The sequence below is a fragment of the Ascidia mentula genome, chromosome 2 (assembly GCF_947561715.1).
Source record: "Ascidia mentula chromosome 2, kaAscMent1.1, whole genome shotgun sequence".
Taxonomy (NCBI): domain Eukaryota; kingdom Metazoa; phylum Chordata; class Ascidiacea; order Phlebobranchia; family Ascidiidae; genus Ascidia; species Ascidia mentula.
The window spans coordinates 13,339,524-13,400,471 of NC_138567.1; the positions used below are offsets into that span (position 1 = coordinate 13,339,524).

Genomic DNA, 60,948 nt, shown 5'->3' on the forward strand with positions numbered 1-60,948 from the left:
TATCAGTTACAGGAAATCTGAGCATTCAAACGTTGGGGCCATTTTTACGTTTAAACCGCTGTGATTATGACATTATATCATTGCAGAGTTGTACGTTTTGTTTAATCTCGGCCCTAAACTTGCAACCTGTTTTTACTGCATATACATATTAGCAATAATGCAATTTAAGGCGGAACTTTGCGAAATTTAAAATATTAGCGAAAGTTTAGTTCCTGGAGGAAAAATGCTCCTTTTGGCCTACAACCTCCCCTTGGGATCACAGCCTCAGTTGCAAAGATGAAAACATCAACCAATTTTTGAGCTTTATAAGGACCTTGACAAGCGGCATAGCACATTCGCTAATCCCATGGCTATACCACTTCAAAATCAGCACTGCACCAAAATTTAGGTCACTCTCATATTTACAAATAGATTAAAAAACGCACAGCCGGGGATAGAACCCGGGATCTCCTGTTTACTAGACAGGCGCTTTGCCACAAACCCACGGCGCCACGTTCAATACCATATGTTTCAGTCTATCTTCTTACAACTTGATATTGAAAGAGTATTAAAACTTACTGCTCCAGGTGAGGCTCGAACTCACAACCTCCGCATGTCTCCGTAACTGTCATATAAGTACGGCGCGCTAACCGATTGCGCCACTGGAGCTGGTTTGCTGCTGTTTTGAATGCATGTTGTACACGGCGGCGGCACCATTGACAGGCAAATATTTCCAACAGATAAATCCGAAAAAAAATTTCAAGCCACTTGCCTCCAATATTATCGTTGAAGAATGCTATAGGCAGGGGTGCTGAAGAGAAAGATTAGATATCGGGTGTGTTTATAATTTTGGCAGTATGGCACTGCCAAACACAAAACATGTAAACTAATGTGATCAAAGTTTGCATTGTCGTAAAATTCAAGAAATTTTAACACTAATCCTGAAATCGAAAACATAATATTATTGTATGCAACCATATTATGAACAACAAAAAATGGCTGTAGCGTTTGTAATTCTTTTGGGGAGACTCAAGTTCTGCCATTACTAAAGGATGCACCGTATTGGTTGTTGTCTATACCAGCCACCAGCATAGGGATTATGTCATCATCACGGCGCTTCTGTAGCGGTGTATCGTGAGGGTTACGTAACTTATAGCAGATTCGCACAGCGCAGCAGATGAAATATGCACTAGGTGCGGTGCCAGTTAATGCGTTGTTGTTTGTTGTTAGGCGAGGCTGTTTATAGCGTATTCTTGCATTTTTCCAGACCTATATTGTAAACTACGGAATGCCCAGAGGTTTCCGCGCCCGCTGGAAACGCTCTGGTAGAGAACCACATGTCTATAGACTTTTAAGTGTTTCGGCTATTAGGGAAAAAAGTAACAAACATGTGCCAAAGCTACAATACAGGGTTTGGCTATGTCGGTTGCACACAAAATGCAATACGTATACATAAAACGAAAGATACCTTAAATTAGCGAATATTTTGAAACCAATTCTCATGTTTATTGCTATTGTATTTTAGGAAAATTAAAACCATTGGTCATGAAATTAAAATATCGTTTCATCCAGTTTTGGTGACGGGTCAGCGGATGCACTGAAGTTGCTGCGAAAGAACGTGATCAACAAAATTCGAAAGAAGCCTAGTTTCGATACCAAGTTGTTGCCACCCACGACTAATGATAACGCCTATCATTCATACAGAGTGCATTTGCAGGTATAATGAAAGAATCAACAATTTTGATCCACTTTTCTTGGTGCTAAACCTTCACAATAACAAGTTCGTCTAAGGCTAATGTTTGATGCTTTGTATTTGAAACATGCGCCTGAAAACCCCCATAGACGTTTCGTGTTTTCAAAGAACATACGTAATACCAAATCTTCCTCAGGTGTGTCAGTGGAAATATTTGAAGCTTGACGTGCTGATCGCCGAAGAGTGGGGTTGGGCAAGAGAAAGTAATGATGGACGGATTGGATCTCTTATTCCTCAAAGAGCCATGGATGGTCTCCCAGCTTGGCTCAAAGAAGAAGCGTTCTGCAACTGTGAAGCAGACAATGCGAAACGGAGCAATGTAACTGCAGAAAATATGACATACTTTGTGGGAGTGACTGCGACGGTTGCCATGGTGAAACTTGCACTCGAAAAACAGGGTGAATTAAATCGCGAAAATGTATTGTCAGCATGCAAGGACAACTTTAAATGTGTATTTTTTCGCTTGCGGTGATATTTTACAATTTGACGACAATGCTGTACATTTTCCGAAAACCCACTACGCTTTGCAAAATTTATACAATATGTGCTTTCGTTACAAAGCAAAAAAACAAAAAAACGTGTGTTGAATACATAGTATCCTTCTGTAAGCCATTAAATGTGTCGTGTGACTTTATCACTCTATGATGTTTAGTCTGCAAATTTGTCCAGTCAAAGGAAAGTGCTTAGTAATACTTGTACATATATTTTCACCTGACTTCAATAAACAATACAAACACAGTTGCATCGTAACTCAAACCAGGGGGTTCCAAATGATGCACTGCGACGCACTACTGTTGGGTCGTTAAAGTTGTTGCGGCGTCCCAAGCTTAGCTGTAGGTCTTGGATATTTGTTTATGATAAATTTTGTCACGTTTTAGCTGTTGCACTGATAAAAAGCGAATTATGGCATTGAGCAAGCGGATTCATCCTTAAATAAAGTGATCCAAGGCGGTTAAAAACCTTTATTGAGTGCGTCATGAAATGAATGCCGGCAAACCGCCACGAGACTCAAAAGAGAGACAAGGAAAAAATGTGTATAAACCCGCTTCGGCACAGTCTATCGACATAGCACAGATATCACAAAGCCACCCACCAGAAGCGAATATGGGGTAGTATGTCAAATCACAACAGACGACATGACAAAATATCAAAAAAATTATTGCCTGTTCTGGGGTTGATCGCGGTGGTACGGTTGGCAACTTGCACAGGTTGCGCCAGGTCAGACTTTATAAACACAACGGGACGCGTATTCTTGTGGAACGAAAGCTCTGTTGAGACAATGACGTGACATTTAAACCCGAATTGGCGCACCGTATACCATTAACGTTTTCTTGAGGTGCAGTTCCAATACCGAGCAGTATCCATGGTAACTGAACAAACCCAATTGAGGCGAGCCAACAGGAAGCTTTACAAATGCAGATGAATGCTTTCCATCAGTCCGTTCGCTTGTGGGTGAAAAGACGTAGTTCAGATTATAATTTCAAAAAAACTTAACAACCACACACAATAATCTTAGAATGTACAAGACGTTCAATATTTAGGAAAAAATATGTACATTATAGTCCCCTGCAAAAGTAACGATTATTACACTGTTATAAAGCAACGTATGTCATGTTTATTAACTTGTCGCAGTGCCTTGAATAAACCGTTTGTGCGTCGGCAGGCATCGGTTTCACTTAAACGCACATTGGTAAACATCAGCAATTGCCTTTTTCGCTCGGTACAGTGCCGTAGATCTCGCGCGTGATCTATCGTTTGAAACGCTGTGCAAATCATTGAATTGCATTTTTAAATCTTGCTTCTATATCCTACATTATTACTGTTACAAGGCACTGCTATCAGCTGTTCATCAAATTTAATACGCGGGTCTGCAACCGACACTAAACGCATTTGTGCCATAGGATACTGCTAGTGTTAGTAGCTCTAACGCTTCTGTGCCAATTTTTTTTATCAAAATACGCAAATTATTACAAAAATATGCGCAGCTAAATTCCAAGGTTCGTAAAACAAATCCTCTAACTTGTTTAGAGTGAATGTGTTTTTAGCCATCCTCGCTCTCAAGAACTTGAGTATCGAAGGGTAGATGCTAGACTGCGTTGGGTAAACGTGCCGCTGCATTTGGACCCCGCGTTTCTTTTGACAAGCTTCAAGTTCTGGAAAGCGAGACCGACCACAAAAAATGTATTTTTCACTTCATTGCATTGCATCTTCCTATCATGTTACGCTGCGAGCGGTGTTAACGTTTTTCTTTTTCTGGCATGATCTCTGTGATTTTTGTGTCTTGGTTACTCAATAACCCTGATGAAGTCCCGGACGAAAAGGCTGGAATACGACCATCATACGTTTTTTTGCCAGAGTGACAGTTTTCCCTAAATTCACAACTGCGCCACTTTATTCAGGTTGTTGGTGGTTTAGTTATCCAAGTTAGTGTCAACAAGCAGTTCGCAGCAACAGGTCGCAGTTAATACAAAAATATAATTGGGACAAGTCGAAATGCCTAAATTTTACTGATCGGAGAAGTTCGACAACAGCGGAAAAAATGCAGTCACGCCATCCCCTAAATAAAATGACCTTGGCTTCTTCCGTTTGTTTGGGTCAACAATAATTGCCAGTACACGCGAGCGACCGTAACGTCAATACCATCGGTTCGCTATCTGAAGCGAGCTTATCTCCGAGGGAAGAAAATCTATCAAAGGAATGCTGCTATTTGTAAACAATGCGTTACTCAAGTTAAGGCTATGCAGTGACATTTACTCGTGCTATTTTTACCTTTCCAGCACAACCTACAGCTTTTTAAAGCGGTTATAGCTATATTTACCGAGAATAACCTGTGTAGCAAAGAATCACAGAAGTAATAAAGGGGAAAGCGTTTCGCAAACGAAGAACAATCCGACATCAGCAATGCAAGTACAATATAAGTCACAGAAAACAGCGCACCAACACAAAGAAGATTGTAATCGACATTATGGTACCATTTTGCAAAAGGAAATGAGAGTCTTCCGTGAACTTAGTTCGGGAAAACTTTTGTATCATGAAGGGAGAAAGCTCGATTTCTACGATTATAATGTTTTTACGAAGTGGACTTTTGCAACAACCGCTTGGACGGGAAATAAAGGATACATCAGCGATGGAAATAAGTTTATAGTTGCAGATCCTAAACAGCAATCACTCCGTTTAAAGGATAAAGCGTCGATAAAAAAATGGTTCGATTGCGTCTTCAAAATCGGATTTGATGTCGTCGGAAACGCTTCATACGTGAAGCACGTTAGCAGCGGTTTGTATTTTGGTCTCGATCGAAAGTTGCGCGTAATATTGGTGAACGGCATACAACGCAGCATAAAATTTACGTTCGAGTAGGTATTGTCTGTAATTGAATCAACTTTGACGCCCACTTCATTGATGACAGTTAACGTTTTCGGAACCCCTGCTTTTATATATTAATGGTTAACTTTTCGAAACCCCAGCCTTTGTACATAAATAGTTACCTTTTCGAAACCCCTGCTTTTATATATTAATGGTTAACTTTTCGAAACCCCAGCCTTTGTACATAAATAGTTACCTTTTTCAAACCCCTGCCTTTGTATATTAATGGTTACCTTTTCGAAACCCCTGCTTTAGTATATTGATAGTTACAAATAGTATTGACACACTCAGCTGCAGTTGAAAGTTGTTGTTCAATGTACTTTCGTTACTTTTTGGCGTTGTATTGTGATTGGCGGTTCCTGATGGCCTCGGACTATTGTTAATAAAATGTGATACTTACCGTGCGTTAGAGTTTTTTGGCATCAATGTAGAAAAATGTTCCCAAGTTTGTTAAATCGTGCTTCTAGCGTTCCATAGCCAGCAAAGATAATTTATTCCATTAGGACTGTATATTTAAAAGCAACATTGGATTTGAATCATTTAAGAAATTTCAGCAGCAGAAAATTGTGTGTTTCTATTCAATAACAGCACTGGGCACAGGCATAAACAAAAACTCACGTAAATTTAAAAGAACGACGGTCGCGCGCGGCAGCCCGTCACACTGGTTGTAGAGATTTTTTGTCTGTATTTGGCAACCAGTTAAGTCTATTTATCAAGTTTTATTACAAATTAGCCGCTAAACACGTGCGTGACACACGATTCAATCTTTACAGTTCATCGCTGCTATAATATCTTGATGTGGACCAACATAATATTCAGAAGTGTCAAACCGTTCGAAATGTTTTGATGAGGTTGTTATTGTATGTGACTGAATGGATTCTGCGCATACAATGAAAAGCGTTGACGAGTTTGGAAAATCCCTTCCACGAAAGTCGGGTTCTTACATCTTTTGAATACCAACCGCCACCTTTCGTTACGCGGCATCTGTTGCCAAAATAACAACCGACTATTGCGACTAAAGTATACAAAATAATGCTGGTATTTTTTTCAATTACTGGCTACACCTTAACAAATTACCAAACTTTTTTAAAAAAAATCGAAACTTGTCACCAGCACTTTATCCAAAAAGATAAGCTTGTGAAATGTTTGGGCAACAAAACAATTTTATTTTTGCCTCATATGAAGACATTTGTAGAATATTAAAATCCTTGTTGAACGAAATTATATAGTTCCAATTTAATCGTTGAGAGAAAAATGCGCTTCCACCAGCCCATTATTGACTACCAACCGCCAACCTTTGTTACCACATCACTCACTCTCGCTGAATCTATTGTTTAAATTCCCTGTTGAAACTTCACACCAACAAAAAAGCGCCTAATTTAAACCCTGACCAACACTTAGCAACTGTTCATTTCAAACAGGCAGCTTCATATTGATGTTTAGAAAACGAATTATTTTCTTGACAATTGTTTGTAAGACAAACAATTTAACTGCACAGATTTAAAGGTATATGGTAACGCAGGGATATGATACACACCAGAAGCGCAAGACACTTCTGTCTTTCTAGATTGTATAACACTTATTGGCCAACTCCCAACGTTGTGTCAGACAACCTTTCCAAGGTTGGCAAGGAACGCAGAAGATTGCAGTTGAACAATAAACAATTTTACCCGTATTTTGGTAAAATCTTTCAACGTAACATGGAGAAAAATGTTGGCGACAATCCACAGGAGAACCGAAGTGAGTTCAAATCTGCAAGGGCCTATAATACCCGTCAATCTGACAGGGCAACTACTCAAAAAAGGGAAGAGGCGGCTGGAGAAAGTTCAACAACAATAGAACATAAACGAGCGAAACAACAAACGTCAGGGGTCAGCTCGTCGAGACATGATCTGAAAAAACATCTGTGTGACAGCGTTACAGGTGAATATTGTTGGCCAAAAAGAAAGTGGATATATTTGGAGGCTCAAAATGAAAAAATGTGGTGGAACTTTTCTGCAACAGACAGGACCGGGAATAGAGGTTTTTTCTACACGCGTGACACAAGGGCAAAGGAAAAATACGTCGTCGCAGACGCAAAGACAAATGCTCTTCGCATGACAAAACAAAAACCTGATAAAAAGCCAGAAAGGTTTACCTTCGAGTTAAGGTACAACAACATCAAAGACACATTTCAGGTGATCTACAGGGAAAATAGCAAGCTGTACTATTTTGGTGTCGGTAAAGATCGCAAAAAAGTTGTGTTGGTTGAGGAAGAAATCAAATCGTTGCGTTTCGTTCATTGACTTTAGGTCTCGTTTTGTGCAAAATTGTTTGCAGTGGTCATGAGTGTTGTCAGCGTCATTCACGTGTATATCTTTGTACGACCATAAGGTGTGTGCTCAGCAAAAACGGTCAATACAAATCCTCTCATGGAATTCGCACATCAGCTCATACTAACGTGTACGATAACAATTTACTTTAAAAATAATTATTTTCTGCGCAAAGTAACCGTTTGCATACATTCCATATTCCGCGTTTTCCTCGTATTATTTCGTTGTATATATCGCCACTGAAACGTCAGTTACGACATTTTGGGGACAACTCCTGGTGTCGATCATGCGTGACCAGTTTCAACGAATCACGTTCGTAGGCCTCTCTCAAAAGTGACTGTATCTCTATCTCCAACTATTTCCAGTCTGATACGCCATTGAATGCTACTGTTTACTGAAACGAAGTATAACAAATCACAAGATTGTTGCCAACCTTCGGGTTTGTGTGATTACAATACTCAGAGTTATACCTGTTGTCCATGACGTTCCGGAAAGCTAAGTAAAGGTTTGGAAAACTCGTTCAGAATAGGCAGTCGCCTGATATACAGCCAGTCAATTTCTACTGGAGACTTGTAATGAGACAGCAACCAGGCAGAGGTTTCCTCCAAACTGTGCTGTAGCTGCCTAAGCTGAATGTTACTTTTTTTTTATTAAATTGCTGAATGCAACACAAGTAGTCTCCTATGTTATTAACATTTCACCAAAGGTTTTGCACTAATTAATTTTTTTTTTACTATTGCTTTGTAATAACGTAAAACGATTTTTGAAGTAGGCCTAATTGCCAGAAAAGAAGCCCTACAAACTTTACGAACGACAGATTAACCAACAGTGTACGGCATAAAATGGTAAAAAACTTTGAATCATAAATATGAAGGCAAGTGAAATCAGGCTCACATTGTATAAAACGCATAAAAAAGTAGAAAAGGGCAATAAACGTTGCATACGCGAAGCACGTTAGCAGCGGTATGTATTTTGGTCTCAACTGAATATTTTTATGCATCATGCAACACGTGCTTGCGCACGGATTACAAATAATTCCTTGTGCAAATGGACTGTTAAGCGTCATTCGCGCTTGAGACGAACTTACAACTTGAGGCAAGCAAACGAAGGCGTTCGATGATATTATTCTATGCTACTTGCGCAGCGCCACACCGGTTACAAAGCCCTATTGTTACACAGCCCAGCGAGGGTTTGCACGACTAACTATATAGGTCGCAAATAGTTTAGTAACGTTATACAAAATACAAAAGTGTGAAATCACTCACAAACTGCATCTGCAGAAAAAGTTTCAATAAAATATCTATAAACTAGATAACTGCTAAACATAAAGGGAAAAATTTTAATCAATCGAGGTGAGTGCGAGTGAAGGTTTAGGAAGCTTTTTTGTAGAAAGCAATTCGGTTGAGCAAGAATCTAACATGTAATTGAAGGTTTGCTGGACGTATACAAGGCTTAAGCAGAAAAAAAACATGAACGAACGATACCTAAAGTTTTATTTCCAAATCACTGTGCAAGACCGTAATTATCAATACTTGATTGAGGTTTTAGAACATCCTTGGCACTCAAGATTGCGTACTGGCAGGTCGAATTGTCCGCCGAAGCGCAACTGAGAATAGGTTTTGATCACGACTCGTTTCCGCGGGAGGAAAAGTTGGTATTATGCCAACTCGATAAAAAAAAGAAAAAAACAGTGGCAACTTTATAGATCCCAGCACATTAAAATACATCTATTCCTTCCCTGTAAGGCAGGTTCTTACCCTGAGGAAGACAGCCACACCGAATTCCCCACATTATATATTTGATATCCAGCAATGACCATCTGCGCTCTGTTGGTGATCGATGTTGACAGTGGTCAATATGTTGGAATCGGCTCAAGATAAAAAGTAGTGCTGATTACCAAAGACAGAAACCCATTGCAGTTTCAACAAATGTAGCCCTGGTGAACTTGAACAAGCACAAAAATATTCAATAGCAATGTTGTTGGATCAAAACTCAATACTACTTTGAAGCATAAACTGGTATTTACATGGAATGTCGGAAGTTTTATCGCTCAATTGTGTCGTAACATTCGTAATTGTCTGATAAGTTGCTGAAATAGGGAGTAACAGCCACATTTTATTAGGGACATGCTTATAACCAATACATGTTCATCCCTGTTTCGCACAATAAGCGTGTCGGTTTTAAAGTTGACTTCAAAACAGTTCAGGACACTTCTGGATTGTTTTCAATAACAACACGTGACACCACGTACATTCTAAAGAACGTCAGTCGCGCGAGAGAGATTGGGATTATGTTTTGGCTAGGGTCGGATGTTGCGAAATATCCAACTATATAAGCAGAGCGACCAGCACAAACACAATTTCGACTGTAAACGTATTCATGTTCCCTGTGCGACTTGAGCTCGATTCTTTATAAAACGTTTTTATCAAACCCAACCAAACCTTATCAGATGTGTTTTGGCTTTTGTGGTTTGGTAAAAGTACAAAGGTCCTCTTTAACAACTGCAAGTAACAACGCAACTTGCGCTTTTGTTGGAAATCATTGCCTTATGTACTTGAGTTGCGCTTAGTGGTATTTAACAATGCTACAGGGTTTCAGTTCATTTGAATACAGCTATTGTTGGCGTATTAGCATACGCTAGCGGCGCTGAAATACTAAATTTTATAAACACGTTGCTAAGCACCCAACAGTAAATCGTGTGCGCCCCCCATTGTGGTGCAACTTAAACGACGTGCTCACATTTGTTGACTCTGCTTTGGAAGCCATGCTGGTAACGGATTATTGACTCAACTTGACGCAACTTTAATCTGTTACCTGTACAGTTTGCAGTAATTGTTTCAACGTGTTGTTCTTTCTAATTAGAGTGTCGGTTGGCGCGGGTCATAGTTCGTCATTTTTTTGTGGTGTTTTTGTACTACCTGAACTCAGGAATTGTATCCAAAAAACTCTTTTCTGTGTTGGGGTAGAGTATGATCACGCGTTAAATTGTTGTTACGCGGGCCTGCTAGTCCTACCGTGTAGTTGCTCAAAACTGCAATTATACTGCCTTCAAAATCACATGGTTGTCTGGTGTTACCTAATTAACAATCTTTTATTTCGTAGGTTAAATGACAACTTTCGAAGGAGAATGCTAACGAAATTTAACGAGTGTCCGGCAATACATAGGAATGCTTATAGTGTACATATAAACTTGGAATGGCCACATAACATCATGTCTTGTCGGTGAATATTTAAATTGTATTTTTGCAATTTGCACATATGCTCGCTATTCGCATAAAAATAATTTTGATGTTACATGTATCCAGGAAAATTTTCAATTAAACGCGTGTCATATACATCACATAAAAAAATTTGCGCCACTAATCGTTTGGTTAAAACACAGATATCTAGCGACCTCAAGCGGACACAAATCGTTTTGTATAATGAACTTCAGCGTAAACGAAAAAGTAATCACACGGCACTATACCACCCTTTAATCGTATTTTTTCTTGAAACAATTGAAAACAAGTATGTCGCGACCATATTGGTCACGGATGACACTGATGATATATTGGCACCGTAACCGCCACATGAAACATTACGAAATCAAGTTGTCTCAACTTCTTAAAACCTCATTTGGGGAATTTCTGTGTTTTGAGTTTATTGTTACATGCTGCAGTACAAATACTCAACACAAAAGTGTGATAGTTTCATTATTTTGTAAGTTCGTGCTTTGTGGCTCTCATCTTCATTTGGTGATATTCCGCCATCTATAAAAGTGTCAACCTCTACAGCAAAATTGAAACAATGTAAATGTTTGTTGCTATCAGTGTCGAGTGTGATCGAATGTGAATAGATTATTCATTTATTTGAGAATAACAATTGCTCAGAGTTTGTCTGCGTTTTATATTGTGTTTATCCACAAACCACTTTTTTTAGGTATTTACTTGCTGTTGGGTCGTCAATTGATGGCTGACCAGATCGCCAAAAAGGATTGTTGATAATATTTTTTCAAAATTTGGAGTACGTCATACCGGTAAGATTGCGTCTTCATATGTAAATACTTGAAACGACCAAAACAACATTCGGTGTTTGGGTTCAATTTTAAATGTACGTGCTAGTTTTTCCTGTTAACTATTGAGCAAATATTAACTCTCACTCCATTATATTCGATCGTGTGAAACTCAGTGTATGTATATGAGTTTCGGTTCCTTGCACGAACTTCTGACTCTCCCAACAAAACCCCTGTGCTCGAGCAGCTACAACATCAAGTACCACCAGTTTTGTACATAATTTGTTTGTTTTCCTTTTATTTCATCACTTTTATATCAACCCCTTCTGGATTACAGGCATCCTCATAAAAGCACAGACGATAAGCATGCAAGGAAAGTGTTCTACTCAAAAATAAGCGGTGATGTAAAAACACATTCTACATTACCAGTTTCAATGCATAATTGTGTGGAGATACAACGCTCATAAGCTCGATTCTGATTGCCACAACTTACGTTAAATTCGTTCGCACAAACTGTTAGTTTGATCCTGTAGCTACATATGGTAAAAACAAAAGGAACTAGCGGCTATAAATGCAAAACAAGAAACAATGTCAACAAAGTCATAGTTGGTGTTGCACGAATAAACGATGTACCACTGATAACCTGATCTACCAATGGGCGAGGATTGGAATACGTTTTACTTCCGTATTTCGTGATCTTTTTGTCACCGTGATTTCCGCCACATTCGTAGGAAATCAGCTCCAGTGAAGTAACGGACACGCATGCTGTACATTGGAATATGTCACCATTGTTCCGTATGACTTGCATGGTTATCTTTGCTTCGGTATACGAAGCGCCACCAGGTAGATCCCAACGAATATTTGGCTACAAACAAGAAACCCTTCGTAAATTATCATTTTGGAGTAATATTAAGAATGGAAAAAGAAAAGGCCCAACATATTTGGGGATTGAAGGTCTCTTAGCCTAAATTGTAGCGTCTATGAATGAATTTCACTACGATTTTCTTACATATTTCCTCAAGAGTATTGAGTTTGTGTTAGCTTTTTTCTTTTAAGATTTTTACCTTTATGTCGTAGGATCTCACATGATGCAAAGCAATGTGCAACTTCTCTCTTATTTCAATCTCTTCCAAAACCATTTTCGCAATTACTGTAATATCTCCTATATGAGCATCGTGTCCAATAGCTGGGCTTACCAACGTTGTCCCAAGTATCGTTATTGCAAGTAATATTTGATAATCCATTGCCTGGTCAGGTATGTTCGTAGCAATCTGCTGCTAACAGCTTGCTCCCTAAAGCAAATGCAAAGCACCTACGATTGATGTCACCTGAGAGTAGACAAACTAGTTGAGTATTACGTACCTGTAGGCATATATTGCTACGATACGCCACTTGATAAACCGTAGGGGCCTAAACGATAAGTTGAATTGATACCTAAACAATCCTAACTAAAGTAGGCCAAAGTGATCTTGTTCCGCTTTCTACGCGACCAGACTGCTATATGGACTTGAATTTTGATTGTCTGAAAATGTTGGCGTGTCGCGGCAAGGCTGCTTGTTTGCTAAAGGCAAATACTTTGTTTGGTTATGCGGTCACCCAGAGGAACTAAAATTTACACCGTGACATTGTCCTTGGATATGTAATAAGGAACTTTTATAAAACCACAGATAAATAGTTACATTTAATAGGCGCTGAAAATATACATTGTGATTTGATTACAAATGAGAATTATGCAAAATTACAATTGGAAATTAGACCTAGATAGTAGATATGCAAAGTATAGTGTGCTTAGTGATTAGATAAAAAAACGTCGTGCAAAGGGAGGCTAAGAAATATGGTTTTGAGCAAGAGAGTCCTAAAATAAAAAAATTGCAAAATTTTGTTTATTTGGATTTCGCAGCTATTCGTTAAATTTAAGTTTTTTTCTCGATCGGGTCCGCGTAGCAGGATCCGGCGCAGCTAATTACTATGAAACACTAAAAAATGCAGAGATTATCTCAATCATTAGAGGGAAACCATATCACGTTTCCGCCAACCAGCTATACGACAAACACCACTTAAATTTTACGACACGTCCTTATTTAATTTGACGCAGGGGAACTGAAACTTTCGGACCAACGAGTCCAGGTGCTTGACTTACAAATAGGTATTTACTCGCTGTTGGATCGTCAATTGATAGCTTAAATGTTGACCAGGCCGACAAATAAAATTGTTGATCTTATTTTTTCAAAATTTGGTGCACGTCATATCGGTAAGATTGCGCCGTCATATGTAAATACTTAAAACGCCTACATTAAACAACATTAGGTCTTTGGGTACAACAAACATGTTATGCACAAGTTGCACAGTGTTGGGCACTGCCACGTTGATTCAGCAAACATGGACCACCATAAATTATGTTCCAAGTGAATACGGTCTTGTCTGCTGTTGTGATTTAATTCAATTCTAGCTTTTATAAATAAATTCTGTCAACAAGTTTTGAATTATGAAAACGCATTTTACCCTATATTGAAAACACTTTAGAGTGCAAATCATACATAAACTTACTTGCAACCCCAAAATGTGAAAACTGAGATTCAGTAAATTTCACTCAACCTAACTTTGCAGAAAACTATGTTGTGGCGTAACGTTAGCTTGCCAAATACCTTACTTCTCTCTTCTGGTTTTCTTTCGAACCTGTGGTTTAACCCTACAGGGTGTGCGTTGTTTGCGATAAACAATAAACAAAGCTCAGCAACCTTCATAAATATATGCAAAAGTAAACCTATTTTTCGCCATCATTTATCTCCTGTTTGGTAAGATGCACAGTTATCAATTTAAATATCGAATTTTCGTTTCTACTAAGTCAATAAACTATCTACATCTGGGAATGTCCGCAGTCTTTCTCAATTAACTGAAATTGAATTTACGACTTATGACATATTACATCATTGACAAATTGACATATTTCACTTTTCCCACTTAAACCGACGATAATTAACTGCGAGCAAACATTGTCCCTACTCCAATTTTTTTTCCCAGCGGTATATAAACTGGGGTTTCGATTGCATAAACCAACTGTGAACAATTGCAGCATCTTTGACTTGGGCTATGAATGCAGCAGAAGTATGTGTTCCAACACCCATGAATTACCACGATACCATGCTACCATTCCTCAATGACCACACTGGGGGAAAAGTTTTAACGGGATTATTTAAAGATTTTAAATGCACATGGGGTAATAGTATCACAGAAGTTGTTACGCGGGCCTGCTAGTCCTACCGTGTAGTTGCTCAAAACTGCAATTATACTGCCTTCAAAATCACATGGTTGTCTGGTGTTACCTAATTAACCATCTTTTATTTCGTAGGTCAAATGACAACTTTCGAAGGATAATTTCAACGAAATATATCGAGTGTCCGGCAATACATAGGAATGCCTATAATGTATATATACACTTGGAATGGCCACATAACACCATGTCTTGTCGGTGAATATGTAAATTGTATTTTTGCAGTTGCACATATGCTCGCTATTCGCATAAAAATAATTTTGAAGTTACATGTATTCAGCAAAATTTTCAATTAAACGCGTGTCATATACATCACATAAAAAAATTTGCCCAACTAATCGTTTGGTTAAAACACGGATATCTAGCGACCTCAAGCGGACACAAATCGTTTTGTATAATAAACTTCTGCGTAAACGAAAAAGAAATCACATGGCCCTACCACGCTTAAATCGTACTTTTTCTAAAATGATTAAATACAAGTATGTCGCGACCATATTGGTCATTTATGACACTATATATTGGCACCGTAACCTGCACATGAAACATTACGAAATCAAGTTGTCTCAACTTCTTAAAACCACATTTGGTGAATTTCTGTGTTTTGAGTTTATTGTTACATGCTGCAGTACAAGTACTCAACACAAACTGTGATAATTTTATTGTTTGCAAGTTCGTGCTTCGTGGCTCTCATCTTCATTTGGTGGTATTTCGCCATCTGTAAAAGTGTCAACCTCTACAGCAAAATTGAAACAATGTAAATGTTTGTTTCTATCAGTGTCGAGTGTGATCGACTGTATAGAGATTATTCATTTATTTGAGAATAACAATTGCTCAGAGTTTATCTGCCTTTTATATTGTGTTTATCCACAAAGCACAATTTTTAGGTATTTACTTGCAGTTGGGTCGTCAATTGATGGCTTAAATATTGACCAGATCGCCAAATAGGATTGTTGATAATATTTTTTCAAAATTTGGTGTACGTCATACTGGTAAGATTGCGTCTTCCTATGTAAAAACTTGAAATGTCTAAAACAACATTCGGTGTTTGGGTTCAATTTTAAATGTACATGCTAGTTTTTCCTGTTAACTACTGAGCAAATATTAACTCTCACTCCATTATATTCGATAGTGTGAAACTCAGTGTATGTATATGAGTTTCGGTTCCTTGCACGAACTTCTGACTCTCCCAACAAAACCTCTGGGCTCGAGCAGCTACAACATCAAGTACGACCAGTTTTGTACATAATTTGTTTGTTTTCCTTTTATTTCATCACTTTTATATCAACCCCTTCTGGATTACAGGCATCCTCATAAAAGCACAGACGATAAGCATGCAACGAAAGTTTTCAACTCAAAAATAAGCGGTGAAGTAAAAAACACATTCTACATTTCCAGTTTCAATGCATAATTGTGTGGAGATACAACGCTCATAAGCTCGATTCTGAGTGTCACAACTTACGTTAAATTCGTTCGCACAAACTGTTAGTTTGATCCTGTAGCTACATATGGTAAAAACAAAAGGAAATAGCGGCTATAAATGTAAAACAAGAAACAATGTCAACAAAGTCATAGTTGGTGTTGCACGAATAAACGATGTACCACTGATAACCTGATCTACCAATGGTTGAGGATTGGAATACGTTTTACTTCCGTATTTCGTGATCTTTTTGTCACCGTGATTTCCTCCACATTCGTAGGAAATCAGCTCCAGTGAAGTAACGGACACGGATGCTGTACATTGGAATATGTCACCATTGTTCCGTATGACTTGCATGGTTATCTTTGCTTCGGTATACGAAGCGCCACCAGGTAGATCCCAACGAATATTTGGCTACAAACAAGAAACCCTTCGTAAATTATCATTTTGGAGTAATATTAAGAATGGAAAAAGAAAAGGCCCAACATATTTGGGGATTGAAGGTCTCTTAGCCTAATTTGTAGCGTCTATGAATGAATTTCACTACGATTTTCTTACATATTTCCTCAAGAGTATTGAGTTTGTGTTAGCTTTTTTCTTTTAAGTTTTTTACCTTTATGTCGTAGGATCTCACATGATGCAAAGCAATGTGCAACTTCTCTCTTATTTCAATCTCTTCCAAAACCATTTTCGCAATTACTGTAATATCTCCTATATGAGCATCGTGTCCAATAGCTGGGCTTACCAACGTTGTCCCAAGTATCGTTATTGCAAGTAATATTTGATAATCCATTGCCTGGTCAGGTATGTTCGTAGCAATCTGCTGCTAACAGCTTGCTACCTAAAGCAAATGCAAAGCACCTACGATTGATGTCACCTGAGAGTAGACAAACTAGTTGAGTATTACGTACCTGTAGGCATATATTGCAACGATACGCCACTTGATAAACCGTAGGGGCCTAAACGATTAGTTGAATTGATACCTAAACAATCCTAACTAAAGTAGGCCAAAGTGATCTTGTTCCGCTTTCTACGCGACCAGACTGCTATATGGACTTGAATTTTGATTGTCTGAAAATGTTGGCGTGTCGCGGCAAGGCTGCTTGTTTGCTAAAGGCAAATACTTTGTTTGGTTATGCGGTCACCCAGAGGAACTAAAATTTACACCGTGACATTGTCCTTGGATATGTAATAAGGAACTTTTATAAAACCACAGATAAATAGTTACATTTAATAGGCGCTGAAAATATACATTGTGATTTGATTACAAATGAGAATTATGCAAAATTACAATTGGAAATTAGACCTAGATAGTAGATATGCAAAGTATAGTGTGCTTAGTGATTAGAAAACGTCGTGCAAAGGGAGGCTAAGAAATATGGTTTAGAGCAAGAGAGTCCTAAAATAAAAAAATTGCAAAATTTTGTTTATTTGGATTTCGCAGCTATTCGTTAAATTTAAGTTTTTTTCTCGATCGGGTCCGCGTAGTAGGATCCGGCGCAGCACATTACTATGAAACACTAAAAAATGCAGAGATTATCTCAATCATTAGAGGGAAACCATATCACGTTTCCGCCAACCAGCTATACGACAAACACCACTTAAATTTTACGACACGTCCTTATTTAATTTGACGCAGGCGAACTGAAACTTTCGGACCAACGAGTCCAGGTGCTTGACTTACAAATAGGTATTTACTCGCTGTTGGGTCGTCAATTGATAGCTTAAATGTTGACCAGGCCGACAAATAAAATTGTTGATCTTATTTTTTCAAAATTTGGTGCACGTCATATCGGTAAGATTGCGCCGTCATATGTAAATACTTAAAACGCCTACATTAAACAACATTAGGTCTTTGGGTACAACAAACATGTTATGCACAAGTTGCACAGTGTTGGGCACTGCCACGTTGATTCAGCAAACATGGACCACCATAAATTATGTTCCAAGTGAATACGGTCTTGTCTGCTGTTGTGATTTAATTCGATTCTAGCTTTTATAAATAAATTCTGTCAACAAGTTTTGAATTATGAAAACGCTTTCCATTATATTTTCACATATATCTTCATGATTTTGTAATCACTTTTTTCTATTTTGATGTGATGAAATATGACTGTTGATGTTTGTAGTGGGACGCTAAAATGGAGACATTTTATGTGCCTTGTTATGTAAAGGTTGAGTTAAAGTGTTCCTTGCTGCTTTAGCTAAGTCGCTCATTTTGTTTATTTGTTTGTTCATAAATGGTTAATACTATTTGGTGTGGCAGTTAAAAAGTTAACTCTTGCATTATTGAATAACTATGCCAAACTGAATTTTTTACATTTTACCCTATATTGAAAACACTTTAGAGTGCAAATCATACTTAAACTTACTTGCAACCCCAAAACGTGAAAACTGAGATTCAGTAAATTTCACTCAACCTAACTTTGCAGAAAACTATGTTGTGGCGTAACGTTAGCTTGCCAAATACCTTACTTCTCTCTTCTGGTTTTCTTTCGAACCTGTGGTTCAACCCTACAGGGTGTGCGTTGTTTGCGATAAACAACAAACAAAGCTCAACAACCTTCTTAAATATATGCAAAAGTCAACCTAGAAATCACAGTTTTCCGCCATTATTTATCTCCTTTTTGGTAAGATGCACAGTCAATGAACTATATACATCTGGGAATGTCCGCAGTCTTGCTCAACCACGGCAACACGGTCAACTGAAATTGAATTTACGACTTATGATACATTACATCATTGACAAATTGACAAATTGACATCTTTTACTTTTCCCACTTAAACCGACGATAATTAACTGCGAGCAAATATTGCTACTCCAAATTTGATCCCCATCACTACGGAACTCGGCATATAAACTGGAGTTTCGATTGCTTGGATAAACAAACTGTGAGCAATTGCAGCATCTTTGACTTGGGTCATGAATGCAGCGGAAGTATGTATTCCAACACCGATGAATAACCACGATATCATGCTACCATTCATCAATGAACACACTGGGGGAAAAGTTTTAACGGATTTCCAATGCACATGAGGTAATAGTATCACAGAAATTTACAAGCGACAAGTAGGTTAACTACATGATGTCAGCGGGTGAACTCGTATGTGGAAATTATAACTGCTGTTTGTCTATCTCTCCTGGTGTAGTTACGCTTACGAAACGTTTTCTTTCAAAGCAAATATGTATGCGGTTTATAGTGTTGCGAAGGACTGTTCAACTTTATGTAAAGTGCATGGTATATATCTGACTTCTAAGTGCGCTGCGGTTTTAAAACTAATATTTTTCAGAATCGTAAGTTTCAGGACTTCAATAAGTGTCATCATGAAAGTGATTTTAAACGCTATAATTGTATAACATCCAATAGCCATTAAAGTCTTGTAAAAAAAACGAGCACGATTCAAATGAAAAAACAAACAAGTTAGATCAAAAATATCGTATCGTACAAAATATCGTACAAAAACTCATCCAAAAGCAACCATCGCCAGCAATGGCGTTTTTGTGTCTGATTCGCGACGAAACAGGGGACTGAAATGTAATTGCCAGGACTTGTATCAATTTTGTCAGCGACCACAAGATGAATAAACGAGAAGATTCAATTAAATTTAAAATTGCCCTGGAGTAGCATAGCGTTGTTTATTTGATTTCCCTTGAAAGCTGTAGTTAAGTTTTTATTTCCTGTGTGTATTGAACGATTTTGGATTCGTTCTGGGTGCATTTGCCACATAATAAAACAGATTGTTCAGAAGTTGTTGAAAGGGTTGTAGCAGTTTGTTTGCGATGAAAGTTCTGTTTCAAATTACATTGTTCACTTCTGAATAAAACGTTTTCTTATCGGCAAAACTGTTGTTAATATTTGACTCTTTCTGACGAAACGCTATTGGCAATATACGGTGACGTGATGTCTTGTTTGCAGCGTTAATTACGGCTGGTGATTCTAAAGCTCTGAAAAATTATGAAAGTTTATGTTGGAATCTCGCTGGTTCTGTTAGCCGGCATGCTGATCAGCGTTGGAGGTCAAAGCGTAAGTTCATCATATGTTAATATTTAACGGCTGTATGTTCTTTTCTATGAGCAACATGGCTCTGTCGCCTGAATTGTTACAAACTTACTGTACCTTTTAGCGTTCCCCATGTGCAAAATCGCGACTTTTACCGTTTTGCTTTCATAAGTTTTTGACTCCCAAATAAGAAATTGCATCAGGTTTGCTTTATTTTGTTAATAAGCCAAAATAAACCGGTTGTCTTTACTTTATGTTATCATTGCATAATCCTAAAACTTGCAGCGCTACGTATATTATAGGATATACAGACTTTCTGTGGAGACCAACCAGATGGAACAAGGACACTGAAGCAAGTGTTGCAGCAGTCACTGATCAACGCCATGACTCGTTACTTCGCAGACCAAGTGGTCGGGGATGATGGTTTCAGACCTATTGACGTCACCCTCTCATATGAGTTGTTTGAACTCTTCACTATTCGATACAACGGACCGGCTTCAACAGCTAGGTAGGATCTAAAAAATCTTGTCAAGTCGCCTTTTACGATTACATACAGTTTCCCAAAATCTATGGCCTATCATTAGTCTTGTGTGTTATTTAGATAGATACTGATAGGAATTCTGGTATATGTTGATGTAACTGCTAAAACTTAGCTACGAATGTGCGGGAAAATTTGACATTGCAACCAAATGTCTCTGTGAGCTTCTGCCAGATCTTTTGTTGATAATTAGCAAGTGGTGAAAAAACACTGCCGAATATTCTATCTCTGACAAATTAACTATTCCCTCTGTGATTTGTTTTGTCTGTTGCAACGCAATCATATTGTAACTAAAAAAACAAGTAAACGCTATGAGTACAAAATACTTGTCCGTGAAGGTTAATGTCTTCCACTTTGTAGCGTCCTTAACTCATTCCTTGATGGATTCTATTCACCCTTGATTGGGGCGGATACTGGTGACATCGCCAAGGTGATTGGTCTTATCCGGGTCGGAGAGTACGATGGGGCGCGCGCTGAAATGTTCTACCTGATACTGCATACCATTAACACCACTCCAGACATCGGATCGACAATTAACTTTGAGGCAATAACCAACGAACAGTCAGCAATCATCGAACCACGCATTGCGCAACTCTATGAGACCATCAGTGCCGCTGTTTGTAAGACATTGTTTGGTTTGCGTTAATGTAAACAAAATCTGTTGTAGCGGTTTATGAAGAATTGACAATTGCAACAAAAGTTCAACTGTGTTTTAAAATAATTTAAATTTAATCTGTTATTTCTGTCTGTCCTCAAAAGACTTGCATCTAATCTCTATACAGCAGGCCCTTAAATAACGACTTAAAACTACTTTATTTTTAGCGCAAAGCGAATACGAGCTGTTTCTGAGCGTAAGGGTTGGCACAACTCTGTCGTTTGCCATCGACACAACTGGAAGCATGGCAGGCGAAATAAACGATGCTAAATTCAGGACTATCGCCATTATTAAGGCAACGACGGGAACTCTTAATCAACCTCTTCGCTACGTCCTCAGTCCTTTCAACGACCCTGGTAAGTTGAATCTTTGTAGAAATTTACGAAACCGCATTGTCTAATATGGCGAAAGTTTAGATACATAATTTTATGTGTAAATACCGAGCACGTTTTGATCATTTTCCATATTTTCTCTTGTATCCAGTCATTGCAGTTTGTTTCACCAAAACTTCTAAAAAAGCCACTCACTTATAACATACACTAAGTTGGACCAAACACTCGCTTACGTCTCACCTGAGGTTACCGCATTGTGTGGAAACAAACTTTGGTTTTGGTTTCGATAAATATTGCAGCAATAATGGTAAGCGAGACGACGCAGTAGCGAATTTATTTAAAGTGCATATGACACGGCCATGGCAACTTTGCGTAAAACTAAAGGTACATCTACAACAAACATATATCCAAAGTATTTCGGTTCTACGTCAACTAAAAAATGTAGAAAACTGCACGAAAAGTAGCGGCGACCAAAAATCGTAAACCTTTTGCGCTGTGGCGAAAATGACATTACACAAGGCACTCGCGTCGAAAAATTGCATTGTTTAGATAGGAGAAGGCGCCTTATATTGCAAATATCGAATAGTTTCAAACATAGGAGAATCCACAGATTACGTTAACTCAAAGGTCAAGGCAAGGTTTTACATCACACAAAAATATGTCACTGTGACGTCACAAACCAAAGGATTATTTGTCCCTAATAATCGGAAGACCATAGGGTATAGCAGAAACGACAATACTCTGTACTTCGATAAGACGGGGATGGTGCGTTTCTTTGCTCAGTGACATTACATGTCGTCATTTTGGGTGTGATGTCATAACTTTAACCTCACCTTTGTGTTGACTTTAATTTGATGATTCCAACATTTCTTGTTACGAACTATATTGCGAAAAATACATTAGTGGTTGATTGTGGCGAATTAAATAAATCATTTCTGACGCGAACTCGTAAACAACGCTACTGCCAGGAAAAAAGTGGTACTATGACAGAATAACTGAGTTGCATAATCAGCTAATTTGGTCGGCCTTTCTCGGCGGTCAAAATTCAATTAACCTACTTCTATCTTTCGCTGTGAGTGGACAAAACGACAATGCTAAACTGACGATTTGTCTCTGTCGTGTTTTGAAAAGTTCATGTATCTCGTTAGCGATCACAAATTCTGTAACCACAAGAACACTCTGTCCCAGTAACTGTTTTATAATTACACAACTAAATAAGACATGGGTGCAAAATATTTGGAGTTGATAACTTTGAAAATGAAAGCCAAAGCTAAAATGCTGTTAATCATTAGTAAACGTTTCGAACACTAACTGGGTTCATCATCAGTACTACCTTTATGGTGTTGGATGTAAAGTGTTTCCAGAATTAGTAATTTAGATTTGATATTACAGTTGTGTACAACTTTGGTGTTCGAAACGTTTACTAATGATTAACAGCATTTTAGCTTTGGCTTTCATTTTCAAAGTAAATAAGACATAATAGCTCGAAACAGCGGCCATCTGTCTGCAGCTCAAATTAACATAAAAATCCGTTTATTGCACTTGTTCACTTGTTGTCCCCTTTTTAATGCAATACTATACTAAACCAATTTTACAATGTTTTCCATTCCTACGCATAAGGCTTGCTGCAAGCACAAAGCGCCTTATATGACGTCACGCAACAATAATCTCGCTTTCGCAGGATTTCGTTTGCAGCGGTAAAGATGCGACTTTGATCAGCTGTATCCCAGAAGCCAGTCGCCATATCAAGCTACTTTTTTCGCAAAAAATGTTTTAATGTTGTGAACATCTCTTAGTTTAATTATTAACATGTTTTATTTTTCCGAAAGTAGTGAACCAGATTGTCATTACATTTTGTGGTACTTTCAGATTAGTTTAATTCTGGTTACTCGCTGGACGTATGCTGTCGGGCCTGCTTGGGAGTTCGTATAATTTTCCAAATATTCAAATTGCTCTACGTATATTCAAGTCCCAAATGTTGGTTGAGGATTTGTAAAGTCGTTTATGTAAAACTTATTTCAATAAAGCCAGAAACCTCCATTTGTGTTAAAAACAGGATTTGGGCCAATTACTGTTACAAGTGACCCAGCCGTAATTACCGAGGCACTTAACAACCTCGCTGCAGAAGGTGGAGTTGATCTTCCAGAACTTTCGATGAAGTGGATAGAACAGGCAATTCTTAAAAGTTCGAAGAGGTTCGTGAGTTCGCAGTTGGGGAAAAAAACAAGTTTTACTGCGCATTTATTGTCACAAAATAAAGAAAATAATGTAGGCTTCATACCTGTAAAATTACTTGGAGAACGGAAAAGTGTGCAACGTACTGTTATTGTAGAGTCGTTGAACTAAGAATGACTTTAATTAACAGGTCAATCGTATTTATGATCACTGATGCTGAAGCTCAAGACGAAGAACTCGAAAGCAGAGTTACTGCTTTGGCAATTATCAAGAAAGTTCGGGTAAATGACACGAACTATTTGAGCAAAATTTTATTGAGCAATAGCAGCAAACCTGTAGACAGATTTGTATACTTAAATATTGAAAATATACGAACTAGACATGTTTGCATAGCATAAAAATGTTAAAACAATACAAAATTAAGAATTTTCCATCAAATTTTGACTGAAACTTCCTTCAGGTGCTTTCTCTGTTGACAAACAGACTTCCAAACCCCAACGGATTTCCTTTATATGACCGAATAGCAAAGGCCAGTTGCGGTTTGGTTACAGTAACAAGCAAATCTGATTTCAATACGGTTACACAACTTTTCAATGCTTTAACAGCACAAGGACGGGTAACTATTGTTGATGATTATTTCCAGATAATTACAGTTTAAATTTATGAAATGCTGATAAACCTGAATTAAAATACGTTTAGTTGTAATTTTAGTTAAATTTTTAGATAAAATAAGTTTAGGATTTACCTCACCACCAATTAACATTCGGCCTCATTGCCACTTTGTTATACTTCTTGCAACCAAACATAAATGAATATGACAAAGCAACAACGTACTATAAGTGACCACAGTGAAATTTCCTATTTGTTTCTTAGGTCATTCTTCTGAACGCAGTGGATCGGAACGAAAGTACCATAACATTTGCAGTTGATTCAACACTTGATTACGTGACAATTCTGCTTTCCGGATTGAGTGGGTCTTTTGTCTATGATCGCATTGAAAATGAAGCCGGAAGTAAGTCCATTATGTCTGCTTTAAAAATTTCTCTACCTGTAAAAAAATGTTTTTTGAGGTTAGCTATTGTTTAAAGTTAGTGTATAATTATTGAACTTTGCTGTTGAACTTTGAGTGCTATCAATTTAAAACACCTAATTTATAGCGTAGCCTGAAATATATCCATCTCACTGCAGTTACAAATGCATTAATATAGTCATTTGAAATGAGTTCCTGGTTTCTTCCTTTAGATGAGGTTACAAACGTGACCGATCTAGCAAATGCCACGGGACTGCGCCTTCTTCGTGTGCCGGTCGGCAATCACACAGCGTTCACAGTATATCTGTCCACAGCAATTCTATACAAGTGGGTCCAACGCGTCGCGCGTAATGTACAAATACAGATTTTTTAAGAGACTTTTTAGTTGCAGTAGGAGATGCTGGTGCGTTTTGTAAAGCCAGCAAATTAAATGTTAGTTTAACCTTTATGAACATGTTCCTTTCAGTGTGGAGGTTTTGGCTCTCAGCATTTTTGGAGCGATTCCAACAATGTTTGAAGAAGTGGATGAAGTTCTCGTGCACAGGGCACAACCAAGAGCAGGTATTCCAATTTAATCTTCTTCGAAATGTGTTTAAATTCCAAAGCACAATCTCACGCAAAATGTAAAACTTATTATTTTGTTGTTGCCCAATTGTTCCAACCTTAAAACTTTTATACACTTTCACGAAATTTGCACAGGTTTACCTGAGAAAGTTCATGACGATTGGGCTTGTGAATGTGCGAGGTCTAAAATTATAATTTAACGTTCAACTCATTTTTACCAGGAACTACCGCACACGTTTTTGGGCATTTGTTTGGTGACGTCAGAGGTGCTGAATTAACCAAAATTTCCCTTGTAACCTTGAACGGCACCGAAATCTTATCACGCAACATCGATCGTTGTGGATCTAGCAATGAAGAGTTTAGAACAAATACCTCCTTCAAAATTCCAGAACAGCGATTTTTCATTGTAAGTTGCAATGTTCGTAAATGGTGCATGTATCACCAACAACGTAGGATAAGTTCCTTGTTATTGTATTACATCGTATTTATACACAAGAGAGCATTTTTCAGTTATTCAATTAAATTTAAAATTGCCCTGGGAAGCGTAGCGTTCTTTATTTGATTTCCCTTGAAAGCTGTAGTTAAGTTTTCTTTTCCCGTGTGTATTGAACGATTTTGGATTCGTTCTGGGTGCATTTACCACATAATAAAACAGATTGTTCAGAAGTTGTTGAAAGGGTTGTAGCAGTTTGTTTGCGATGAAAGTTCTGTTTCAAATTACATTGTTCACTTCTGAATAAAACGTTTTCTTATCAGCAAAACTGTTGTTAATATTTGACTCTTTCTGACGAAACGCTATTGGCAATATAAGGTGACGTGATGTCTTGTTTGCAGCGTTAATTACGGCTGGTGATTCTAAAGCTCTGAAAAATTATGAAAGTTTATGTTGGAATCTCGCTGGTTCTGTTAGCCGGCATGCTGATCAGCGTTGGAGGTCAAAGCGTAAGTTCATCATATGTTAATATTTAACGGCTGTATGTTCTTTTCTATGAGCAACATGGCTCTGTCGCCTGAATTGTTACAAACTTACTGTACCTTTTAGCATTCCCCATGTGCAAAATCGCGACTTTTACCGTTTTGCTTTCATAAGTTTTTGACTCCCAAATAAGAAATTGCATCAGGTTTGCTTTATTTTGTTAATAAGCCAAAATAAACCGGTTGTCTTTACTTTATGTTATGATTGCATAATCCTAAACCTTGGAGCGCTACCTATATTATAGGATATACAGACTTTCTGTGGAGACCAACCAGATGGAACAAGGACACTGAAGCAAGTGTTGCAGCAGTCACTGATCAACGCCATGACTCGTTACTTCGCAGACCAAGTGGTCGGGGATGATGGTTTCAGACCTATTGACGTCACCCTCTCATATGAGTTGTTTGAACTCTTCACTATTCGATACAACGGACCGGCTTCAACAGCTAGGTAGATCTAAAAAATCTTGTCAAATCGCCTTTTACGATGACATACAGTTTCCCAACAACCTATGGCCTATGATTAGTCTTGTGTGTTATTTAGATAGACAATGACAGGAATTCTTGTGTGTTGATGCAATTGCTAAAACTTAGCTACGAATGTGCGTGAAAAATTGACATTGCAACTAAATGTCTCTGTGAGCTGCTGCCAGATCTTTTGTTAATGATTAGCAAGTGGTGAAAAAACACTGCCGAATATTCTATCTCTGACAAATTAACTATTTCCTCTGTGATTTGTTTTGTCTGTTGCAACGCAATCATATTGTAACTAAAAAAAAAACAAGTAAACGTTGTGAGTACAAAATACTTGTCCGTGAAGGTTAATGTCTCCCACTTTGTAGCGTCCTTAACTCATTCCTTGATGGATTCTATTCACCTCTGATTGGGGCGGATACTGGTGACACTGCCAAGGTGATTGGACTTATTCAGGTCGGAGAGTACGATGTGGCACGTGCTGAAATGTTCTATCTGATTCTGCATACAATTAACACCACTCCAGGCATCGGATCGACAATTAACTTTGAGGCAATCACTAACGAACAGTCAGCAATCATCGAACCACGCATTGCCCAACTCTATGAAACCATCAGCGCCGCTGTTTGTAAGACGTTGTTTGGTTTGCGCTAATGTAAACAAAATCTGTTACAGCGGTTTATGAAGAATTGACAATTGCAACAAAAGCTCAGCTGTGTTTTATAATAATTTTAGTATAATCTGTTATTTCTGTCTGTCCTCAAAAGACTTGCATAATCTCTATACAGCAGGCCCTTAAATAACGACTTAAAACTACTTTATTTTTAGCGCAAAGCGAATACGAGGTGTATCTGAGCGTAAGGGTTGGCACAACTCTGTCATTCGCCATCGACACAACTGGAAGCATGGGTGGCGAAATAAACGATGCTAAATTAAGGACCATCGCCATTATTAAGGCAACGACGGGAACTCTTAATCAACCACTTCGCTACGTCCTCAGTCCATTCAACGACCCTGGTAAGTTGAATCTTTGTAGAACTTTACGAAACCGCATTGTCTAATATGGAGAAAGTTTAGATACATTATTTTATGTGTAAATACCGAGAACGTTTTGATCATTTTCCATATTTTCTCTTGTATCCAGTCATTGCAGTTTGTTTCACCAAAACTTCTAAAAATGCCAATCACTTATAACATACACTAAGTTGGACCAAACACTCGCTTACGTCTCACCTGAGGTTGCCGCATTGTGTGGAAACAAACTTTGGTTTTGGTTTTGGTGCAAATATTGCAGCAATAATGGTAAGCGAGACGACACAGTAGCGAATTTATTTAAAGTGCATATGACACGGCCATGGCAACTTTGCGTAAAACTAAAGGTACATCTACAACAAACATATATCCAAAGTATTTCGGTTCTACGTCAACTAAAAAATGTAGAAAACTGCACGAAAAGTAGCGGCGACCAAAAATCGTAAACCTTTTGCGCTGTGGCGAAAATGACATCACACAAGGCGCTCGCGTCGAAAAATTGCATTGTTTAGATAGGAGAAGGCGCCTTATATTGCAAATATCAAATAGTTTCAAACATAGGAGAATCCACAGATTACGTTAACTCAAAGGTCAAGACAAGGTTTTACATCACACAAAAATATGTCACTGTGACGTCACAAACCAAAGGATTATTTGTCCCTAATAATCGGAAGACCATAGGGTGTAGTAGAAACGACAATACTCTGTACTTCGATAAGACGGGGATGTTGCGTTTCTTTGCTCAGTGACATTACATGACGTCATTTTGGGTGTGATGTCATAACTTTAACCTCACCTTTGTGTTGACTTTAATTTGATAATTCCAACATTTCTAGTTACGAGCTATATTGCGAAAAATACATCAGTGGTTGATTGTGGCGAATTAAATAAATCATTTCTGACGCGAACTCGTAGGCAACGCTACTGCCGGGAAAAAAGTGGTATTATGACAGAATAACTGTGTTGCATAATCAGCTAATTTGGTCGGCCTTTCTCGGCGGTCAAAATTCAATTAACCTACTTCTATCTTTTGCTGTGAGTGGACAAAACGACAATGCTAAACTAACGGTTTATCTCTGTCGTGTTTTCAAAAGTTCATGTATCACGTTAGCGATCATGAATTCTGTAACCACAAGAACACCCTGTTCCAATAACTGTTTTATTATTACACAACTAAATAAGACATAATAGGTCGAAACAGCGACCATCTGTCTGCAGCTCAAATTAACATAAAAATCCGTTTGTTGCACTTGTTCACTTGTTGTCCCCTTTTTAATGCAAAACTATACTAAACCAATTTTACAATGTTTTCCATTCCTACGCATAAGGCTTGCTGTCAGCACTCGCACGACCAAAGCGCCTTATATGACGTCACGCAACCATAATCTCGCTTTCGCAGGATTTCGTTGCAAAAAATGTTTTAATGTTGATGCGAATTTCTGTATCCCAGAAACCAGCCGCCATATCAAGTTACTTTTTTCGCAAAAAATGTTTTAATGTTGTGAACATCTCTTAGTTTAATTATTAACATGTTTTATTTTTCCGTGTCACATGCACTTTAAAATGAAAGTAGTGAACCAAATTGTCATTACATTGTGTGCCTATCCAACTCACGTTCGCATACATTTTGTGGTATTTTCAGATTAGTTTATTGCTGGTTACTCGCTGGACGTATGCTGTCGGGCCTGCTTGGGAGTTCGTATAATTTTCCAAATATTCAAATTGCCCTACGTATATTCAAGTCCCAAATGTTGGTTAAGGATTTGTAAAGTCGTTTATGCAAAACTTATTTCAATAAAGCCAGAAACCTCCCATTTGTGTCAAAAACAGGATATGGGCCAATTACTGTCACAAGTGACCCAGCCGTAATTACCCAGGCACTTAACAACCTCGCTGCAAGCGGTGGAGATGATTTTCCAGAACTTTCGATGAAGGGAATAGAACAGGCAATTCTTAAAAGTTCGAAGAGGTTCGTGAGTTCGCTGTTGGGGAAAGAATAAGTTTTACTGCGCATTTATTGTCACAAAATAAAGAAAATAATGTAGGCTTCATACCTGTAAAATTACTTGGAAAACGGAAAAGTGTGCAACGTACTGTTATTGTAGAGTCGTTGAACTAAGAATGACTTTAATTAACAGGTCAATCGTATTTATGATCACTGATGCTGAAGCTCAAGACGAAGAACTCGAAAGCAGAGTTACTGCTTTGGCAATTATCAAGAAAGTTCGGGTAAATGACACGAACTATTTGAGCAAAATTTTATTGAGCAATAGCAGCAAACCTGTAGACAGATTTGTATACTTAAATATTGAAAATATACGAACTAGACATGTTTGCATAGCATAAAAATGTTAAAACAATACAAAATTAAGAATTTTCCATCAAATTTTGACTGAAACTTCCTTCAGGTGCTTTCTCTGTTGACAAACAGACTTCCAAACCCCAACGGATTTCCTTTATATGACCGAATAGCAAAGGCCAGTTGCGGTTTGGTTACAGTAACAAGCAAATCTGATTTCAATACGGTTACACAACTTTTCAATGCTTTAACAGCACAAGGACGGGTAACTATTGTTGATGATTATTTCCAGATAATTACAGTTTAAATTTATGAAATGCTGATAAACCTGAATTAAAATACGTTTAGTTGTAATTTTAGTTAAATTTTTAGATAAAATAAGTTTAGGATTTACCTCACCACCAATTAACATTCGGCCTCATTGCCACTTTGTTATACTTCTTGCAACCAAACATAAATGAATATGACAAAGCAACAACGTACTATAAGACCACAGTGAAATTTCTTATTTGTTTCTTAGGTCATTCTTCTGAACGCAGTGGATCGGAACGAAAGTACCATAACATTTGCAGTTGATTCAACACTTGATTACGTGACAATTCTGCTTTCCGGATTGAGTGGGTCTTTTGTCTATGATCGCATTGAAAATGAAGCCGGAAGTAAGTCCATTATGTCTGCTTTAAAAATTTCTCTACCTGTAAAAAAATGTTTTTTGAGGTTAGCTATTGTTTAAAGTTAGTGTCTAATTATTGAACTTTGAGTGCTATCAATTTAAAACACCTAATTTATAGCGTAGCTTGAAATATATCCCTCTCACTGCAGTTACAAATGCATTAATATAGTCATTTGAAATGAGTTCCTGGTTTCTTCCTTTAGATGAAGTTACAAACGTGACCGATCTATCAAATGCCACGGGACTGCGCCTTCTTCGTGTGCCGGTCAGCAATCACACAGCGTTCACAGTATATCTGTCCACAGCAATTCTATACAAGTGGGTCCAACGCGTCGCGCGTAATGTACAAATACACATTGTTTTGAGAGACTTTTTAGTTGCAGTAGGAGATGCTGGTGCGTTTTGTAAAGCCAGCAAATTAAATGTTAGTTTAACCTTTATGAACATGTTCCTTTCAGTGTGGAGGTTTCGGCTCTCAGCATTTTTGGAGCGATTCCAACAATGTTTGAAGAAGTGAATGGAGTTCTCGTGCACAGGGCACAACCAAGAGCAGGTATTCCAATTTAATCTTCTTCGAAATGTGTTTAAATTCCAAAGCACAATCTCACGCAAAATGTAAAACTTATTTTTTTGTTGTTGCCCAATTGTTCCAACCTTAAAACTTTTATACAGGCTTACCTGAGAAAGATCATGGCGACTGGACTTGTGAATGTGCGAGGTCTAAAATTATAATTTAACGTTCAACTCATTTTTACCAGGAACTACCGCACACGTTTTTGGGCATTTGTTTGGTGACGTCAGAGGTGCTGAATTAACCAAAATTTCCCTTGTAACCTTGAGTGGCAACGAAATCTTATCACGCAACATCGATCGTTGTGGATCTAGCAATGAAGAGTTTAGAACAAATACCTCCTTCAAAATTCCAGAACAGCGATTTTTCATTGTAAGTTGCAATGTTCGTAAATGGTGCATGTATCACCAACAACGTAGGATAAGTTCCTTGTTATTGTATTACATCGTATTTATACACAAGAGAGCATTTTTCAGTTATTCAATTAAATTTAAAATTGCCCTGGGAAGCGTAGCGTTCTTTATTTGATTTCCCTTGAAAGCTGTAGTTAAGTTTTCTTTTCCTGTGTGTATTGGACGATTTTAGATTCGTTCTGGGTACATTTGCCATATAATAAAACAAGATTGTGCAGAAGTTGTTGAAAAGGGATCACAACTATAACAGTTTGTTTGCGATGAAAGTTCTGTTTCAAATTACATTGTTCACTTCATACTTTACTTACATTTAATTTATTCTATTTTTCAGAGATTTCAAGGCACAATAAATGGAAGAGCTTTTACCCGAATGGATCCTTGCGCTGTGTCGCCCCTATCGGCCAATATAACACTCGACCCTATTGCTGACCAGTTGCTTGACCCCGGTACTACAATTACGGTAGGTCAACAATTTACACGAATGTATATTGTTGTATAAACAGCAGTGTTCTGAACTGGGTCTGTGTCTATGTAAAGTAAAAAAAAACGGTATACGCCGATCTTCGTAAAAGTACTGTCAAGAAACAAAATTTTTTTTTTACAAATGAGGTTATATGTCATGCCTTTCGGTACGCAATTTGCCGTAATTGTAGACAGACTGAGTAGCTTTAACGAACAAAAGATTCACAACAGACAAAAAACTTTCTAAACACCTTTCAGGTCATCACCTACCTTCACACGGACCTAGAAGACTCATTTACATTTGATATTTCGGATCCACGCGGATACGCATTTTCCATTATAAGTTCGTAAGTATGAATTTTTTTTTATAAAGTTAAACCTTACGTCAAAGGAGTATGAACCGCAGTAGACAAACCAGCATTGAGCTTGGTACAAAGTATATCTGTAAATTTGAAAAGGACTATGGGTTCACGTACTGTAACGATAATTGTGAAAGCGGTAAGTTTTTCGCAAAATTTTTGTTTTCAGTTCTGTTATCAACGGAACTACTACAAGATTGAACATCAAAATCATTGCACCAGCAGATGCATTGCCAGGGTCTCTCAGTCCAGTGCTTCTGACTGCAACGCCAGCCGCCAGTTCCGAGTTCGTCTTCCAAAGTTTTAATGTTCTAATTCGCGATGCTGCAATTAAGGTATATTTGACTTGTGACAGTTTAAAATTTTAACCATTTTATGAAAGTTTAGTGAATGAATCGTCGCGAGTAACATGCGAACCAGATAGGTATATTTACTGCGTTGTAAGCATTGCGACTTTGTAGCGTGGTAACGATGATAGAGAGGCAAAAGCAGAGAAAAGCTACGACATTTTTCCATAAATGAAACTGTGAATTATTTTACCACACGAACAATGCTTGTAATAGTCTCCAATTAACACAGCCGGTAAGATAACTTTAAAGTTACTTTAACAAATATTCCCACACCATTTTGTCTTGATGTGCTTCAGTGCCCTGTGGAGCTTTTCAGTGCTGGAGAGGGAACTAGAATTACTTGTACGGACGTCAACAACGATGGTTCCCAGTGTACAGTTGAGTGCGGCCCAGACTACGTGCTTGATGGAACTGCATCGAGTACATGTGTGAATGGTACCTGGACCGTAGACAATCTAAGATGCAATTTTGTAGGTAAGTGTCAACTGCACATGGTGAATTCTTGCCTGGTTGTAATTTCAAGGAATGTTTTCTTGGTTTTTGATTTGAGATTTTATTAAAGTTGAAACATTTTTTTCTATTTGTATAAAATAATATTTACAATTCTAATTCAAAAATTTTCAGAGAGACAAACTTGTTCGGCGGTCGGTGCCTCGCATTACAAAACATTTGATGGGAAATATTACGACTTTTATGGTACCTGCATTTACACGTTGGTAGAAACTACTTTTAAGACTGCCACCGGCCAACTACGACCTTTCTCAATCTTGGTAAGGAGTATTTTTCATTTTCTTAAAGATTTAAAGAGAACAGGGCTTGTTACGTGAACAGAAAAATAAAGTTAAAGTTGAAAAAAAATTTAAAAATAAATAGATTTTTTATACCGGTGTTTTGCCTGCAATGCAGCGACTTTCGTCGGAGTGATGTCTATACTGCGTTAATCTGTGCCTGAAGGGCAGTTATAATATACCTGGTAATAGCAGCAACTCAGTAAAATTGGCGGTCTAAAGTGGGGTGTGTTTGAGCCTCTGTTTTGTAGCAATTCAATATATTGTAATGAATTGTTTGATTTTTTACCTAAAGGTGCGTTTGAAATTGGGATTCAATTTTTGCTTTCTAGGTTGAAAATCAATTTCTCGGCGGCAACACCAGAGTTTCTTGGTTGAAACGAGCTTCACTGAATACCGGAAACCACACCATCCAATTTATTGCTGGAAATCAAATAAGGGCAAGTTATAATTTTACACAGAATTGATTCCAAGAAATGTGCTTTTTACAGTATGTTCACAAAATGTAACGATAGTAATTAACAGAGTAGACCTCAAGTTCTAAACTAAAACATTTCAATTGACTGTAAATTAATGCATATATTTAGGTTGATGGAATAGATATCACACCACCTTACGCGCTGATCAGTGAAGGTGTTACGCTTGTCCGAACTGGTAGAACGTATGAATTGACAACAACTTTCGGGCTTACCATAACTTACAACGGTTTCTACAACTTCCGTGTGTCTTTATCTGGTTCTTACGGAAATTTAGTCACCGGTATGTAAACTGTTCTGACATGCGGACCACAAAAATACGTATAGATTGGTAGCTGTTTACCGCCTGATCAATGTAGAAGTTAATAGAAAGCATATTACTCAAAAACCTAGATTTATCAAAAGCTAAATAATTTAATTTCGACATTTTGTGTCTTGCACCACTGTAGACCAGGTTCACAATATTGCTTTTAGTCATTTTGGAACAAGTTTTAAAAATCTAATCTATTTGCAGGTTTGTGTGGCAATCTTAACGGTAACATGAGCGACGACCTTGTCCTTCCCAGCAACACAAGCATCATATTGAATGCAGTTGAGTTTGGAAACAGTCAGAAAGTTGGTGGCAACGCAAGGCACGTTATTCACACTGCTATAGTGCAAGGAGTGGTATAATGTAATGAGATGGCACCATCTTATTTGAAACGTCGGCAGCTTATTGCGTTGAAACGTTTGCAAACAATTACTGCTTTCTATACCCATTAGATATGTTAAGTTTCTTCAATTTTCAACCAAATTTTCATAACCGTGATGTCATAACTGTAAAATGTTATGCCGTGGTTTGTGTCGACTTTCAACATCCTGCGATTCAACGGCAAACAACGTGACTTACCATAACATTACTTCTTTGGGTTGAATGTTTGGATTTTGATGTTGAAAAAATATCTTTGCTTTCCATCTGTCAGATGCATAGACGGGGTCGTAACTGAAGGAAAAGACTGTTTAGATGAAGCCGCCTATGAAAAAGCTTGCAACGTCATAAACAAAGACTGTTTCAGAACCTGCAGAGAAAGATTTCCTGAGCCCGAAGTTGTCAGGGTGAGTGTTTTATTTGGGAATATCTTTTTTGATTGGTTTCGTCAGTAACTGGTGATATTAGTTGAACTTTTAGTTGAAGATTGGCAACCTAAATGCTAACACGAAATCCCATTGAAATGGCAAAACGTTTTCTCTTTAGGTAAATTTAGGTTTAGTTCAAGAGCTGGAATTCAAATCACCGAATAATGAAACCAAAATGTAGTAGCGCATGGATGACTAAAGAATTTAAACTTATTTGCCCAATTCACCAAAATATCGATTACAATTTTTCTATACTGTTGGTTTGATTTTCGGAAAACAACCTTAATATAAAACTTCTCGCTCCATTTCAGGCAGAATTATTGTCGTTACAATTTCAATATTGTGTTTATTTATCTTGACAATCCAAAATTCTATTTGCAGAACTGCGTTTTCGATGGGTGCGTTACCGAAGGCGACCTAAGAACAATCGAACGAGCTATTTCCGACTATGCTGATCAATGCCAAAAGGCAGGCATCGAAGTCTGTAACTGGACAAACGTAACAGGACTACGTAAGTATAAAGTTATTGCTTAAAAATACATTTTACTCATCATGAAAATGTTTCCTATCCTAACTGAAAGGTTCTATAATCAAATAATGCGATGCATAAAATTGTTTGGCACCATCAGTATCACCGAAACACACCAAATGCAAATATCCAATAATAAATACAAAAACCTATTCTCTGGGAAGAGACCTATGGGTATATTTCTTTACGACCTTTGAAATTTCAATCTGACCGAAAATTTTTTATCCTAAAGGGACTAAACTGATATCCCCCGTTTGTTCAAACAACGCATCTAAATAACACATCTCAGTAAAATGTTCGTTTTAACACAGCGACTCCGCCCTGTCCCGCCAATTCTCACTATGAACACGAGGGTACAGCTTGTCCAAACACATGTCGTCGACCAACAGAAGCTGCAAGATGCAAAAAACCTCAAGTGTCAGGTGTACTGATTTTTTTACCGCAAGATTGACCATTTAGTCTTAGTGGGTACAACAACGAATCCTTTGCAACAAAAAACAAATAAGATATTATATCACACATTGCAACAAAATTATATCACACATTAAATTCTATAAACTTAGTCAGAAAAAATACTATTTTTTACCCAGGTTGCGTTTGCAATGATGGCTACGTATTGTCCGGTCTAAAATGCGTTCCACTTACTGATTGCGGGTGCTCAGCAACTGGCGTCTATTATGAGGTAAGTTTAGTCTGTTTTCGCAAATCTTTCTTCACAAAAGCCGGTGCACTTTCTGTTTCGCAAAAAAACTTTTTTTACAATAGCCGGTACACTGTACGAATAACAAGTTCGACGCAAGAAATAACAAGTTTTGTTGTAATTGCATCAACGTACTAATTCGCACTTAACTTGGCAGAGTAGAACATTTTTTTTTGGTTTTTCCTGCACATAACTATTTGCAAAATTACCAGTGTATTTCCTGGACCGGCAAATGGCCGAACAAAAGCTTAAGTGTTCCTTAATCTCGGCACCAACACGCAAATTGAGCGTTTGGTTGTGGCCATATATGGAACACAAGCGCACAGGCGGGAGTAAACAACGTCTGATGTCAAATATATTTACTCATAACATAGTAATTAGTTTCCTCAAATTTGTTCCAGAGCGGTCACACATTCGTTAGAGCTGGTTGCACAGAAAGATGCACTTGCTCAAGGACTGTCCTCACTTGTACTGCAACAAGTTGTGGTACAGGTGAAGTTTGTCAAGTGTCACCGACCACCCGGCAGCTGGGCTGCGTAGACACAGGTAAGTGTTTCAGGCCGTTGCTAATATGTATTTTGGAATATTGAAGCCGCGAGTTTTCATGCTTTACCTCTCCCGTTACTGAAAAGTAATCTTTAGAACAAATTGTTGAAACCTTATCTATTTGATTAATATCAAAAAAACAGATTTCGGAGATTGCGTGGCTGCTGGATATCCGCATTACGTATCATTTGACGGTTGCCGATTTGACTTCCAAGGGGCGTGCAGATACCTTCTGTTTGAAGGAACGAATTCCAACACGGGAAATCACCTTTCGGTGGTAACCCAAAATGAATTCCGAAATGGCGTGACGCAGGGTTCATCGCTTAAGTCAGTCAAAGTCGCTTTTAGTTATGATGGACGTGACGTCACTGTGATGATGAATCGGGACGGAAGCAGAGTTACCGCCACGGTATGAGTATTTTGTTTAAACTGAATCGAATGACATTCTTGCGGAGATATATTAGCATACAACATGTATTTCATAATTTACAACAAATAATGTAAACAATTCGATATGAAATATTTGTATGGTAAATAAATGTAAACGCATGTACTTTGTTCCATAAAACAGCCTACTGCTTTAAACACAATATATATGCAGACAATATAATACACATGATTCGAAATCCTGCAGGTTTGGAATTTACTTGTCAATGTGACATTCACCACCATGGATCGAACCATTGGTGGCGTTCAAATCTTCACCAGCGGTAGAAGCCTTGTACTGGAAATTGAAAACTCTAGAGTGAAATTCAACGGAAATTATCTCAAACTCCGAGTTCCGGGAGCCGTTCGCCGCGTAAGAGAGTTTATAATTAACAATCACATCGTATTAAAATAACAAATCACATCGTTAAAAAATCATTGCTAAATTGCACCAAAATAATGCTGTTCACAACACATGGTGCATGAGTCAGTTCACAAACTGTCATTCTAAAGGAACACCAGAACATTCACTACGGCTTGTTCTGTTGCCAACATTGTTTTCTCTGCTAAGTAACAGAAAGTCAAAGTTTGAAAGCACTTCAGGCATCCTTTAAAAAAAATTAAAAGGTGTTAAAAGCAGTAGAAAGGAGTTTTGACGATTGTCAATTTTAACTATTTTAATGATCAAACTAACTACATGCAAAGAGAGCCCGCTGATTGCTTTTTGCGTAGTAATAAGACATTTCAAACTGTGACAGGTACGCGGACTTTGCGGTGATTTCAACGGTGACCCAACCGATGACTTCCGAAATGCCAACGGTACTGTGGTCACAAGCGTGAACGATTTCGGCAAAAGCTTTCAAGTTGGAGATTGCGCAACACCAGAACCTCCACCAGAGTTCGTGTGTTCCGACACTGATAGGGCGCTATAGTAAGAATTGCTTTCATAGTAAGAAATAGAATGTGCCGAAGACGTAATTTTATTATAATTTGTATTTGGAAAAACGTAGTACATAAAGCGGTAAATTTTTGGGAACTCAGAAAATATTTGCACAATATTTTTGCCTAATTTTCATGATGTTTGATTGTTGATTGTCATTGTCATATTTTCAGACAATTAACATCGCATTTACAGAAAACTTTTGTAATAAAGGCTCGTGTTATGATGGTTGTTTATTCTATATATAAGACGGAACATTATTTCCAGCGCACCAACCTGCAACATTTTCAAAGCAACGTCAGAGGTCTTCGCCGCTTGCTCCTCGGTTGTTAACTTCACCGCCCTCTTCAACGATTGTCTGTATGATGTTTGTGCAACTCGCGGAAACATCACTATAGTGAAAGACGTAAGTTAGGTTTCTACGTGTTTGTAGAACTTTGGTAGTTGTAAAAATGAGCAATTATTTCTTGGTAGTGTTTAACTCACATTTTTTGTAACTAAAAAATTTAGCGGGTGCTTGATAGCGTGTATTTTGTTGAATGTCTGTCGTCTCTTGATTTCGTTCCTTTTTCAAAAGAGGAGCAGAAAAAAATCAAGACACGCATCCCGCTGCAATAAGCTTAAGGATGGCATCCGCCACAGGTTCATATTTTTAGTTTTCCGTCCAATTCGCATATTTCGCACTAATAGCATTTATTGTGTGTTCTTTTTCGCGACACAGATGTTAACTTTTTGTATCGTTTCGGGATTGTAGGTTTTAGACCGAGCATTGGAGGATTGTCGTGCAGAGGATGTGCCTTTGTGTGATGCGCGGGAACAACTGAATATGACTGAATCAGAATGTCCTTCAAATTCACATTATGAGACTTGTTCCACCGGGTGCCCGAATTCTTGCAGCGACCCATCTGCCGAGGACAGGTAAAACCAATAATACAAAATGCTCTTTACCAGTTGCTTAACATTTCAAAACCTAAAACCACGTGTTTCATATCACCTGATGTTTACTAAGGGTTGTTTACCTGAACGTAACGGAAACCGTTTTGATGCACCCATATTACCACAACAACACATTGCACTAAATATTATAAAGTACCAAACAATAGTCATGTCTCAAACTGTCCTTAAACAACTCGCAAGGTTCGCTTTAAAGTTGTAACTTGTTTTTAGTTGGCGAAGTTCGAAGGTAACAGAACATTCTCGAATTTCAGTCTAAATCGTTTGAAAGGAAAAATGCAGGAGATTCAAAAATCTGCAAACCATAAACTTTCTCATATCAGAAAGTTGGTAAATTTTGTATCACGGTATCGCCATTGCAGGTGCGCTTTGCCAACTGTTGACGGATGCGTTTGCAACTTTGGTTATGTTTGGGAAAATGGAGTTTGTGTTCGACCGGATTCATGTGGATGTTACCCCGACGACAGGGTATATGTTCCTCAAGGTAATGGCTACTCGAAGACTATAATGTGGGGCAGTTATCATAGTTTTAGTTTCATTTCCGAACTTCTTGATTATTTCCTGTTCCAATTCCAAACTACTCCATGTTCCAGAACGAGTTTGATTTTCTATTTTTGTAAAACACAAACCCGGCGCTTTATAACTTCTCATATCAGTAGGGTTGCAGGGTGGTCTTCTATAATATTTGCGGGGAATCTGTTTTGATAATTTTCCAATTATTTCTATCTACAGGTTTTACTGAGACAACTTCCGACTGTTCTCATCGCTGTGCTTGTAACGGACCGAATAAATGGGAGTGCAACGATTTAAGCTGCTCCGGTGAAGAGGAATGCGTGGCAGTGGGAGGCGACTACAGATGTCTGGTGTCGGTGTGTAACATTTGTTATTAAAATGTATTTATCTATAGCATTTTTCACGTGATGTTGGTTGACTTAAGTCAGAGTTTATTATGTGACGCCTCGGATTCAAACGTCAAAATAGAAAATTTTAATTTAGGAAGTTGGATTAACTACGTATAAACTATTGGGATGATTTGAATCAAAGTTTTAATCTAGATTGAATTCAATAAGGTACAGAAAAAACGGAAATTGTACTTTTACAATTTGTGTTGTATACTGTATGCGTTCGACATAATAGTAGATAACCATAGCTGCATTATTTTAATACGAGTGGAAACTTGTTTACAGAATGCAGAGTGCTTGGTCTGGGGCAACTCGTTCGTTTCCACCTTTGATGGACGTCAATACAACTTTCATGGAAGTTGCCAATACATCGCCATGGGGTAACAAATTATAATTTTTCCATATGTGGTCAGCTAAGAGTTACGACTAATAATCTTTTTTCGTGGAATTGGAAAAAAAACATGTTTCAGTATTCGTTACTCATAGTTAAAGTCTAATGAACTTTAGTTGCGTTTGGTTTGATGTTACAAGTCACGTCTCGGCTAATAAAAGCATACCCGACTCGAGACAATCATAAAGTTACAAAGCCGAGCAAAATTTTCGATTGATAATTATCGTTTTTGGTAACATATTTAACTGGAAACCGTGATAACACATCTGATGCTAAACGAAGACATGTTGAAGTTAAAATAAACTTCGAAGTCGTATCTATTTTGCTTCATTTCCAAATCCTGATAGCGTTCCCTATTAATTAAAGAATTCGACGTAGTGGTGCTGTAACGTAATGCAAGCCGAAAAACAAATTTTGGAAGCACTTCCATATAGTGAAAATATTTGTTTTGCAAAGGAGCGTTTAATTGTAATTGTAATGACATGCGACCACCTGTGTAGGGTTTTGGGAAGTGAGGAACTCGGCATTCCGACATTCAGGGTCACTGTACAACGCAACCATAAGTTGGCAAATGGAAAACGTGGCTTGTTTGTAACACTCACAACGATCAGCGAACCTCGCTTCGAAGTCCTAATGCACTCCCAATGGAATTTCGTAAAGGTTATTATTTTTGTTGAGGCATTTGTCATAATCAACATGCGCTTATCTACATTCAAGTGTGCTTGTGTGGAAGTAATTTTTGGAACGTGCATTGTTCTTCATGGCTGTTATTTAAACAAACAACCACGTACTTAGTTAAATTCACAAAATGGTTGCCACAGCATATTCTTCATGTTACGCTAAACTATTTTTTTTACCAAGCTACACTTTTCCATTCAGCAAAACTGACCTAATTTTCCTTGGGCAGGTCGACGATCTGGACGTTCTTCCAGGAAGCAATTACCGTGGAGTGCATTTCATCTCACGAGGCAGCTTCATGACCGTTCGTTTCGAGTTTGGTATCACCCTGCGACTCAGCTCAATGGATGGGTAAATTATACATCCCAAATTTCAGTTCAGTCAATGCAACAATTGTTGGGTAACTTTAAGGCGGAATTTGTTGGTTTAATCGACGCGTTTTCAAAAGGATTTGTCAACTATCAGATTTAGTTCTATGGACACTGAGAATCCATCTAGGAAATCTTTTCATACAGATTAGTTTAATTATGTGGCCATAAACTATTTGATTTAGCGCTCTTACACATAGTAATTTTACGGAATTGTTTGACCAGTATTGCCACCTACAATACATTTAGTGGTGATTTAGTTGTGAAGTATTTTAAAATCCTATATGACCACGATTTAATGATAGAGAAAACTAATACGTAAGAACTCTAAATAAAAAGATGTAATGAACTAAGGTCTAATTATTTTTTCAGCCTTGTGATTTCGGTTAGCGGACTGCTTCGTGACCGAACCACAGGTCTCTGCGGCACATTTGACAACAACCCACACAACGACTACATCATGGACGCCGACGGCACTCTGGCGAGTGGAGTTGCTCAATTTGGAAACGCATGGAAGTGGCCAAATGTTCCCGACAACACGTGAGTACAATTAGCTAACAGAAAATACAAAAAGGACACGCTGGGCGGACAATGTCTAAAAGTTTTTTTATTGTTTTAATTGAAGGATGTAACATGCCGATTTAGAAGCACACAATACTCAGTCACACTCATATTGCCCAAAACCTACTTTAACATTTGTTTTTGCCAAACTAGCGTTCAAGATTAGTTTAGTTCCTCGCGCAACTTTTTTTATTTATTAGGTGTAGTGATGGACGCGAAAGCCTCCCTTGTCCGAACTCCCGATTCCTCGACTACTTACAAGGTCCCAGCTCTTGTGGAGTGCTCGACAGCGCCATCTTCGACTCGTGTCGATCAGTCGTCGACAAAACCGCTCACCAGTGGGCGCGCGTGAATTCGCTTTGTAACGCAGGACGATGTGATGAAGTTGATTTCCTTCATGCCATCGAAACCACCTTGTTTGGATTTATCACCGAGTGTGTTGTACGAGGCGGGACTTTCCCAACCGGTGTTCGCCCGTGGATCGGATTTAGAGCCACGTGTCTGGAAAATTCTCATTACGAAGAAGGGGCTTCCCCTTGCCAACCAACGTGTTCTGACAAGGATGGTTCGATGTGTCTTGGATGGAGAGAGTTGGTCCGCGCACCTGTGGTTGAAGGTAAAAAACGATGGAAACAAAATAAATAAAATCGGCCTATTGCGAAATTGCCTTGTTAAAGAAAAATTGAGCTGGAGAAACTCGATGGTCTTCAGTACGTAATTCGTATGGTGGCAGCTGAATTATGTCGACCTCAATTTGCTGTTTTGTTTGTCAGGATGTTTGTGCGACGAAGGTTATATCTTCAGCGCAGGGGAATGTGTTCCGTTGAACAAGTGCGGTTGTTTATCTGAGGGACTTTTCTATAAGGTAATCTTCTACTCACTTAATTCAATTAACTTAAAAATGTTTTGGTGTAAATTACCTAGCCATAAACATCCCCAGTTATAATTGTGTGTGGATCGGATATTTCCTACATCTTTGGTAAACCAAACACTGAAGCAACGTTTTGGTGCATAACATGCCCCCTACGTTGGTGAAACAAGAAACTATTATTTTCTATTTGGATATTTTCACACAAGGAAATATTTCAAGGTATTTCGTAGCTCAGGCTGCTCTGTTTCATTTTTACTCCATGTTAAATTCAGCACGGTCATTGCCAAGCAGATGCCAGATGCGAGCAAAAGTGTCAGTGTCGCAACGGGGATTGGGATTGTGAACGTGATACTTGCCTTACGGATGAAATATGCGGACTTAGAGACGGAGAATGGGGATGCCACTACACTGGTTAATTTTTAATACCTTTTGTGAAAGCTGGATTGTGTTTGTTCATACTTTGCAGCAATTTTACCAGCTATTATGCATCTGGCAGCGGAATTAATTCAAGAACCAATCCTATAAAAAATAATTCCTTCAGATTTATGCAAGCACGACAATGGTGGCTGCAGTCAAAACTGTTCTACGTCCAACGGCACGACCATTTGCAGCTGTTACCCTGGTTACGCGCTTGGCGAAGACGGAAAAACATGTTTCCGAATCAGTAAGTAATCATGTGTCCTAATTGTTGTTACATGCCTTGTTGCATTTACGCATCTCTCCGGATATAACATGACACATACCAGTAAACAAACCTAATGAAGTCTTGCTTAGGGGCAGAGGAAACGTCGGAAAAATGAAATACGTTAATTTATGTCAGAGGAGCAATCCTGTTTAAATTGTACTTGCAAACTACCATTTTTTGTGACTTACACAGCCAAATAACTTTCTCATTACAGTAAAACAACAGTTTGACGGTGTTTGACCACCAACAAAATGTGTGGTGCAAACTAAAACAACCATACACCAACAAAAAGTCTCACTGTTAGTGGACTTGATTTCGATGGAAAAAAATTCCTCCTTAATTTTCGGTTGCAGAACGACTTTTATTTTTTATAACACAATATGCTCGCTAGTCGAAATGACAAAAAAATGAAAATTTAATGTTCTGTAGCATTCGATTGTCCGTCTGCTATAAAAGAATCAGGAGACGATTTCGGCAGTGGATTCATCTACACAAGGACTTTCCTCGCCGAATCTTTTACTCCAGGTATGCTTAGAAATACCTTTCAGGTGGTATATTTTCACACAAATTTGTGCATGCAATTTGCCAGGAAACTTAATGTTAGTTCTGTTTGAATTGAGTCAAATCAACCACAATCATATCGTATAAAAAAAATGTTCAAGTAGTGGTGAAAATTTAAATTATTCCATTAATTATTTCTTATTGAACATAGGCCTATGGTGAAATAACTATTTGTCGTCAAATATTTTAATGAATGTCCATTTTGCCTTTTTTAGAAATCGTTTATTCGTGATATTCCGGCCATATAAACTTCTTAGTAGATATTGATATTTATGGCATCCACAAAAACTTTTTTTCTTTATTTAAAAGCTTGCACTCTGACCTGGACTACCTGGTTCGATACTGACAATCCAACAGGATGTGGGGATGATGAGAGCTGGAAGAGGATCAGAAGTCACCATCCTGATACTGAATGTGATCACCCGGTTGCGGTTGACAAGAAAATCATTGCTTTGCGTTCACCAGGGTAAATTATTTGGTTCCATTAACCTTGTTACATGTCTAAATTTTGTTTGTGTCAAGTGTTGACACACCGCAAAATTATTACATTTATTACATCCTTCCTGCATGGATCGACAAAAGTCTACAAATATGTCAAAAATTTTAATATCCTCGCGTGATAACCTGTACAACAAAATTATTAATCATTTGTAGCAACGTGTTATAGAATTTACTGTCATTCAGGCACTTTCCTTGACGCAACACAAGCCCGAACTTATGGCAAAGTATTAGAGTATGAACTTGTTAATAACATGGGGTGCCATGATGGATTTAAACTCGAGATTGCCGACTTCGTGTGTTGCAACCACGTTAAACCCCCAATCTGTATATTTTTAATTTTGTATCAATACGTAATGTACTTTAATGTCATACTTAACTTTTGTTGATACTAATGGCGATATGTGTAACGTGCTTCTTTGCAGAACTGTCTTTAATGTGACACTTCGCTACGATTCACCGGAAGAGGGAGTTATGTGCGACAACACCGACCAAGAAGATGGCAACCTGTGTCCAGACTACAAGATCAGGTTCCTTTGCGTGTCGTAATTGACACGTGATCCGCGCAACTACCAATGATGGTTTCCCAACACATTTTTCTTTATTGCTTGTATTCGCTATTCGCTCGATATTTGTATTATAGCTTTTCGCAGCATTATTCTTGAAACATGCAAAAATGTCGCTCATGCATTTAATAGTGCATTTGTTTAACCGAAATTAGCGTTTCCCTAAACCGGCTAACGCCCAGGCTACTCCGCACTGACAACCTATCGCAAAGACCTAGAGTCACACGACCAAGGTGTCTACTTTTGTAATAAAATAGGAAGACGCTAATAGGTATACAAGAGTAAAACGGTAAAAGTAGGAATAAAACAACGTTTGTTCCAAAACAAAAAGGACATTCCACTGCAACTAGCGTTCGACAACAATTACTTCTCGCAACTACCAAAATCAAAAACAGTGTTTTCCACTCGCCACCACCAGAGAACTGACCCGACTTATCCATCAATCATTCCGCCGCCAGCACGTTAACCAATTACTGCGTTTGCCACGCATGCATGACCGCTCGGGCGTATAAAATCAAGTAAAAGAATATGGATCTACTGTAGATTTTGTCCATTCACGACAAAACTTGCAAAATCGTTATGCGCAACTTTAAAATTTTACTCCGTGGTTCGTGGCGAAATATTTCAACCTCCTGCGATTCAGCAGAGACTTTCGAGTTAACAGAGTTTTGATGTTTAAACGACGTGCTCACATTTTTGCGTAGGTTGACTCTGCTTTGAAAGCCATGCTGGTAACAGCCTATTGACTTAACTTTGAGCAACTTAATTCTGCACCAGCACTGTTACATTTTTCGGTACAGGTTTGATATGAACCCATGTTAAATTTCGCTATCCCTCCAGCTCAACCGTTTAGCTGCGCAATGTAACTGCAATGATACAGTCAATAAAATCACATGGTTGTCTGGTGTTTCCGCAAGCTGATCAACAAATCATTTATTTTGTTAAAGACAACTTTTGAAGGGAAATTTCAACGAAATGTAACGAGCGTCCAGCAATACATAGGAGTGCCTACAGCCAGAATGGCAACATAACACTTTATGTCTTGTCAGAAAATATATAAAATTTATTATAACGGTTTCATGTTTGCAGGTTATTCACATAAAAAGAATTTTAAAGTTACATGCATCCAGCAAAATCCAATTAAACGCGTATCATTTACATCACATAAACATTTTTATCCTACTAGCCGTTTGGTCAAAACACGGATATCTAGCGCCCTTAAACGGACACAAATAGTTTTGTATACTAGACTTCTGCGCAAACTAAACAGAAATATGAGATATTATCCAGGACACGTGGCTAACCATGCCTAAACCGTACTTTCCTTTAAAGTAATTAAATACAGGTAGGCCTATGTCGCGACCATTTTGGTCACTGATTACACTATATACTGGGACCATAACCTACACATGACACATAACGAAATCAAGTTGTCTCAACTCATGTCGGTTTTGCTAGAATAAAATCAAAACCACATTTGGTGAATTTTGTGCTGTGAGTTTATTGTCACATGTTCGCTGTAGTAAATGTAAACGAATGCACTTTGTTCCATAAAACAGCCTACTGCTTTAAACAACAACAAAATCATCAATGGTTATTAAAACATGCAATTAGTGCACAGTTCTTGCAACAGGGACTTTTACAATACTACACAAAAAATACGAAAGTTCAGGCGCTAAATTAAGAGATACAATGACTTTTAAAGGTACAAAAAGGCGATAATTACGATTGCAGATCAGAAGGTATTTACTTTGCGTATTCAAATCACGTAGGCGGGAAACCACTTGTAGGTTTTATGCTATGTTTACTCAGTGACAACACAAAACCTAACTATAACTCCAAAAAGACTCCGACACTGTGCAATTAGTAATTACTGGGTTGTATTAAAATTATTAAGACATTCGAGTACTCACAATAAAATATGCAATTTCAATGATGAAGTTCGAGTAATATCCAATGATAGCGTTGAGACAGTACAAATGTTCAATCGTACGGTTCAGAAACTCACTGGCTTTACAGCCCAAGCAGTCAATTATAACGACTAACTTTCAGGCGTGTTGACCGGGTAAAAATGTCATAAAACAAACGTAGATTACATAAAAATCATTAGGCTTTGGTCAGCGGAAAAGTCCGGTGTTACTAAGCTGACCAAGATATATTTCTCTCACGTGCTAGAACGGGCTTATCAGATTTATAACGCACGAGTATCATGACTTGGCGAATTAAAGAGTGACGTGCGTTAATTAACGAATGTTGGTTAAACAAACAAACGCGATAACATACAATTTTCATTATCTTCTGCAGGTTTAACATAAACGGACGCTTCTTTAATTTGCCCAATTCTTGTGAATATTATGTGTAGGTCTATGTACTGTATATAAATAAGTACCAGAAGAAATAAACTACATACCACTTACATATGGGAGGGCTGTCAAATTTGTTTCAATTTGGGACAATTTTCTTTAGGTGAACTAGTCCTGGACACGCTTTTTTTTCTAAATGTTTAACCGCAAAATAATATTTCCAATTACGTTTAAAAGGTAAACATACCTTTTGTTCAGCTTTTTGGATTTGTGTTAGGTCAGTACCATATGCTTCACTTCCTTCTGGCCAATAAATAAAGCTGCATGGATAAACTAGTTTGTGAAGTCGCTTGGCGCTTTAACCCAACATTTTAATCCGAACTTAGACACGCCATGTGCAACACAATTTCAAATCACAGCCACTCGTCACGTGAAATGCCGCTGCGGGCCATATTTGGCGGTGTGGTCAAAAAAAAAGAAAAAAAGCAACTAATCAGCTCGCACAAGTTCAAGAAAAAAAAAAGCGCCGCCATTCTGATTCGACTTGGAATTTGCTTATTTGACAAGGATGCGTTTAAATAAATTGAAGGAAATTTATAGTTGCCTAATGTGTCGTTGTGTATTACAAATGTACTACGATCTTAATCGAGAAAACTGGAATGCTTTTGAAATCTATTTTCTTTATATTTTAGGAGCGCAAATAAAAATGGGATTTCTAGCACTAAATTTTCAGTTTTTGCTTTCTTTCTTCTTTGCTGGGATTTTGGCTTCTGCCCCAGGTAGTTATTGTATTGGTTCAAATGTTTTCCCACAATTGTGTTGTAACTTCAAATGTTAGATTTTGTTCATATTTTAATGCTAATTGTTTTGATTCGCCATAGATTTCTGAGAGATATGAAGCGAGTATGAGTTAATTTTTTACATTTTTCTGTGTTTAAACCGTATAATTCACCTGTGTAACGAAAACCCGAGTTATTTATCCAGTTATTGACTGCAGGCAAAAAGATTGCATCACTGCGTGCGGGACGATAAGGTTGCGAGTAAGTAACTCCTGTAAAAAAGGCCGTTAAGTTTTAGTTATGATTATATAGGTGACATAAATTGCACAGCATACATGACAAAACAGTCACACAAATCGTTCGAAGCTTCTGTTTCCGAGTATTATCCCATAAACCAGTGAAAAAAAATTCTTAAAAAGCGTCGCGAAAAACTCAGTAAAACTTTACGAAGAGGAATTTAAGTTTTAATTTCATTTTACTCCAAAAATATTCATGTAAGCACAGACCTCGACAAAAAGTTAATTGTGTGTAGGTGTACAAAAGATTTTGCTGGTCGGCGATGTGGAAAAATTCGTGGGAGTGCCATGTCAAACAAATCCCTGCAACGGTGGCATCTGCAAGCAAACAAACACAACCCGGGGATATTTTTGTTACTGCCCAGTTGGATTTAGAGGTTAACCCTCTCAGCTTTAAAACACATTTAGATACAAAATTTAGAAGCAGTCTCAATTGGTTGGATAGAAAAGCAGCTACTCACTCACTATATAGTATATTTAGAGCTTTTTGCCTAATTACGTTACTTTGTTAATTTACTTTACTTTAACGTTGCATTGTTTTCAGGTTCCAATTGCCGTGTGGACCTTGACGAATGCGCAATTGGTCTTCACGCGTGCGAGAACGGCGGAATGTGCTTGAACACACATGGTAAGTGGTTTCTGTAGTTATGATGGCGGCTTTTGCATTAATTTCTCACAAATCAAATGTCTCAAATGTTACAGATCGTTGTTTGTCATAGTCAGGGGCCACCAAACTACGGCCAGCGGACCGGATTTGGTAGTTTACCAGACCCGCCAAACAGTTACACTGCTCTGCCCAATAGATATCGATTTATTTTGCACAACTTTTCATCTCTTTTGTTTGTTTAGATCCCGTTTTTCAGACACTGAAATTAAGAAATATTGCTTATAAATCCCCGGAACATGAAGATCATTTTGGTAAAAATTTTGGGGAAAAGTTTTGTAACCCCAGATGATAATCATCAGTCAGTTGCTAAAATCAAAAATGCAGGAATTTTCACAAAATATAAGTATTCATTGACACAAAAGGCACTGCCAAATCAATGAAAGCACGCAAAAAGTGATTATATGATTCGTGTTTTTTTTGTTTCTCAGGTTCTTACCGCTGTGTTTGTGAGGGAAGTTGGACTGGTGACCATTGTTCCGACAAACTTGACGTCTGTGAGCAAAACTTATGCTTTGTAGGTGCCACGTGTATCAAGGAGATTGGCTCGTTTCGTTGCATATGCCCACGCGGCAAAACTGGTAAGCATTTCGAATCGAACCTGCCAATCTTCTCAACCCACTGGATTCGGGAATATATCTAACTAACTTGAAACCCACACTCCTTTTGTGGATCTGTGTTTATTTTCAAATGCTTTATTCCTACAAAATCTATACGTGTCTATTGCAAAACAACGAGGCTTACAAACCTCTTTTTTGTCATAGTTTTTCCATTTTGTTCGCGTGATTTCTACTGTTTTGGATTGCTCGCAAAGTTGTGTAGCTAAAACTCAAACGGGCCCAAGCAGAGTTCTACTTCCTGCTTCGCAACACCCAAGTTGCGAAGCAGGACCACTCGAGTATCAATCACGTCACGAATGTTTCCTGTGACGAAACTCATTTCTGTTCTTAACTGAACATTTCAGGACAAATTCTGTTTCAGACGTTGCTTGTTTCCAGAAAACAAATATAGGCCTAAGTGCCTGCAACGTCAGACAAACGTCGTTCAATAATGTACTTGTCAAGATTAAGAAAACCTGTATTTCTTTAAATGCAAACAAAACACACATCTTTAAACATAAAAGTAACTTGTGCATTACCTGAAGTTACAGACCTTATTTCCAGTGCAACAATTACAGATTTGTTCGTTCACAGGAATAATATGTCATGTTCATGACCAATGTGTCATGGAAAATCCTTGTGATGCCCTGAGGGAAATATGCCACACTAACCCTATTACTGGGAGAGCTATCTGCGTCCCGGTTCGATGAGGATTGTTGCACCGAAGTGAAAACTAACGGTGGACATTATTCTGCTGAAAATTAAGCCAGTTCATTTAACCACTTTGCAGTTTTCATCGTTGTATTTGTTCACGCATGATTTTATTATTGTAACAGCCTTATTATTTGCCATTTGAAACACGACAATTTGTATTGTAAATTATAAATAAAAGTATAAATCAGGCAATATTGTACATTTTTACGCTGCAAACAGTATATCTTTTTGTGCTTGGGTGATGGTTTAACTCTGCCAAGAAAAACGGCAAAATCTATTTTAAATGCACTTAGGAAAAAGGAACACTATAGGTTCACTACCATCGCAGCCAATCTGTATCACAATTACTTCCCGACAAGTTGAAGTGAGACATAAAAAAATCAAGTTCCCGGTGAGGTTTCAACTCACGAACCTTGGGTTATATCTGATGTTACAAACAAAATAAACATCCAAATGGGTATTAGCATCGAAATATACTTTAATAATAGAAATTGCTCTTCTGGCACTTAAATTGCAAAAGTGTTTATTGAAACCAACGTTTCGTTCACCATCCGGCGAGACGCACCATCCGGCGAGCGCATAAAACACTGAAAACGCAAGAAAAACGTAATAAAAGCACAAGGAAAGAAAAAGGGGAACCGATAACAATGGCACCGCTTGAATCGCCACGTGACCAGGTATGTAACGGAGCGTAACAATAACAACAAGTTGTTGTAAACAGCTGGAAAGTAGACGCATTGCTCCTTGTCATTCACACAATGGTTGTTCTTGTGAATGTGGAGCGTTTCCAGGAATATACGCTTTGTGTGGCCCTCCTCCATCTCTAAGATTCGGACCTCGTCAAAGTTAACTCGGTGGCAGAGTGTGGCAGCGTGTTTCGCCACTGCTGTCCCCTGGCCATTCTTCGCTGCAACGTCGCGGCGACGCTCTTTTAACCGAATCTGTAACGCTCTTCCGCTTTCACCGATGTATGCTCAACCACAATCCTCACACGGAATATAATGCACAACGCCCTTGGGTTGGGCCGTACCTTTCTCGATAGGGTGCGACACCATCCTGCCCAAGGTTCTACCTTGAGCAGCGCACGTTGCTATCCTATGAGGATATCGCAGAAGGGATGAAATTATGTTTAAACGCCACATATTTTTCCTTTCGTGGTTTGTTTTTCCAACGGGTGTTTCGTATGGCGATGCTGGGTTCTCCCATTTCTGTGGTAGTGGCGAATGTAGTAACGGAAAACATTGAGGATAAGGCACTCGCCACTTTTGCGCATCCTCCCGTTATTGGAAGCGTTATGTCCACGACACCTTCGCCATTGTTGATGCAGCACAGCTCCAGTTGTTCCTTACCCACATTAACCATGTGGAAGATTCTATCAATTCACTTTAGAAAAGGAAAGTGGTGATACACTATTGTTTTTAGATACAGAGGTTATCCGTGATGAGAATGGTTTGATCAGCACTCGTGTGTATCGCAAGCCGACGCACACCAATCGGTACCTATCGTTTAAGTGGGCACATCCGATACAGCACAAGACAGCGGTAGTGCTGTCACTAATGGATAGAGCCGAGGCTCTGGTTTCTAGAGAAGAAGACCGTGACAAAGAGGTGAAGTTCATCAAGAATGCACTACGAAAGAATATGTATCCGTCAAGGATGTTTAGAAGAAAGCGGTCAAGCCACAAGAAACAGCGCCAACTACCGGTACGATCGTTTTACCATATGTTCCTGTTCTAACAGACACGCTAAGGCGTATGATGTTGAACTATGGTATTGCGGTCTACACAAAGCCACATAGAACACGAACACCTCGAGAAAGGTACGACCCAACCCAAAGGCGATGTGTATTATATTCCGTGTAAGGACTGCGGTGAAGCATACATCGGTGAAACCGGAAGCCCCGTTACATACCTGATCACGTGACGATACAAGCGGTGCCATTGTTATCGATTTCTTTTCTTGTGTTTTTTATTACGTTTTTAGTTTTAATGCGCTTGATGCATTATCGTTGTGACATAACCCTGAGGAAATCTCGCCGGATGGTGAACGAAACGTCGGTTACAATAAACACTTTCGAAACTTAAGTGCCAGAAGAGCAATTCCTATTAACTACTATGCCTGGCAGCAAGAATAGCACTAGAAATATACTTTCTTTAAACATAAGGGAATGTTAACTCTGGGTTGAAAAGCTGCGGCGACTTATCTGGGCATGGTCAGTCCATTCAAAATAATCCAAAACAACAACCGCATACCCACACTTCCTGTCTTTAATTTACGTTAACCAAAGAAAGCCTGGCATTGGCTATCGCTATAGAAATTGAGATTCCAGAATCTATTTAATTTTTTTTGAATCGTGAAGCTAATTAAAGATGGCCTTGAACATGTATAGATTTAAATAGCGCAGAAACTGAAGATGTCATTGCTAGGCCAAATTAATATTTCTGTTTATCAAAATAAATAATGAAAAGTATCGTATACTGGCGCTAATCGGCTGATATTCTTTTTGAGTTGTTTTGGATATTTGACAAGTGAAAACAGACCCGACGGCCACCATTGAACAGAACCGGTCTTGATGACATTTTCTCTTCATTTTGTGCAAAGCTTTAAATATTTTGGCAAACACCTAACCAGTAGCAAACACCTAACCTGCTGTGCTGTAACCACGTTCGTACACTTCGATAAACGCTTTATTCTGGGGCCAATCAAAACGATCATAAACAATACAAACCTCTTTCTTAAACAGAGCAAATTATTTTTACCTCACAGACAATCAGCAACAAAATGGAACAGAAAATCAATGTGACGCGAAATATAACACAGATAAATATGTACAAATGTCCTCAGAGGGATAATGCACTGAATACAGAATCTCATAGCAAGTGCAAAGCAGCGATGGAGCAACGCGACCAATAAAATCTTTGTCAACATCTATCCTAGGGATCAATGTCCACTCAGAAAACCGGATCGAGACAAAGGAAACGGACTTGGAAGTCTCCGCATCGCCTTCCGTCGGGTTGGTGTTTATTAATACATATAAGTCCCTCCTCAGCACTTATCGTTACGTTGTTACCAGACATGGTCGACGGTCTGCCAAAAAAATTTCTTGTTTAAAATAGGCTGCTCTGTGCAGTGAGTGTAAACACTATTTCAATTAAATCGTCTTCCATTTTTTTCTAAAATTGGTTAATGAATGAATTTGTGACATCTAAAATGCCGTGAATTATAAGTCCCAAAACCAACAACTTATACTTCTGTACATCAAGTTGTGTACGACACGTATTAAGTTGTAAGTTTATGGATCATGGATCACAATATTCTCAAAAAAATATTCCAGGCAGTGCACCGATTGGATCATGTATATAGTCGAGATTCAACCACCAACCTTCCATCCGCCATCCTCGATTCTATAGCAACTGGATTAGCGCATAGGAGATGTGGATATTCGCGACGAAGTTGGACGAATGTCTCCTCGTCTCCCAAGCCACCGGGATCGTCTCTGTCCAACCATGGTGTCCATTGTGATCCGCACACTTCAAATACAAGTCGACATGTTTTTCAAAGTACAGTCTGTCTTCTGTAAGATGCTTACACAATGAGCGGTAGACATACAGCTGGTTTAAAGTTGTAACTTGCTTATAGTTGGCGAAGTTTAAAGGTTTCAGAACATTCTCGAATTTTAATCTAAATCGTTTGAAAGGAAAAATGCAAGAGATTCATAAATCTGCGAGAAACCATCAACTTTATCGTATCTGAGGGTCTATTTTGTATCACGGTATCGCCATTGCAGGTGCGCTTTACCACTGTTGACGGATGCGTTTGCAACTTTGGTTATGTTTGGGAAAATGGAACTTGTGTTCGACTGGAGTCTTGCGGGTGTTACCCCGACGACAAAGCATATGTTCCTCAACGTAATGGCTACTCGAGACAAATGCGGGGAAGTTACTATGGTTTTAGTTTCATTTTCGAACTTCTTGATTATTTCCTGTTCCAATTCCAAACTACTCCATGTTCCAAAATAAGTTTTGATTTTCTATTTTCGTTAAACACAAACCCTCAGTATGGTAACAGGGTTGCAGGGTGATCTTTTCTAATATTTACGGGGAATCTGTTTTGATATTTCCCTCAACATAGATTTTCCAATTATTTTCGCATGCAGGTTTTATTGACACAAATTCCGACTGTTCTCATCATCGCTGTGCTTGTAACGGACCGAATAAATGGGAGTGCAACGATTTAAGCTGCACCGGTGAAGAGGAATGCGTGGCAGTGGGTGGCGACCACAAATGTCTGGTGCCGGTATGTGACAATTGTTAATAAAATTTACTTATCTATAGCATTTTTCACGTGATATTGGTTGACTTAAGTCAGAGTTTATTATGTGACGCCTCGGATTCAAACGTCAATATAGAATAATTTAATTTAGGAAGTTGGATTTACTACGTATAAACTGTTGGGATGATTTGAATCAAAGTTTTTATCTAGATCGTATTCAATAAAGTACAGAAAAAACGGAAATTGTACTTTTACAATTTGTGTTGTCCACTGTATGCGTTTGATATAATAGTAGATAACCATAGCTGCATTATTTCAATATGAGTGGAAACTTGTTTACAGAATGCAGAGTGCTTGGTCTGGGGCAACTCGTTCGATTCCACCGTCGATGGACGTCAATACAACTTTAATGGAAGTTGCCAATACATCGCCATGGGGTAACAAATTATAATTTTCCATATGTGGTCTGCTAAAGAGTTACGACTGAATTCGTAGTATTGGAAAAAACATATTTCAGTATTCGTTACACATAGTTCAAGTCTTTTAGTTTCTCTTGGTTTGATGTTACAAGTCACGTCTCGGGTAGTAGGAGCAAATACTCAACTCAGGCAATCATAAAGTTACAAAGCTAAGCAAAATTTTCGATTGATAATTATTGTTTTTGGTAACATATTTAAAATAACTGGAAACCGTGATAACACAGCTGTTGCTAAACGAAGATATGTTGAAGTTGAAATAAACTTCGAAGTCGTATTTATTTTGCTCTCATTGCCGCTTCCTGATAGCGTTCCTTAAATAAAGAATTCGATTTAGTGGTGCTATAACGTAGGAAAAGCCGAAAAATAAATTTTGGTAGCACCTCCATATAGTGAAAATATTTATTTTACAAAGAACCGTATTACCTTGCGACCAATGCAATTATCTGTACAGGGTTTTGGAAAGTGAGGAACTCGGCATTCCGACACACAGAGTCACTGTACAACGCAACCATAAGTTGGCAAATGGAAAACGTGGCTTGTTTGTGACACTCACAACGATCAGCGAACCTCGTATCGAAGTCCTAATGCACTCCCGCTGGAATTTCGTAAAAGAAAGTAATTTTTCAATCGTATTTCGTTCTTCATGGCTGTTTTTAAAACAAACAACCACGTATTTAGTTAAACCTACAAAATCATTGCCACAAGAAATATTTTTCCATTCAGTAAAACTGACCTAATTTTCCTTGGGCAGGTCGACGGACTCAAGGTTCGCCCAGGAAGCAATTACCGTGGAGTGCATTTCATCTCACGAGGCAGCTTCATGACTGTTCGCTTCGAGTTTGGAGTCACCCTGCGACTCAGCTCAATGGAAGGGTAAATTATACATCCCAAATTTTCGTTCAGTCAATGCAACAATTGTTGAACAATATTAAATTTTATAAGCTCGATAATTTTAAGTCAGAATTTTCGGTTTAATCGACGCGTTTTGAAAAGGTTTTGTCAACTATCAGATTAGACCTATGGACACTGAGAATCCATCTGGGAAATCTTATCATACAGATTAATTTAATTATGTGGTTATAAGTTATTTGCACGCTTACGCACATTAATTTTCCGGCATTGTTTGACCAGTATTTTACCACCTAGAATATATTTAATAGTGATCAAGTATTTTAAGATTGTACATGACCACGATTTATTGATTGACAGAACTAATACGAAAGAACTCTAATTAAAAAGATATAATAAACTGAGGTCTAATTATTTTTTCAGCCTTGTGATTTCGGTTAGCGGACTGCTCCGTGACCGAACCACAGGACTCTGTGGAACATTTGACAACAACCCACTCAACGACTACATCATGGACGCCGACGGCACTCTGGCGAGTGGAGTTGCTCAATTTGGAAACGCATGGAAGTGGCCAAATGTTCCCGACAACACGTGAGTACAATTATGTTACAGGCAGTACAAAATGGACACGCTGGGAGGGTGATATCTAAAATATTTTTTATTGTTTAATCCGATGTTAAATGACGCATTAGAAGCACACAAGACTCAGTCACCCCTATATTGCCCCAAAACCAACTTCAACACTAGCGTTCAAGATTAGTTTAGTTCCTCGCTCAACTTTTTTTATTTATTAGGTGTAGTGAAGGAAGCGAAAGCCACCCTTGTCCGAACTCTCGCTTCCTCGACTACTTACAAGGTCCCAGCTCTTGCGGAGTGCTCGACAGCGCCATCTTCGACTCGTGTCGATCTGTCGTCGACAAAACCGCTCACCAGTGGGCGTGCGTGAATTCGCTTTGCAACGCAGGACGATGTGATGGTGTTGATTTCCTTTATGCCATCGAAACCACCTTGTTTGGATTCATCACCGAATGTGTTGTACGAGGCGGGACTTTCCCAACCGGTGTTCGCCCGTGGATCGGATTTAGAGCAACATGTTCGGAAAATTGTCATTACGAGGAAGGGGCTTCCCCTTGCCAACCAACGTGTTCTGACAAGGACGGTTCGATGTGTCTTGGATGGAGAGAGTTGGTCCGCGCACCTGCGGTTGAAGGTGAACAAAGATGGAAAACAAATAAACAAAATCGGCCAATTGCTAAAGTATTGCCTTGTTAAAGAAAATTGAAGTTTGATTTTCAAAGGTTAAACACTTTTTAAAAAACTCGATGGTCTTTAGTACGTAATTCGTATGGTGGCTTACATTAGGAATTATAAGAACTAACATTTAACAACTTGATTTTTTCGATCGAGGCAATTTGTTGTTTTGTTTGTCTGCCAATTGCGAAAGTATTGCCTTGTTAAAGAAAATTGAAGTTTGTTCTTTTAAATCCAGCTGTAGAAACTCGATGGTCAGAAGTACGTAATTCGTATGGTGGCAACTTAATTATGTCGACCCCGACAATTTGCTGTTTTGTTTGTCAGGATGTGTGTGCGACGAAGGTTATATCTTCAGCACAGGGGAATGTGTACCGATGAACAAGTGCGGTTGTTTATCTGAGGGACTTTGCTACAACGTAATGGTCGTCTGTGCACTTGTTTCAACTGGCACTAAATGTATTGGTGGAAATAACCTATTCATAAACATCGCTAAACGGACAGTTTCAATTGTGTATAGACCAGGGGATTTCCTATTTCTTGGGTGAACCACTCACTGAATCAATGTTTTGTGTATAACATACAACCTATGTTTGTAAAACATGAAACTTGTAATTTTATATTTTGATATTTCCACAACAAAAATACTTCAAGGTATTTCGAATCTCAGGCTGCTCTGTTTCATTTTTACTCCATGTTAAATACAGCACGGAGATTGCCAAGCAGATGCCAGTTGCGAGAAAAAGTGCCAGTGTCGCAACGGGGATTGGGATTGTGAATCTGATACTTGCCTTACGGATGAAATATGCGGACTGAGAGATGGAGAATGGGGATGCCACTACACTGGTTAATTTTTTTATTCCTTTTGTAAAAGCTGGATTGTGTTTGTTCATACGTTGCAGCAATTTTACCAGCTATTATGCATCTGGCTGCGGAATTATTTCAAGATCCAATCCTATAAAATTAAATTCCTTCAGATTTATGCAAGTACGAAAATGGTGGCTGCAGTCAAAACTGTTCTACGTCCAACGACACGGCCATCTGCAGTTGCTTCCCTGGTTACGCGCTTGGCGAAGATGGAAAAACGTGTTTCCGAATCAGTAAGTAATCATGTGTCCCAATTGTTGTTACATGCCTTGGCGCATTTACGCATCTATCCGGATTCAACTTGACACATACCTGTCAACGTATTTGGAAGCCTGATGAAGTCTTGCTCTATGGCAGACGAAACGTCGGAAAAATTAAGTACGTTAATTTTGTTTGGTTTTCGGAAATCGTTTATTCATGATATGCCGTCCATATAAACTTCTTAGTAGATCTTGATGATTTTTGGCATCCACAAAAACTTTTTTCTGTACTTAAAAGCTTTCACTTTGACCTGGACTGCCTGGCTGGATACTGACAATCCAACAGGATGTGGGGATGATGAGAGCTGGAAGAGGATCAGAAGTCACCATCCTGATATTGAATGTGATCACCCGGTTGCGGTTGACAAGAAAGTCATTGCTTTGCGTTCACCTGGGTAAGTTATTTAGTTTTCCGTCAACCCAGTGACAAGTTCACAGGAAAATTATAACATTTAAGTCCTAGAAAGATGCATTTTCTTGTTGCAAATAACAATAAACAAATTAGCAACAAATTTATAATCTCCTGCATATTTTGTGAACAAATTCATCTTTGTGTTATTTGATGGAATTTAAAAGTAGATTTGTCAGAAAAGTAACAAATCACGGTTTCCCTATGCAGACTACGTTTTCAAAATGGAAAGGTAATTAATATTTGATTCCGGAAGCCCGTTGTCTCCTTCCTGCAGGGACCGACATAAGTTTACAAATATGTAAAAAATTTTAATGACCTCGCGTGATAACCTGTACGCATACAACAAAATTATTAATCATTTTTAGCAACGTGTTATAGAATTTACTGTCATTCAGGAACTTTCCTTGACGCAACACAAGCCCGAACTTATGGCAAAGTATTAGAGTATGAACTTGTTAATAACATGGGGTGCCATGATGGATTTAAACTCGAGATTGCCGACTTCGTGTGTTGCAACCACGTTAAACCCCCAATCTGTATATTTTTAATTTTGTATCAATACGTAATGTACTTTAATGTCATACTTAACTTTTGTTGATACTAATGGCGATATGTGTAACGTGCTTCTTTGCAGAACTGTCTTTAATGTGACACTTCGCTACGATTCACCGGAAGAGGGAGTTATGTGCGACAACACCGACCAAGAAGATGGCAACCTGTGTCCAGACTACAAGATCAGGTTCCTTTGCGTGTCGTAATTGACACGTGATCCGCGCAACTACCAATGATGGTTTCCCAACACATTTTTCTTTATTGCTTGTATTCGCTATTCGCTCGATATTTGTATTATAGCTTTTCGCAGCATTATCCTTGAAACATGCAAAAATGTCGCTCATGCATTTAATAGTGCATTTGTTTGACCGAAATTAGCGTTTCCCTAAACCGGCTAACGCCCAGGCTACTCCGCACTGACGGCCTATCGCAAAGACCTAGAGTCACACGACCAAGGTGTCTACTTTTGTAATAAAATAGGAAGACGCTAATAGGTATACAAGAGTAAAACGGTAAAAGTAGGAAAAAAACAACGTTTGTTCCAAAACAAAAAGGACATTCCACTGCAACTAGCGTTCGACAACAATTACTTCTCGCAACTACCAAAATAAAAAACAGTGTTTTCCACTCGCCACCACCAGAGAACTGACCCGACTTATCCATCAATCATTTCGCCGCCAGCACGTTAACCAATTACTGCGTTTGCCACGCATGCATGACCGCTCGGGCGTATAAAATCAAGTAAAAGAATATGGATCTACTGTAGATTTTGTCCATTCACGACAAAACTTGCAAAATCGTTATGCGCAACTTTAAAATTTTACTCCGTGGTTCGTGGCGAAATATTTCAACCTCCTGCGATTCAGCAGAGACTTTCGAGTTAACAGAGTTTTGATGTTTAAACGACGTGCTCACATTTTTGCGTAGGTTGACTCTGCTTTGAAAGCCATGCTGGTAACAGCCTATTGACTTAACTTTGAGCAACTTAATTCTGCACCAGCACTGTTACATTTTTCGGTAGAGGTTTGATTTGAACCCATGTTAAATTTCTGTTTCGCTAGCCCTCCAGCTCTACCGTTTAGCTGCGCAAAGTAACTGCAATGATAC

At 38.3% G+C, this 60,948-nt stretch overlaps 4 protein-coding genes and 1 non-coding gene across 7 annotated transcripts; 4 read left to right on the forward strand and 1 right to left on the reverse strand.

The window, feature by feature from the left end:
• Positions 1-558: 558 nt before the first annotated feature.
• Positions 559-648, reverse strand: Trnai-uau (transfer RNA isoleucine (anticodon UAU)). The gene is given in 2 exon segments: positions 559-594; positions 611-648. It is a non-coding gene; the product is annotated as a tRNA-Ile (tRNA).
• A 24,596-nt stretch (positions 649-25,244) lies between these two features.
• On the forward strand, positions 25,245-46,447 carry LOC145888534 (IgGFc-binding protein-like). 3 transcript variants are annotated; one of them, XM_082979304.1, is made up of 44 exons: positions 25,245-25,378; positions 25,603-25,787; positions 26,216-26,323; positions 26,602-26,807; positions 27,199-27,458; positions 27,659-27,847; positions 29,693-29,831; positions 30,001-30,091; positions 30,271-30,426; positions 30,682-30,820; positions 31,038-31,152; positions 31,293-31,387; positions 31,593-31,777; positions 32,150-32,278; positions 32,539-32,627; positions 32,809-32,974; positions 33,286-33,463; positions 33,614-33,759; positions 34,110-34,217; positions 34,365-34,536; positions 34,768-34,885; positions 35,216-35,348; positions 35,751-35,880; positions 36,210-36,320; positions 36,489-36,580; positions 37,000-37,144; positions 37,288-37,553; positions 37,779-37,943; positions 38,329-38,501; positions 38,778-38,916; positions 39,265-39,428; positions 39,827-39,948; positions 40,197-40,333; positions 40,652-40,746; positions 41,258-41,417; positions 41,665-41,786; positions 42,176-42,343; positions 42,565-42,980; positions 43,138-43,229; positions 43,508-43,646; positions 43,777-43,899; positions 44,350-44,445; positions 44,791-44,947; positions 45,405-46,447. In XM_082979304.1, the coding sequence occupies exons 3-44, from the start codon at positions 26,255-26,257 to the stop codon at positions 45,526-45,528; spliced, it is 6,219 nt and encodes a 2,072-aa protein (XP_082835430.1). In that variant the 5' UTR covers positions 25,245-25,378; positions 25,603-25,787; positions 26,216-26,254; the 3' UTR covers positions 45,529-46,447. The 3 variants fall into 3 exon arrangements, with proteins under 3 accessions (XP_082835430.1, XP_082835431.1, XP_082835432.1); XM_082979305.1 differs by having other exon boundaries at positions 26,611-26,807; XM_082979306.1 differs by lacking the exon at positions 34,768-34,885 and having other exon boundaries at positions 35,224-35,348.
• Positions 46,448-48,544: 2,097 nt separating this feature from the next.
• Positions 48,545-51,086, forward strand: LOC145889805 (uncharacterized). The gene is made up of 5 exons (XM_082980841.1): positions 48,545-48,627; positions 49,160-49,300; positions 49,468-49,551; positions 50,019-50,168; positions 50,781-51,086. Exons 1-5 carry the CDS (start codon positions 48,555-48,557, stop codon positions 50,894-50,896), a joined length of 564 nt encoding a protein of 187 aa, XP_082836967.1. The 5' UTR covers positions 48,545-48,554; the 3' UTR covers positions 50,897-51,086.
• A 1,370-nt stretch (positions 51,087-52,456) lies between these two features.
• LOC145890180 (zonadhesin-like) lies at positions 52,457-56,527 on the forward strand. The gene is made up of 6 exons (XM_082981209.1): positions 52,457-52,603; positions 54,687-54,807; positions 55,056-55,195; positions 55,514-55,608; positions 56,102-56,255; positions 56,402-56,527. The coding sequence occupies exons 1-6, from the start codon at positions 52,457-52,459 to the stop codon at positions 56,525-56,527; spliced, it is 783 nt and encodes a 260-aa protein (XP_082837335.1).
• On the forward strand, positions 56,408-60,120 carry LOC145889656 (alpha-tectorin-like). The gene is made up of 7 exons (XM_082980647.1): positions 56,408-57,090; positions 57,294-57,709; positions 58,078-58,169; positions 58,458-58,596; positions 58,728-58,850; positions 59,116-59,272; positions 59,924-60,120. The coding sequence occupies exons 1-7, from the start codon at positions 57,011-57,013 to the stop codon at positions 60,045-60,047; spliced, it is 1,131 nt and encodes a 376-aa protein (XP_082836773.1). The 5' UTR covers positions 56,408-57,010; the 3' UTR covers positions 60,048-60,120.
• The last annotated feature ends 828 nt before the right edge of the window (positions 60,121-60,948 follow it).

What these genes read in the sequence shown, in the direction of transcription:
- LOC145889805 (XM_082980841.1), top strand. Translation starts at nt 48,555, where the DNA reads ATGGGATTTCTAGCACTAAATTTTCAGTTTTTGCTTTCTTTCTTCTTT. An exon ending in GATTTTGGCTTCTGCCCCAG is followed by an intron (nt 48,628 to 49,159) that starts GTAGTTATTGTA and finishes AATTGTGTGTAG; the next exon opens with GTGTACAAAAGATTTTGCTG. An exon ending in AATGTGCTTGAACACACATG is followed by an intron (nt 49,552 to 50,018) that starts GTAAGTGGTTTC and finishes TTTGTTTCTCAG; the next exon opens with GTTCTTACCGCTGTGTTTGT.
- LOC145889656 (XM_082980647.1), top strand. Translation starts at nt 57,011, where the DNA reads ATGGACGCCGACGGCACTCTGGCGAGTGGAGTTGCTCAATTTGGAAAC. An exon ending in AAAAACGTGTTTCCGAATCA is followed by an intron (nt 58,851 to 59,115) that starts GTAAGTAATCAT and finishes TGTACTTAAAAG; the next exon opens with CTTTCACTTTGACCTGGACT. An exon ending in ATTGCTTTGCGTTCACCTGG is followed by an intron (nt 59,273 to 59,923) that starts GTAAGTTATTTA and finishes GCTTCTTTGCAG; the next exon opens with AACTGTCTTTAATGTGACAC.
- LOC145888534 (XM_082979304.1), top strand. Translation starts at nt 26,255, where the DNA reads ATGAAAGTTTATGTTGGAATCTCGCTGGTTCTGTTAGCCGGCATGCTG. An exon ending in CAGGGCACAACCAAGAGCAG is followed by an intron (nt 31,388 to 31,592) that starts GTATTCCAATTT and finishes CATTTTTACCAG; the next exon opens with GAACTACCGCACACGTTTTT. An exon ending in GACAAACGTAACAGGACTAC is followed by an intron (nt 35,881 to 36,209) that starts GTAAGTATAAAG and finishes GTTTTAACACAG; the next exon opens with CGACTCCGCCCTGTCCCGCC.
- LOC145890180 (XM_082981209.1), top strand. Translation starts at nt 52,457, where the DNA reads ATGGATAGAGCCGAGGCTCTGGTTTCTAGAGAAGAAGACCGTGACAAA. An exon ending in ACCACAAATGTCTGGTGCCG is followed by an intron (nt 55,196 to 55,513) that starts GTATGTGACAAT and finishes ACTTGTTTACAG; the next exon opens with AATGCAGAGTGCTTGGTCTG. An exon ending in TGCCAATACATCGCCATGGG is followed by an intron (nt 55,609 to 56,101) that starts GTAACAAATTAT and finishes TTATCTGTACAG; the next exon opens with GGTTTTGGAAAGTGAGGAAC.